The 60,948-nt window shown below is 40.1% G+C and overlaps 1 protein-coding gene across 1 annotated transcript; it reads left to right on the forward strand.

The window, feature by feature from the left end:
- Positions 1-40,427: 40,427 nt before the first annotated feature.
- On the forward strand, positions 40,428-41,253 carry LOC138883018 (uncharacterized). The gene is made up of 2 exons (XM_070163674.1): positions 40,428-41,051; positions 41,194-41,253. Exons 1-2 carry the CDS (start codon positions 40,428-40,430, stop codon positions 41,251-41,253), a joined length of 684 nt encoding a protein of 227 aa, XP_070019775.1.
- Positions 41,254-60,948: the final 19,695 nt, after the last annotated feature.

Consider the following 60,948-nt stretch of genomic DNA (forward strand, 5'->3'; position numbering starts at 1 on the left):
CAATAGGCATCCAAATCATTTATAAAGTGAAGTAGGTCAACCACCGCCTAAGTGGGTCCCATTGGGAGCTGCTTGCACGGTCTTACAAAAACGTGAATATCTCTCTACTCTAATGTCGTATCAATAAATGGTTTAATGCGTTAGAAACTAGACTCATTGATATTCTAATTTGTAGGTAGATCTCCCCATAATTCCAAGTATATTTGTAGAAAAGCTCAGCTACATTTGCCTTAATGTTCAGCAAATTTATGAATGTAACTTGTGATGATCTTTGCCAACTTCTGTTCCACAACTTGCTTTCCTTCAAAATATAGCAAATGACTATCATACAACTAAATTAAATCATAGAGTAACCTCCATATTATGTTAATAACCCTAGTCTCACCCCAAATTACATGTTATAACATTCCAAATTTGTTGACTTTCGACGAAACTTATTTTCTTCAATTGGTTTAGCTTCTAAGCTTTCCAACCTTTTTGGTACTCGTTATTCATGATCTTAAATATTTGTAACCTCCAAGGGAGCATAATTATCTTATTTTATATGCTTCCAAATATAATCTTATTTCTAAGCTTACATCAATTGACTTACGACGTACCCTCACATACAGAAACATGGGGTGTAACATCATTTCCCCCTTTGGAACATTCGTCCTCGAATGTTGACTGATGCACTTATCCGTCTCTTAAGCAATAGTTCTTACAAATACTTTAATATTGTCTTTGCCATCTAGGGAGTTTTTTGATGAATAAATTCAAAGGCTAGGGCATTCCCCCTTTTAGGCCTCTTTCTCACAACACAACTTGTGGTCAAAATTCTTCCAATCTCGTAGTTGTTTCTACCTTCTTTCATGCAGCCTGTAAGATTTTGACCTTGTATGTGCGCCTATGCAACTCTTCTTTCCCTTTTCGCCCAACTTTTAGCCAATCTCTAGGCCTAACTTTGGGAACATATACAGAACTTGACAAGCTATCCCTCTGGTCATCTAGAGGTGTACTGAAGTTCTTCGCTTGGTACTTTGTCGAACTTACGACTATTGATATAACTTGTTTCATGTCCTCAGTTATCTATGCTTATGGCTTTACTACAACTAGGTAGGTCATACTATACCGTAACTCTTACTTCGGTTTATTATTATCGAGGTCTGTCACCCAACTCTAGGTTACTCTCTCACCACTTATCCTATGTGTATAAATCTAAAGCGTTTAGTGCTTCCTTATTACTGTTCATCTAAAGAATGGCATCATAATCTCCTCTCATACTTTGGAACATTTATCCATCTATTGTTGATTCACCTTAATGTTGATCTATAATATCCCACTGATAACTTAAAACCTGTTACGTAAATCATTATCACTAGGGCTCACATGTAATCGGGGGATATCTTAAATGATTTTCCAGATCCACCTAGGAACAATACTACACTTCAATAACCATATTTCATAGCATCCCAATATGACCCGTCTTATGAGGGTATTCTAATCCCGTACAATTCATGAAATCCCTTTCTTGTTAAATTATTACACAATCAAAGGCTTAAACGTTATTCATTTTATCTATCACAATTGCACCCTTGTTCTACTACCAGGGCAACATTTCATCTCTTCTAATTTCTCCTGGCCTAAGACTCCTCTGAGTTCATTCAGGATGTACCGAGCTTTCAATAACTTACGGAAGCCATCGGCTCTCTTATTTTGATGGGTTTAATCCTGAACTTACCTTTTCTTGTCACCTTCTCACTCATTTTTATTATCCTTACTCGTATCTACTTAAAACCTTGTCACTCTGTGATACTTTAGCTTGTGACCGACATATATCTATTTATACTATTCGTAACCTTCCTTTAACTTGCTAGCACCATAGATTTCCTTTCATGCCTTCTCAGTTACCTTTAAGCATAGACAATTACTTTTTCTGGTCGTTCTACCACTTGCTGCATGATTTCTTGGCTTATCTTAGTGTCCGTGAATACTGGAATTTCCTGTAACTCATATGATCTCAAATATCAACTTTTGATTTTTAATTCCCGTCATTAGCCACGATATGTACCACTTTATTCTGGAGTGTATACAATGTTGTAGTGAGACTATTGTTACAAGACCATTTCTTCTTCAAGTTACTATGTTTAGGTTGAAGCCTTCTTCCTTTTTCCTCAGCTAGTTTTTCGTTGTAGTACTGAAGAGAGATCCTCTGAATCCTATAAAGTTGTGAGCTGATACCCGAAGGAATTTTGATATTCTTACTTGCCTATAATTATCCTTAGTTACCTACCTCCACGATCTTGTGCTCATAGGGTTGCTTCTGAGCTGAAATTTTGGCTATCTCCCTAGTGACACTTTCTTTTATCTCTGTAACACTTATACAGTACTTTTAACTACCCTAAATACTATCCAAATATTTCTCAAGGATCACAATGTCATTACATCTGCGAGACCGAATTCAGTATGTTGGGGTTCACTACATTTATCTTGACTGATCTACTGAATTGTCTGTATCCTCTTGTCTAACCATAACTAGGCTCTTCCTCTATCAATACTAACTACATTTTGGTCTATTTTCATATCTATATTTTACGTAATGTCTCTTGGGTTATGTCCTTTGTCTTAACTTACCTCTCGCATAGGCTCTTTATGTGTCAAGTGTTCATTCGCACTTATTTATCAATAACATCCTGGGAGGGAAACCTTACTGCCTCTCCTCGGCATCGTGCTTGCATAATGTTCTGGAATTGTATCATATTTGTAGGATCTAAATAAATTTAACCTCATCCCTTTTGCTTTTTTTTGCTATATTCTTCCTTTGATATTCCATAGTTACCTAAACCACATATCTCCGACTTAATACCATATCACACCATCTTGGCCCTTTAGGGGAGTACTAACATTTAATGCTATGAAGATTTACCAATAAATATTTTACCTCTTCATCTTTGGCGTCTTTTCACATTTTCACGGACTCTTACTTGCCTTGGGGTAACCCTTCTGTACCAGCGATAATTGAATTTCTTACGCACGAAGGTGACACCCAGTGTAACTGGCACACTTAGTCCCTTAAGCTTAAATCTACTCACAATTCTTGCTTTAGGGAAGCATCTTCCTGAATGACCTTTAAAGGTTATTCTTTTGTTGTCCATTTTATTGTTGTCAGAACGTGATCTCTAAAATTATCACGATGTCGACTATTATCAAATCCTCGGGTCCCTAATACATGTTCGGTTTTATCTTGTTTACTAGACCATACTAATTTATGTTACTATATGGGGTCTAACTTTGCCTTCTAGTAATCACTTTGGACTCACCAACTCATTTCTCGAATTGAGGATACAACCTTTGGCCTATACTATATTATTGTCTCAAGGCATGTCACCTCTTGTCTTTCCCTTCACTTGACTATAGGCTCTATTATCGTGTCATATTTTGATTTACTGTTATCACCTATTTATCACATCCTACTCATAATGCTTCAATTACTCTCTTCTTTGTGACGACTCGGCCGGTCGACTTAAGAATTTATGCCCCAATCCCCCATTAACTGCTTTCCCCAAGTTTATTTCTGCTATTTTGATTTGCCGGGATATTCGGTTTTGAGTTTCGGAGAGTTTTGGGACACTTAGTTCCTAAATGAGAGTTTAAGTGTTGGAAAGTTGACCGTAGTCGGAAAAGTGTGAAGACGGCCTTGGAATGGAAATCTGATGGTTCTGTTAGCTCCGTTAGGTGATTTTGGGGCGTGCTCGGATTGTGTTTAGGAGGTCCGTAGCTAATTTAGTCTTGAAATGCCGAAAGTTGAATTTTTGAAGTTTCCGGTTCGATAGTGAGATTTTGATCCGAGGGTCGGAATGGAATTTCAGAAGTTGGAGTAGCTCCGTAGTTTTGAATGTGACGTGTCTGCAAAATTTCAGGTCATTCGGACTAGGTTTGATAGACATTTTGATCGAACGTGTATTTTTAGAGTTTTTGGAATTCTTAGGCTTGAATCTGATGAAAAATAGGTGTTTTGATGTTGTTTTGAGCATTCTGAAGGTTGGAACAAGTTTGAATGAAGTTATGGAATATGTTGGTAGGTTTGGTTGAGGTCCCGGGGGCCTCGGGATGATTTCGGATGGTTGACGGAAAGATTTTTGGAATTGGCCTTGCAACTTCAGCTGTTCTGCTGTCATAACCACACCTACGAGTGTGGGACCGCAGGTGTGGAGCCGCAGAAGAGGCGAATTAAATGCAGAAGCGGAATTTGGAGAGTACAACAGGAACTGCAGAAGCGGTGGAATTTCCGCAGGAGCGGTACCGTATCTGCGGATGGGGAGTTGCAGATGCAGAATCTGGGCCCTAAGTGAAAGTCACAGATGCGACCATTATTCTGCAAATGCGGGACTGCAGAAGCGGTCCCAGGATCGCAGATGCGAAAACAGCTGGGCAGAAACATGAAATTTCGAGGTTTAGTTTCAAATGTTGGAAATTCGATTTGGAGCTCGGGATAGGGCAATTTTGAGAGGAAATTGAAGAGGAAATCATTGGGTAACGATTATTTAACCCTTTCTAGTTATATTCCATCAACCTATAGTTAGTTTCATCATTTAATTTCAGATTGGAGATGAAAATTGGGGAAAAGTTGGAAGAAAGTTCTTACACCTAGAATTTGACTTTTGATTGGGAATTTGACCTTAGATTTAGATAATTTTGGTATGCATGAACTCATGGTAGTATGAGGATTCTTAAAATATAAATTTTACCTGATTCCGAGATGTGGGCCTGAGGGGTGTTTTTGTCATTTTACCTAATTTCGCGTATTAGCTTAGAATTTCTTTGTAGTATCAGTTACTTGAAGTGTTATTTACATTACGCAATTGATTGAATACATTTTGGCCATTTGAAGTCAAGTACTCGTTGAAAGAGCGTGGTTTCGTGTTGATTATTGAGCCGGCTTGAGGTAAGTGGCTTGCCTAACCTTGTGTGAGGGACCTTTCCCCTTAGGATTTGGTATATTTGGTAAATGAAATGCCTTGTACGTGAGATGACGAGTGTGTACTTGTGCTAATTATTGGAAATCCGGTTTTCATTAAGTAATTACTAGTATGTTTCTTTTTCTGTTTTTATTACTCGCACCATTAAGTCTGTTGTTAGCTTAGGGAAGCATGTCTAAGTGATTTAATTGTCAAATTGCCTTACCTGAATTCTGTGCAGCATGCTAGGCTAGAATTACTTGTTACTTAATATGAAATTTTCCATTTCTGAATATTTTCCTATTACTGCTGTGTATTTACATTGGGACTACGGATGTGGGATTCTGGTAGATCCCCCTTGTCTGTTTATTTGGGACTACAGATGTGGGATTCCGGTAGATCCCCCTTGTCTGTTTATTTGGGACTACGAATGTGGGATTATAGTAGATCCTCCCGCACAGTTATATGGAACTATAGGACTACACCTGGTAGATTCCCCCAGTACTGGGTTTTTATATTTGGGACTACAGATCAGGATTTCGGTAGACCCCCACGCACTGATAGTTGGACTACGGGATGGGATCCCGAGAGATTGTTCGGATATATATGATTGACTACGGGATGGTATCCCGGGAGATCCGCTAGATAGATGTAATTGGGACTATAGGATGGTATCATGGAAGGTACCCCGATTGTTACCTCTGTGTTGAGTTGTATCTCATTTTCGTGATTTTTTTGCCTCTGTTCTAGTTGTTGTTGCTCTTCCTATTCTATATTATTTCTTACTATTGCACTTAATTATAATGTCTTGTTCTACACTATTATACTTTGTATTTTATTTACCCTCAGTAGGGCCCTGACCTTCCTCGTCACTACCCGACCGAGGTTAGGCTTGGCACTTACTGAGTAACGATATGGTGTACTCATGCCCCTTCTGTGCATATTTTCCATGTGCAGGTCGAGGTACTTTCACTCTATCTTATCATCCTTGAGGTGAGGTGATTTTGTAGAGACTTCGAGGTATATTTGCCGTGTCAACAGACCGATGAGTCCCTTTATATCTTTCTGTAAGAGTATAGCCCTTTAGTATTCCCCTTTTGGTTAGACATTTCTGGAGTTAGAGCTTCTTATGTATCTCTTAGCTTGTGATTCATGGGTTTCCGGGTTTTGGGAAAATGTATTGGTTTTAAGAGTTAATATTGTGTATGCTGAGTGGCACTTTTAAACGTTGTTTTATTACTCTATTTCTGTTTTAAATTGTTGTCTTCCGCAAATTTGGTTTATCTTCCGCATTTTAGGCTTACCTAGCCGTAGAGACTAGGTGACATCACGATGGTTCACGGAGGGTGAACTGGGGTCGTGACAAGTTGGTATCAGAGCTCTAGGTTCATAGGAGTCATGGATCACAAGCGGGTTTACTAGAGTCTCGCTGATCGGTACGAAGACGTCTATACTTATCTACGAGAGGCTATGTAACCGTTAGGAAAATTCCACTTCATTTGAATTCTTTATCGTGCGAGATTTTTTATATCACAATTCTAAACTTCTATCTTCTATTCTCTCATCGATGGTGAGGGCACGTGCTACCAGAGATGATCAGGCACCTGCGCTCATGCGAGAGTCGCCAAAGGTCGAGGACGGAGTAGAGGCCAAGGTCGCGCAAGTGGTGCAGCCAGAGCACCTACGCAAGCTACCACCGAAGTGCCACCAGTAGTTCCAAATGGAGTACATGCACCGGATGTGCCTACTGCTACTATTGCTCCAGTACTTTAGGAGACATTAGCATAGTTCCTGAGCATGTTAGGTACATTAGTTCAGGCGGGGTTGATTCAGGTTGTACTAACTACCTCACAGATCGGGGAAGGGACCCAAACTTCCTCTACCCCCACTCCAGAGCAGCGAGTTCTCATTGGTCGGGTTCCAGGTGTCATTGCGACACAACCTGTGGTCCCAGTTCAGCGGGTGGTGAGGACCTCTCACCTAGTAGAGGTCGGGTGGGTCTAGGAGAAAGAGGACAGACGAGGTCAGGAGAGAGAGTATAGGGAAAAGTAAGGAGACCTCGTAGACTGAAGAGACCCACTGGTCCTTATTTTGGAGGAAGAGTACGGCATGGTAGAGGTTTTGTGGGTCAGCCAGCTCAGTTTGCATCTTAGATTTCACACAGTGTTTTAGGTGTTCAGGGGTCTTGGAGTACCCGTACCGCACAGTTTCCACTTCCACATCCTCCTAGAGCTTGTTATTAGTGTGGTGACATATGCCATGTGGTGAGGGATTGCCCTAGACTTGGGAGGGGTGCACCTCCATAGACTTCTCAGCCACATCACGCTCCACAGAGTTCTCAGGATATGATCACCACTCCAGTTGCTACCCCACCTGCTCATCCAGCCAGAGGTGGAGGTTGGTGAGGTAGAGGTCGCACTAGAGGGGGAGGCCAAGCCCGATACCATGCCCTTCTTTCCCATACCGAAGTTGTTGCCTCTGATTCCGTCATCACAGGTATTATACTAGTTTGTCATAGAGATGCATTGGTTCTATTCAATCCAGGCTCCAGTTATTCTTATGTGTCTTCTTATTTTTCTCCACATTTGGGTGTATCTCGGGATTTTTTTGAGTTCCCCTGTTTATGTTTGTACTCTTGTGGGAGATTCTCTTATTGTGGACCGCGTTTATCGGTCATGTTTGGTTGCTATTAGTGGTTTTGAGACTAGAGCTGATTTATTGTTGCTCAGCATGGTAGATTTTGACATTATCTTGGGCATGGACTGGTTGTCGCCCCATTATGCTATTCTGGATTGTCACACCAAAATTGTGACACTGGCTATGCCAGGTATACCGCATGTTTAGTGGAGGGGCACTTTAGATCACACTCCCAGTAGAGTTATTTCTTTTTTTAAAGCTCAGCGTATGGTTGAGAAGGGTTGTGACACATATTTAGCTTATGTGAGAGATGTTAGTATTGATACCCCTTCAGTTGATTCAGTCCCAGTAGTACGGGATTTTCCCGATGTGTTTCTAGCTGATCTTCCAAGCATGCCTCCTGATAGAGATATTGATTTTGGCATTGATCTGTTGCCGGGCACTCAGCCCATTTCTATTCCTCTGTATCGTATGACTCCTCTGGAGTTGAAGGATTTGAAGGATCAGTTACAGGAATTGCTTGACAAGGGTTTTATTCGGTACAGTGTATCACCGTGGGGTGCTCCTGTCTTGTTTGTGAAGAAAAAGGATGGTTATATGCGTATGTATGTTGATTATCGCCAGTTGAACAAGATTACATAGAAGAACCATTATCCTTTTCCTCGTATTGATGATCTATTTGACTAGCTTCAGGGCGCACATGTGTTTTCTAAGATTGATTTGCGCTCAGGTTACCATCAGTTGAAGATTTGGGAGCCAGATATCCCGAAGATTGCTTTTAGGACTCGGTATGGTTATTACGAGTTCCTTGTTATGTCATTTGGGCTGACCAATGCCCCAGCAGCCTTTATGCATTTGATGCACAGTGTGTTCCGATCATATCTTGACTCGTTCGTCATTGTCTTTATTGATGATATTCTGGTGTATTCCTGGAGTCGGGAAGATCATGAGCAGCACCTGAGGACTGTGCTTTAGACTTTGAGAGAGAAGAAGTTATATGCTAATTTCTCGAAATGTGAGTTTTGGTTATATTCAGTGGCATTCTTAGGCCACATGGTATCGAGTGAGGGTACTCAAGTGGATCCGAAGAAGATACAGGCCGTGCAGGGATAGCCCAGACCATCCTCAGCTACCGAGATTCGTAGTTTCCTTGGCCTAGCAGGTTACTACCGTCGTTTTGTAGAGGGGTTTTGCATCGATTGCAACCCCTATGACCAGGTTGACCTAGAAGGGTGCTCTGTTTCAGTGTATATAGAGGAGTGTGTGGTGAGCTTTCAGAAGATCAAGACAGCGTTGACTACAGCCCCAATTTTGATATTATCTACAGGTTCGGGGTCTTATACAGTCTATTGTGATGCCTCGAGGATTTGCCTCGAAGCGGTGTTGATGCAGGATGGTAAGTGATTGCCTACGCACCCAGAAAATTGAAGGTGCATGAGAAGAACTACCTTGTTCATGACCTTGAGTTAGCTGCCATTGTTCACGCCTTGAAGATTTGGCGCCATTATTTATACGGGGTTCCCTGTGAGATTTATACTGACCATTGGAGCTTGCAGCACTTGTTCAAGCAAAAGGATCTAAATTTGCGCCAGATGAGGTGGTTAGAGTTGCTAAAGGACTATGACATCACTATTTTGTATCACGCAGGCAAGGCTAATGTGGTGGTCGATGCTTTGAGTCGTCGGGCAGAGAGTTTGGGGAGTTTGGCTTATTTACCAGCATCGGAGAGGCCTATGGCGATGGATGTTCAGGCCTTAGCCAGTCAGTTTGTGAGATTGGATATTTCGGAGCCCAGTCGGGTTCTAGCTTGCGTGATTTCTTAGTTTTCCTTATTTGATCATATCAGGGAGCGTCAGTATGATGACCTTTATTTGCTTGTCCTCAAGGACAAAGTTCAGCATGGTGATGCTAGAGATGTGACTATTGGTGATGATGGGGTATTGAGGATGCAGGGTCGGATTTGTGTACCCAATGTCGATGGGCTTCGAGAGTTGATTCTAGAGGAGGCCCATAGTTTGCGGTATTCCATCCATCCGGGTTCTGCGAAGATGTATCAGGATTTGAGGCAGCATTACTAGTGGAGGCGGATGAAGAAGGATATAGTTGGATTTGTAGCTCGGTGCCTCAACTATCAGCAGGTGAAGTTTGAGCACCAGAGACCAGGTGGGTTGCTTCAGCAGATAGAGATTCCGGAGTGGAAGTGGGAGCGGACCACCATGGACTTTGTAGTTGGGCTCCCACGGACTTTGAGGAAGTTTGATGCTATTTGGGTGATTGTGGATCGGCTGACCAAGTCCGCTCATTTCATTCCTATGTGTACTACTTATTCTTCGGAGCGGTTGACGGAGATTTATATTCGGGAGATTGTTCATCTGCATGATATTCCAGTGTCCATTATTTCAGATAGAGGTACACAGTTCACATCACGGTTCTTGAGGGTCGTTCAACATGAGTTGGGTACTCGAGTGGAGTTGAGTACATCATTTTTGTCACGACCCAAACCGATGGTCCGCGAAAGGCACCCGGTACCTTACTCGATCGAGTACCAACGTAACGTATCTTTCTTATTACATTATCATATACATGTGACATACGGGCCTAGTAGGCCAATATAATCATTTAAAACTCAAACATAGGCCGACAAGGCCGTACAATCTTTCACATATACGACATATGTCTACAAGCCTCTAAGAATACATAAATGTCATAGAGGTCGGGATAGAGCCCCGCCATACCAAACAATACACGTCTAAATTATACTAACCAAACAAGCAACTCCGAAGCAAATGGAGTGCACCAACATCTTCCGCTGAGCTGATAGCCTACTTGGGGGGCTCTTGACCTGTCTATCGGGACCTGCGGGCATGAAACGCAGTGTCCCCAGGCAAAAGGGACGTCAGTACGAATAATGTACCGAGTATGTAAGGCACTTAAGCAAGTACATCAGAGACATGGAAGAAATATAAAGTACATGACTCAACCTGCAAGTCTGAATAACTTTGTAAATCATAAATTACTTTTAGCATCATACATGTGCGTATGAATGTCATGTCGTGCATAGGTACATGTTTCGTAACATCATCAGCCTCTGAGGGCATTCCATTATATCATATCGGCCACTGTGGGCAAAATCATCATTTTATACCAGCTGATCAGGTGGTGGTGCGTATATAACGTCATAACCTTTCCCATATCCCAAGTACATATATATACAAACATATATACGCATATATAATGCTGTTTGAATACATACATATATATGCGTATATAACACCATTTGAATACATACATATATACGCGTATATAACGCCGTTTGAATCATATTTCAGCCACTGTGGGAAGCATCATCATCATATACCAGCTGATTAGGTGGTGGTCTGTATATAATGTCGTAACCTTTTCTCATATCCCATGTACATATATATACATATATACGCGTATATAACGTCGTCTGAGTCATGGGTCAATGTACATGTATAAATGCATGAAATGCATATGAAATACGATAACAAAATCTCTCTGTACATCATAAGACCATTACACCTCTGATTAATATCATAAAATCATTTTACGTATCTTTTGAGACCCATGAACAAATGATGGAACAATAAGATATATGGAAATTCAAGAACATAGGCACTTCTAATACTTCTATGAATATGGTCATATATGGAATTTGTGCATTTGCACGTTTCATTCGTATCGTATGGATCATGCCAAAAGAAAGAAGGGATAGACTTAACATACCTAGAGTAGGGAAAAATTTGTATAATATTTCTTGGAAAAGATTGCACCATACTCCTTTAGAACCGCAAAAATTTTACGTTGCTATGGTTCCACCAATTCTCGTTGGAATTATTTTATTGCAAGAATTTGTTGGAATTCTGTTGGATGGAGGATGAATCCGTAAGATCGTATGAACCCATTTCTTGTTTGAAAATATTTTCCATAGGATTTTAGGAAGAACTAAATTGGTAAGGTTATAAAACTAGGCTGTATGCCTTACACTTACACGTAAGTGTCTTAAAATCCTAAAATGGACACTAACCTTACTATGATTAAGAGTCATAGGCCACATTAGTGGCTTGCTTCCACGTTATCACCTTAATACTTATCTAAATTTTTTTAATTAATTTAATTAGGTAATATCCCGCTATCCGGAAATTAATCAATTACCCGCATAATTAAGAATTGCCTCAAATTACTTAAAATTCTACTTTTTTTAATAAACTTTATACATCCTACTATTATGGGCATATGGTACCTTGTATGGCACTAGTCCATAAATGGGTATTTTAGCTTGGACCGTATTTTACCCCAAAATGCCAAACTTGGACAAAAATTCATTTTCTTTGACTTGCTCCCCTTTTCACCTTCATGAATTACTAATCATTTGTTTGAAATAGCATAATTCTTATAATCTCCAAATAATCTTTTCCTTGGACTGATGTCAATTACCTTACGACAAATTCCACGTACAATACTACAGGGTGCGACATCATCGTAATGTAGTACTACGGAATGTGACATCTCACTTCCGGGCTCTCATTAATTTATTTATGGCGTATTTTCATGTACGAAAATATGGGGTGTAACATCATTCCCCCTTTGGAACATTCGTCCTCGAATGTTGACTAATGTGCTTATCATTCTCATATCCCATAGCTCTTGCAAATACTTTAGTAGTCCTTTTGCCATCTAGGCAACTGTTCTGTGAATAAGTTCAAAGGCCAGGGCATTCCCCCCTTTAAGCCTCTTTCCCACGCCATGACTTGTGTTCGAATTCCTTCCAATCTCGTAATTGCCGCTACCTTCCATTATGCAGTTTCTACGACACTAACCTTGTAAGTGTGCCTATGCGACTCTCTTCTCCTTTTTCCTCCAGCTTTTAGCCAATCCTGAAGTTCTTCGCTTGGTATTTTGTCGAACTTATGAATATTGCTCTATCTTATTTTATAGACCTGGTTATCCATTTGTATAACTTTACTGCATCTACATAGGTCATATTACCATAACACTTACCTCGATTTCTCGTTACTGAGGTTTGCTACAAAATCTCAGGTTACTTTCATTGCTCATCTCGTACGTATAAATATATGTCCTCTAATGCCTCCGCATTACTGTTCATCTTTAATAATGACGACCTAATCTCCTCTCATACTTTGTAACTTTTATCCATCCATTATTGATTCACTTCAATTTTGATCTATAATCCACCCCTTAACCTTTTATGTAATATTGTAGCTAGGATTCACGTTTTATCGGGGAACATCTAAAATGATTAGATTGACCCACTTGGGGTGATACCTTGCTTTCAGAACCGTATCTCACGACATCCCAATATGATTCACCTTGCGTGGGTATATTAATCATGCCCAATTCATGAGATCCCTTTCTTTTATCTGTCAGATCATTACTTAATTGAAGGCCCAAATGTCATTTTTTTTGTCTATAATAGTTACCCCTCATTCTATTAACAGGGTAGCATTCCATTTTTTCTGAATGCTATAAATCTTAGATTCCTTTGAGTTCATTCAGGCTATACTGAACTTTCAATAACTTAGAGAAACCATTATCTCTCTTGTTTTCATGGACTTAATCCTGAGGACTTATCCATTCTCGTCGCCTTTTCACGTGTCTTTCCTCATTCTTACTCATGGTTTCTTAAAACTTTATCGCTCTACCATACTTTAGCTTGCGACCTATAAATATCCATTTATATTACTCGCAACTTTCCTTCAACTTGATTACACGATATATTTCCTTATATTATTCTGGAATGTCAAGCGATACATCACACCGTCTCCAACTTTTCTCTATTCTCTTCGGGTTTCGCCTATGAAGGGCGTTATGAGATTTGGGAAGAAAGGGAAGATGAGTCCGAGGTTTATTGGCCATTTTGAGATATTGAGGTGTGTTGGGGAGGTTGCTTATGAGTTTTCCTTACCTCCTAGCTTGGCAAGAGTTCATCCGGTATTTCATGTTTCGATGCTCCGAAGGTATCACGGTGACCCATCATACATGTTGGATTTCAGTTCAGTCCAATTGGATAAGGATCTATCTTATGTTGAGGAGCCAGTGGCAATATTGGACAGGCAGGTTAGAAAGCTAAGGTCAAAGAATATTGCATCGGTAAAGGTTTAATGGCGGGGTCAGCCGGTCGAGGAGGCAACCTGGGAGACCGAGCAGGATATGTGTAGCCGTTACCATTTAGGTAACCTGGGAGACATACTTCAGGTATGTCTTTATGCTCGTTCGAGGACGAAAGAATGTTTAAGTGTAGGAGGATGTGACGACCCGGCCGGTTGTCTTAAGAATTTATGCCTTGATCCCCCATTAACTGCATTCCCCAAGTTTATTTCTGCTATTTTAATTTGCCGGGATGTTCGGCTTTGAGTTTCGGATAGTTTTGGGATACTTGGTCCCTAAATGAGAGCTTAAATATTGAAAAGCTGACCGTAGTCGGAACAGTATGAAGACGGTCTCGGAATGGAAATCTGATGGTTCTGTTAGCTCTGTTGGGTGATTTTGGGCTTAGGGGCGTGTTCAGATTGTGTTTAGGAGGTCCGTAGCTAATTTAGGCTTGAAATACCGAAAATTGAATTTTTGAAGTTTCCGGTTCGATAGTGAGATTTTGATCTGAGGGTCAGAATGGAATTTCAGAAGTTGCAGTAGCTCCGTAGTGTTGAATGTGATGTGTGTGCAAAATTTCAGGTTATTCGGACGAGGTTTGATAGACTTTTTGATCGAAAGCATATTTTTAGAGTTTTTGGAATTCTTAGGCTTGAATCCGATGAGAAATAGGTGTTTTGATGTTGTTTTGAACGTTCCAAAGGTTGGAACAAGTTTTAATGAAGTTATGAAATACGTTGGTAGGTTTGGTTGAGGTCCTGGGGGCCTCGGGATGATTTCGGATGGTTGACGGACAGATTTTTTTAATTGGAGTTGCAGCTTCAGCTGTTCTGCTATCATAACCGCACCTGCGAGTGTGGGACCACAAGTACGGAGCCGCAGAAGCGGCGGATTAAATGCAGAAGCGGAATTTGGAGAGTTCAACAGGAACCGCAGAAGCGGTGGAATTTCTGCAGGAGCGGTACCGCATCTGCGGATGGGGAGTCGCAGATGCGGAATCTGGGCCCTAAGTGAAAGTCGCAGATGCGACCATTGTTCCGCAAATGCGGGACTTCAGAAGCGGTCCCAGGACCGCAGATGCGGAAACAGCTGGGCAGAAATATGAAATTTCGAGGGTTTAGTTTCAAAAGTTGGAAATTCGATTTGGAGCTTGGGATAGGGTGATTTTGAGAGGAAATTGAAGAGGAGATCATTGGGTAATGATTATTTAACCCTTTCTAGTTATATTCCATCAACCTATAGTTAGTTTCATCATTTAATTTTGGATTGGAGATGAAAATTGGGGAAAAGTTGGAAGAAAGTTATTAGACCTAGAATTCGACGTTTGATTGGGAATTTGACCTTAGATTTGGATAATTTTGGTATTCATGAACTCATGGGAGTATTAGGATTTTGAAAATATAAATTTTACCCGATTCCGAGACGTGGGCCCGAGGGGCATTTTGGTCATTTTACCTAATTTCGCGTATTAGCTTAGAATTTCTTTGTAGAATCAGTTACTTGAAGTGTTATTTACATTATGCAATTGAATTGAATAGATTTGGGCCATTTGGAGTCGAGTACTCGTGGCAAGAGCATGGTTTCGAGTTGATTATTGAGCCGGTTCGAGGTAAGTGGCTTGCCTAACCTTGTGTGGGGGACCTTTCCCCTTATGATTTGGTATATTTGGTAATTGAAATGCCTTATACATGAGGTGACGAGGGCGTACTTGGGCTAATTGTTGGAAATCCGGTTTTCATTAAGTAATTACTAGTATGTTTTCTTTTATGTTTTTATTACTCGCACCATTAAGCCTGTTGTTAGATTAGGAAAGCATGTCTAAATGATTTAATTGCTTTATTTGCTCAAATTGCCTTACTTGAATTTAGTGCAGCATGTTACGCTAGAATTACTAGTTTCCTTAATATGAAATTTGCAATTTCTGAATATTTTCTTGTTGCTGCTGTGTATTTACATTGGAACTACGGATGTGGAATTCCGGTATATCCCCTTTGTCTGTGTATTTGGGACTACGGATGTGGGATTCCGGTAGATCCCACTGCACAGTTATATGGAACTACGGGACTGCACCCGGTAGATTCCCCCAGTACTTGTATTTATTTTTGGGACTACAGATCAGGATTCCGGTAGATCCCCGCGCACTGATAGTTGAACTACGAGACGGGATCCCGAGAGATCCTTCAGATATATATGATGGACAATAGGACGGTATCCCGGGAGATCCACTGGATAGATGTAATTAGGACTACAGGACGGTATCCTGGAAGGTACTCCAGTTGTTACCTCTGTGTTGAGTTGTATTTCCTTTCCGTGATTCTTTTGCCTCTGTTCTAGTTGTTGTTGCTCTTCATATTCTATGTTATTTCTTACTGTTGCACTTAATTATATTGTCTCGTTCTACACTGTTTTACTTTGTATTTTATTTAACCTCAGTAGGGCCCTGACCTTTCTCGTCACTACCCCACCGAGGTTAGGCTTGGCACTTACTGAGTACCGCTTTGGTGTACTCATGCCCCTTCTATGCATTTTTTTCATGTGCAGATCCAGGTACTTTCACTCTGTCTTATCATCCTTGAGGCGAGGCGTTTCTGTAGAGACTTCGAGGTATATCTGCCGCGTCCGCAGACCGAGGAGTCTCTTTCTATCTTTCTGTGATAGTACAGCCCTTCAGTATTCCCCATTTGGTTAGACATTTCTGGAGTTAGAGCTTCTTATGTATCTCTTAACTTGTGATTCATGGGTTTCCGGGTTTTTGGAAAATGTATTGGTTTTAAGAGTTAATGTGTATGCCGAACTTTTAAACGTTATTTTATTACTCTATTTCTGTTTTAAATTGTTTTCTTCCGCAAATTTGGTTTATCTTCTGCATTTTAGGCTTACCTAGTCGTAGAGACTAGGTCCCGTCACGATGGTTCATGGAGGGTGAACCGGGGTCGTGACATTCTTATTATCCGGCTAATATATTTATCTATCACTTTATTCCGATAACTTCAGCAAAATATTCTTTCATTTTTAGCTCCCCTTGCTTCATCTCACCAGCTCTTCAGGTCACCTAGCATTCTCTCTTTACTAGGAACGGGAGCCATACAAAGGTAAATATTTATCCCTTCTAGGATTCCAGTGTCAATCTTCTAAATTTTTCCTGACATTCTAGTACTTATATCTAAGTGTACTATTCCAGATTGCACCATCAGGGTGTCTCACAAGGAGAACTATTACCACATTTGCAATATCCTTCGGAAATGTTAGCTAATGATAATAATCCATCTACCATTTTGGTACTCTAACCCCAACTGGATCTTGCTATCCCCTTCTTCTCTTAAACTATATTTGTCAACTCCCATAGGGCATAACTGAGATGGGTGTGGCCAATTGTACATACCTCTGTCACCGTTGAAGGTAACTCAAAATGCTTATATTTCTCTTCTTGAATTGCAAATACTGATAATCTTCATTAGCTGGATACCTCGTACTCTTTTTCAAGTTGCTTCTTTTACTTATTGAAACTTATATCCACCTCCTGATTCTCTTATCTCTCTTTACCATATGGGTGGATAGATATTCATGCCTTGGGGCTCCTTATCAAGAATCTCACACATCTTAGTACACACATGATCTGCGGAAGACCTTACATATACTCATCATAAGCATGATGCAAAATCGATTTTCTCTAACTCAGCTCTTCCAGAGCCACATTAAATCTCTTACCAACTGTCTTTGTGGATATAGGTATCCTTGTATTACGACTAAAGTCGAATTTAGGAGTTTGTATTCTTACAACTGAGCTCTACCACACGATCTAGAATAAGAAGAAAGATGACAATCCTAAATGCCATGTTGCCTCCTTCTTATAAGTGTGTTGCACAACACACTTATAAACAAGACTCTACTAGACACGGTTTGTAGACTCCCTAGGAAAGAACTACTCTAATACCACTTTTGTCATGACCCAAATCGGAGGGCCACGACAGGCACCCGGTACATTACTCAACTGAGTACCAACGTAACGTATTTTTCTTATCACACCATCATGGGTAAATGGTCCAGAAGGTCTATCATAAGATAACAAGAATAAAACATAAGGGAATGCTAGACATAAGGCAACCCCAACATGATATAGAAACTTATACATGTGACATACAGGCATATAAGGTCGACATAATTATTTGTGTACTCAAAACATAGGCCGACAAGGCCATACAAGTATCCATATACATGACATCTATCTACAAGCCTCTAAAAGTACATAAACATCATAAAGGTAGGGACAAAACCCCCCATACCAATAAATACATGTCCAAATCATACTGACAAATAGGCAACGCCGGAGCAAGTGGAGTGCACTAACACCTTTCGCTGAGCTGATAGCCTACAAGGAGGACTATCAACCTATCTATTGATAAGTTGGTATTTTACCAACTTATCTTGTCTTTAAGCCTATATTTTTGCTATGTTTGAGTGATAAAATCATGTGTTTAATGTCATTTACTTCTATAATATAGGATCTATGTGATTTAGAAGTGATCTTGAAGAAACCATGTGAAAACAAGTCAAAAAGGAGCTAAAATGGGCAATGGGAACCTGCCTGGTGATTTACCCTTCGAGAACGCAAAGGTAAACCGCGAGTGCGAAGAAGCAAAAAGCCAGACCTTCGCAAACGCAAAGTACATACCGCGAACGCAGAGCAGCAGATCTCAAACCTTCGCGAATGCGAAGAAGAAACTGGGCGGAAAAACTGGGCAGTTCTAGAATTTCACATTTTTCACCCCAAACCATTTAATACAAACCAACTCATTTTTGGATATCTTTTGGCTTATTTTCAGTCTTAGGACTAGAGAGAACAAGGTTGGAAGCTAGGATTTGCACACACATTTTGGTCTTGAAGATTTGAAGCTTTTGGTTGAGAATATTTATGTTCATTTCTTCATTTCCTTGCTTTGTATTGTATATCTAAGTGTGTAGTATTTATTCCAACACTTGAATCTTATTTATGGAAATATTCATGTTTAAAGTATGGATTAAATATCTAGTTGTGCTTATGTATTGAATAATTTTTATTTTTTTATGAAGTGAGTTATTGTTTCTTTAATTATTCTTGTTCTTTAATGTTTCTAAAGGAATTAGCTAACCCTAGGACTCGCCCATTAACTCTGAATTAATTTTGGGAAAGATTATTTGGGGTTAGGAAAAATTAATTAACAAGAACTTGAGGCATTAACCCTCATTTTATAGATTCTACCTAAGAATAGGATTGAACTACTTGTAGTCATATCCGGGTGTGCTTAATCTCTTAATTGCTTTAGGGATAATTCAATTAGGAAGTCTTGTTAGTCTTTGGAAGAAGCTAATTTAGAATTATTACATGTGGCTAATAAATATAAACTCGCCCATATTTGTAAAATCGTTAAATACATTGGATCGTTACTTGAGTGTAATTCCCGATCCATCCATACTTGCAGCCATTGATCATTTTACTTGCTTTCTAAGTTAGTTTACATTTCTGCATTTAGGTATAAATATTTTCTCAAAACATTTCTTAGTGTTTGACATTGCATAACAAGTGATAATTCTCTTACATTCCCAATCACCTACATATTGTTCTCTGTGGGATTCGACCCTGACTCATAGTTCGGTAAATTATATTACATGCGACCGTGTCCATTTACTTTTTAGTATTGGATTTGGACGTCATCAAAATTGGTGCCGTTGCCTGGGAACAATATGGTGTAATTTAGGTTGTTTGAAAAATAAGGGTAAGTGCTTTGGTCCAAACTTGTGAATATTTGTGCAATTATTTTTCTTACCTTGGTCTATTAATCTTGTTTATTTTCTTAAGTTTTTAAAAATGGCATCATATAATGAAAATTGGTCGGATGGTAGTTGTTCATCCAATCTCCAATTGGTAGGAATGAATAAAAAGAAAATTGTTTGTGATAATGAGGCAAATTTTGAAGCTTTAGTGTCATGACTTGGTTGCCACTTTGATTAATGTAGTGTTTGAGCACTTGAATTGAAATAAAATTTGTGAGAAGTTGGTGATTCATATGCTTTGGATTAATTGTTGGTACCAACCAAAGTCATTAGACTGTGTTTAATTTGTACCTTTTTGACTTGAAATGATGCTTGGTATGCCATTGAGCTTAATTGATGATTTTATTGAAGGATGTTCTTAGTTTTTAAATTGCTTGAGGACAAATAGTTTAATCTGGGGGTTTGATAAGTTGGTATTTTACCAACTTGTCTTGTCTTTAAGCCTATATTTTTGCTATGTTTGAGTGATAAAATCATGTGTTTAATGTCATTTACTTCTCTATTACAGATTCTATGTGATTTATAAGTGATCTTGAAGAAACCAAGTGAAAACAAGTCAAAAGGAGTAAAATGGACAATGGGAACCTGTCCAGTGATTTACCCTTTGCGAAAGCGAAGGTAAATCGTGAACGCAAAGAAGCAGAAAGCCATACCTTCACGAACGCAAAGTACATACCGTGAACGCGATGCAGCAGATCTAAAACCTTTGTGAACGCAAAGCTTAAGGAAAACAAACCTTCGTGAATGCAAAGGTGTAGTCGCGAACGCTAAAAAGAAACTGGGCGGATAAACTGGGCAGTTCTGGAATTTCACATTTTCACCCCAACCCATTTAATACACAAACCAGCTCATTTTTGGATATCTTTTGGCTTATTTTCAGTCTTAGGACTAGAGAGAACAAGGTTGGAAGCTAAAGTTTGCACACACACTTTGATCTTGAAGATTTGAAGCTTTTGGTTGAGAATTTTTGTGTTCATTTCTTCGTTTCCTTGTTTTGTATTGTATATCTAAGTGTGTAGTATTTATTCCAACACTTGAACCTTATTTATGTAAATATTCATGTTTAAAGTGTGGATTAAATATCTTGTTGTGCTTATGTATTGAATGTTTTTTATCTTTTTATGAAGTGAGTTATTGTTTTTTTAATTATTCTTGCTCTTTAATGTTTCCAAAGGGATTAGCTAACCCTAGGACTCGCCCATTAACTCCGAATTAATTTTGGGAAAGATTATTTAGGGTTGGAAAAGATTAATTAACAAGAACTTGAGGCGTTAACCCTCATTTTATAGATTCTACCTAGAGATAGGATTGAACTACTTGTAGCCATATCCAGGTATGCTTAATCTCTTAATTGCTTTAGGGATAATTCAATTATGAAGTCTTGTTAGTCTTTGAAATAAGATAATATGGAATTATTATACGTGGCTAATTAACATAAACTCGCTCATATTTGTAAAATCGTGAAATACATTGGATCGTTACTTGAGTGTAATTCTTGATGCATCCATACTTGTAGCCATTGACCATTTTACTTGCTTTCTAGGTTAGTTTACATTTCCGCATTTAGGTATAAATATTTTCTCAAAATAATTCTTAGAGTTTGGCATTACATAACAAGTGATATTTCTCTTACATTCCTAATCGCCTACATATTGTTCTCTGTAGGATTCAACCCCGACTCATAGTTGGGTAAATTATATTGCATACGACCGTGTCAATTTACTTTTTAGTAATGGATTTGGACATCATCAAAATTGGCGCCGTTGTCGGGGAACAATTTGGCATAATTTAGGTTATTTGAGAAATAAGCGTAAGTGCTTTGGTCCAAAACTTGTGAATATTTGTGTAATTATTTTTCTTATCTTGGTCTATTTTTCTTGTTTGTTTCTTGTTTATTTTCTTAAGTTTGAAAAATGGCATCATATAATGAGAATTGGTCGGATGGTAGTTGTTCATACTTTGATGATCATTGTCCTTATTGTGGAAGACCACACTTGTGGTAAAATTGTTTAAATTCTCCCGGCGGTGGATTTTGCGCACAATCTCAAATACATGAGTGGAGTATTTGCGATAAGTATGGTCGTCAAAATGGTCATTGCGATAATTGTGATTATTTGTCATGACCTTCCCCTAGCCCCCGCTATGGTGATCCTACTTTTTGTGATGAAAATGATAGGTCTATGGAAGTGGAAGAAGTTGAGCATGGTCAAAATGGAGAGTTCAAGCTCATGTTAAAATGCCTAATTGAAGGAGGAAACAAAGAACAAAGTGCCTTGGAGAAGCTTTTGGAAAATAGTCTCCAAAATGACTTGGCACTTGAAAGGTTGAACTTGCAAATGGAAGAAGTGCTTAAAGCTTTAGAGGTCCAAAAAGACTCGGAAGTTAATGATAGCCAAAAATCTTCCTTGGAGGTTGAAGTCGAAAATCCTTCCTTGGCACTTGATCCAAACCAAGAAGAACTCTCAATTGCTCAAAATAAGAAGATGATGCTCATGTTGGAGACCATTCTTGAAAATAAGGAGAAGCACAACTTTTCACTCGAGGACTTGAAGCAAGTCTTGACTTCAAAATGATGATAATATCTGCACTTTAGAAAGTCAAATAAAGATATTGCATGAGGCTCACTATGCCCACCAACAAGAGAGTGTGGAAAGAAGTCAAGAAGAGTCCGACTATGAGGAAGAAAGTGAGATCTACTTTGAGGAATCAAGAATTGAACATCCGCCAACCGACTCCATGAGTGTTAGTGATTCCAAGAAAAATATGGAATTAGAGTCAACCGGTGTGAATGCAAATTTGGTCGAGATTGATGCTAGTCCAGGGGAAAAAGAGGATGTCTAAATCGGGGAAAAATTGCAATTTGGAGGGTTGATGTCACATTCCAAGCATTTTTCAACATTGAAATTGTGTGGTGATATGGGAATTAAACTACACGAGTCAATGAGGGATTGCGAGGAGGAAAGGCAAAAACCATTCATCTTACAATTTAAGGGACCAAGAAGGCAAAATGACATTCCTCACATGAAAGCCAAAAAGTGCAAAATGAAGAAATTAAGGCTTGGCTTGATCATCAACTTACCACCCCCCACTGCTCGTGGTCACAAGCTTGATTCCAAGTTAGGTGCCCAATTCATATCGTCCAAGTGGCGAGAAAAGTGGTAAAGTTGTTTTGCATCGTGCCACGATGTTAAATGCGGCTCTTGGTGGGAGGCAACCCATCGTTTTCAAAATTTTTAGTCATTTTTGAAATTTTCTTTTTTAGAATAGCTTAGAATATTATTTTTGACTAATCTGCCAAGTTTTAGAATTTTTGGAGTTGATTTGAGCAGGTCGGAGTGGTCTAAATAGCCAAAACCAGTAGCTACCAGAACTGCAGAACTGAAGAAAATTCTTCGTCGCATACGCATAGGTCACTCGCGTTCGCGTAGGTTTATAAAAATTCAAGCCTTTGCGTTCGCGATGACTGCCTCGCGTTCTCGACACTGGTAGTTATTACTCTTTGTGTAGGCGACCATACCCTCGCAAACGCGTAGGTTCAGGTAGGTTTTAAAATTCTACAACACTGGAAATCGGCCTTAACCCCTCGTTTTGGCTCAAAGAACAGTCCTACTCATTTATTCCCAAAAGAAAAACTCCCCATACTCTTCAAGTTTATTGTGATTCTCCCTCGCCACTCTCAGGTATGTAATTTCCTCTCTTATATCTTAAATCTTTCTTCTCTTTCTTGGTGTAAAACAATAGAAGAACAATCATGGTTCTTTGGTCCTTAGGATTCAAATTTTGAGCATTAATTGGCAAACTTGTGTTTGAAATTGGGTGCTACTTGCTGGGTAAGGTTGGTTGAGTGTGGGTGTATTTTGTTGAAGAAACATTGGGCAAGATCTGTGATTAAATGGTCTGTAAAATGAACAAAGAAAAGAGGGCACCCCAACTGTTTGAAGAAATTCCTGAAAAAAACTAGGTTTGGGCGAGGAAGATAACCTTCGCGAACACGAGGGTCTTCTCGCGAACGCGAAGGCAAAACTCAGGGGCAAAAACTTTTTGACCTTCGCTAATGCGATGTTCTTCTCGCGAACGTGAAGTTCTAAATCTAGGCAAAAAAAAAATTGCTCTTCGCAAAAGCGATGGTCTGCTAGCGAACACGAAGAGCAACCACTGGCAGCCCCAAAGTTGGCAAAAAACAGTAGCTTCGCACAGCTCTGCCCGGGACCTTTTTCGCCCATTTCTTTGGCCTAAATACTTCCTAATACATTTTTTAAGTGTCTATATGAGCTTTTAAAATTTTTGGTCTATTTTGTAGGCATTTTGGGCATAAAATGGATCCAAACAACAATAAAATTGAGCAAGAACATGTCTTTAAAGCTGAACAAGAGGAACCCTTTAATCATGACCGGATCCTATCTGCAGCATGTGAGCGAAAATATGATGAAATCTTGTCAAAGACCATCATCCGGGAAAGAGTCATAAACATGGAAAAGGTCCAAGCTAATATATCGGGCTTCTACACATGGTTGATAGAAAGCAGGTGGATTTTTTTTTGCAGAGCAACCAAATAATGCCAACCACACAATAGTTTTGGAATTATATGCAAATGCCTTAAGGACCGACTTCCAAGGTACCTTTGTTACTACTGTGCGAGGTGTGAAAGTCCATTTCAGCCCTAAGATAATCAATGGTATTTATGGCCTTCCAAATGCTGATAATGAGGTCTACAGAGACAGAGCTAAAGCAGGAGGAAACCAGTGGCTAGTGGATAAGTTACATGATGGGGTTACCCTGAAGTGGATGTCAGTGCACAAGGGAGTTGATTCTCATGATTTCATAGTTGAGGCAAAGACATGGCTATCTATTATCTGTGCAAGAGTTTTTCCCTCTACAAATTACACTAATGTGACACCAGACAGGGCACTGATAATTGTTGATATCATGGATGGACTACTTGTGAACGTGGGGGAGCACATTGTTCGAGAAATCGAGGAAGCCACTCATGGGAGGTCCAAGAGCCTTTTCTTCCCATACTTGATCACTAGACTATGTTATAATGCTGGGGTGCCTAAATGCCCCAATGATGTTAGGTCCTGGAAAACCAATGATCCATCCTTTGCTGAAAAGGGGACCTAGTGACAAGCAGAAAAAAAAAGGAGAATTGATGTTACATCCTCTTCATTTGGGCAGTTCTCTGAGGCCACTACTGATCCTCCAAGATCCTTTGCACCTGCATCAGGGTCATATGACCCCAAGGGACCACTCTGTTCCGGCCCTCACACTATGCGCCACTTATCCAGTCAGATACATGGAGTAGATGCACATATTAGGCAGCTTATAGATGGCCTTCCTACTAGCCCACTTGGGGCTAGCACATTTACTGGCGCTGCTGCCCCACCACCCATGGATGATGTGGTCAAAGAGTAAAAAGCAATCACGAGCAAGATGGAGACCATGAACAGCAGGTTGGAGAATATGAGCCGCCAGCAAGGGAAGATTGAGAAGAGGCAGAGGAAGTTCAAGGAGCATGAGAAGAAGAAAAGCAAATTTATGCCCAAGATGATGCAGAAGCTGAGTTTATTTTGTGGCTCACATGATTCAGATGATGAAGATGATGATGCGGATTTGGAGCTCAAATTTTCCACCACCTCCAACTCTGACTGATGCGGTTTCAGGGAGCACCTCCTTCATTTTTTCTTGTTTTGTTTAGTTGCATTGAGGACAGTGCAACACTTTAGGTTGGGGGTGACTCATTTATATATGATGTAGTTGGAGCATGATTTCATTTATATATGGTGGATGTATGTGAAGCATGAACATTTTTTGTGAACTTGCGTAGATTGGTCGATGTTTTAGTTTATTAGTTGTTATTGTATTTCATATGATGTGTTATATTAGTATGTTTATTAGATTCTTAAATTCGTATTTTTTTATATAGTATGTTTTATTGACTTGATGTTTATTAGCTTCTTAATTTGTTTTTTATATATATAGTATATTTAGGTGTCCTTGGTTTTCTTTGTACCACGGTTATTTTACCGAGGATGCCAATTTTCCTTTTGAACCGGGTATTTGATAGTAAATTTTTGTAGACTTTTCCCGATGATGGACAGCTAGACAACTTTCTTAAGGGAACTAGTATTGTAGTTTAGATATAGTTTTTTGTTAATTTAGGAAGAATAAGTGGTTTGACTTGGGGTTTGTGCCCATTGACCAAGTTGTGGTTTGCTTGGTACCAACATGATTTAAACCTCAGATATGAATTTTGGTCGTTGAAAAAGAAAAATAATTGGAGTAAAGATCATTGTCATGACTTTTACACTCAAATTTTGGCTCTTTGATTCACTAACTAGCTTCCTATGCTATATGTAACCTCTTTAGATCATTGGTTTCAATTGGATTTTAGATTTGTATTCCACTTGAGTGTTCATGTGCCATGTGTGGTGAGATTTATTGTGCGTTCTTTTGCATTATTTGTAGTTTAAAACTTGCCCGGAATGTGCTTCAAGGCGAAATCATAGACTAACTTGGTTTGAAAAATGATATTAGGCCTTCCTTGGACTGCTATTATGCCTTAAATTTCCTACCCTTGAATATTTTCCCTAGTCAACCCATTTTGAGCCTTTAACCTTGTTCTTTGGCAACTATGTTACAAGCTTTAATCCTTTGTTCTTTATTGATCTAGCTTTTGGCACCCTACCTCTCTAAGTACTTTGAAAGTGTAAACATAGGCTAAAATCTAAGTTTGGGGGTGAAGGTTGGAAAAGTTGTGATGTGGAAATTGCTTAAAAGGTGGAAGGTAATAACAAAACAAAAGTCAAACCTTCCTTAATTTTGAAAAGGAAAAAAAAATAAAAAAAAATAATATGAACTTGTGAATAAAGGAAAGATTAGGTGTGGAATGAAAAGTGAAGAAAGGATGGAAATGTTTTTGAAGGAAGTGGACTTTGATTGTAAATTTTTTAGTGCTTGGGGAGGTTTTGAGTCACTCTAACCAAAATTGTGCCCTACCTTAACCAAAATCCTAAACTACAACCCTTTAAGTCCTAATTGATTTTGAACCAAGTTGTCTACAATAGTGGAGAAATACATGAAGGGCAAGCCTATGGTACTACTTATATGCATTTGAACATCTTTGTGAGAGAGAGTTAATTCTTTCCATTTGATATCCAATTATTGTTTTGAATTAAGATTTATGAGTGTGGGATCCTCTCTTAAATGTGAGGGCACATGAGATTTGAGTTGTGAATTTAATCCCATTTTTAATTGGAAGGAGTGACCAAAGAATGTTAATTGTGATAAAGAGGCAAATTGTGAAGCTTTAGTGTCATGACTTGATTGCTACTTTGATTTGCATGGTGTTTGAGCACTTGAAATGTAAAGAAGTTCATGAGAAGTGTTTGGTAATTCATATGCTTTGGATTAATTGTTGGTACCAATCGAAGTCATGTATTTGTGCTTATAGTAGACCTTTTTGGCTTGGCATGATATAGATGCATTATTGAGTTAAATACTTGGGAGGAGATTTTGTCGCTTTCATCGCTTGAGGACAAGCAATAGTTTAAGTTTGGGGGTTTGATAATGTAAGGCCCGTGAAATTTCTACTCAAAAAACCGAGTCTTGCGGTGCCAAGTTAGGATCATGTGTTAGAAATTCATAAAATTCTTCGCGGCAATATTGCTCGCCGCGGTTCGGACCCTTTGGATTGATCTATGCATTAAAAAGTTAAAGAATAGTGTTTTCCAGAAAAGTGCAATTCTGCGGTCAACTCTGCGGTCGCATAATAGCTATGCGGACCGCATAGTCACTGCAGAGTCAGGCATTGTGAAGGTTAATTTTGTGGTCAACTATGCGGCCAAATATGCGATCGCATAATTGATATGCGGGCCGCATAGTCGTCGCATAATCCCCTTGGAACCTTTGCGAGGAGCAGTTCTGCGATGAATTTTGCGACCGCAGAACGGGTATGCGGACCGCATTCTGGTCACATACCCAGGCAATTTGTCCAGAATTTGGGACCATCTTTGCGGTCCATTTTGCGGGCCGCATGTGCGATCGCAAATCATGTCGGGGCTCATATTTTCTAATTTTTAAAACCCGACCCCATCCCATTAAAAATACACATTAGACCATTATTTATGCTATTTCTTGTTTTTAGAGTGAGAAAGAGGGCCTTAGAGAGGGAAGGTGCCTTTCATCAACCTTGATCCACAACTCCTTGCTAAAACATTGAAGATAATCCAGTGAGGCACCCAAATCTTCATCCCAGGAGGTAAGACTTCATCACCTTAGCTCTTAATTTTATACATATCTACAAGGGGCCATTAGTGAGGTAATTCACGGGGATAAGGGTGAATACATTGCATGCATATGTTCTTAGAAGATATGTGGAAATTACAAATAGAGTGGCATGGGGAAAGGGCTAGTGTAATCTTCCATGAAAAGGGCCATAAGACCTTAATGAACACTCAATGCTTGATAAAATGCTCAAGTGAGCTTAGATTATGATCTTTTCCTGATTATGGGTTCAATTGTGCTATATTGCTTAAATAGAGTGAAGTGCGAACATTCTAGAACATTATAGGATTAAGGGAAAGCTTAGTTGAGGTATGTATGGCTAAAACCCCGTCTTTTAGAAATTGAGCTCCATCGGTTCTTGTGTGAATACGGTAAGATTAAAGTTGAATTGTTGCATTGATTGTTGTTTCATATGAATTTGGGGTTGCGACCTTATAGGCGTGAAAGATGTGTCTCAATATGATCAATGTACTATTCTTGATAACTTGAAAGGGTGCAAGGAATATGAATCATGTATTGAAATGCTTAGACCTTAAATTGAGATTGAAGCTGCATATGTTGTGTCATCTATGCTTATAATTCTATTTGCTCCTGTGTGCACATATTATCCTAAATTACAAATCTAGCATTGAAATTGGGAATGATGTGAGATGTGGCCTAGTGCCAAATATATGACGTGATAGCTGTGGCCCCAAGTGCCTATGAAATGATATATGTGAAACAAAGACTGAAATGAGATGATTGATGGAAAAGGGAAATGCCTTGGTAAGGTGGCCTAGCCGATCGTGCCGAGATCGGATTCCATGCCACACACATGGTGGTATTGTATTTGTGATTGAAGTGTATGTCTCAAATGAGGCAACCTAGCCGATCGGGTCGATATCGGACTCCACTCTAGATAGAGGTGGTATTGTGAACAATGATGAATAGTATGAAATTCCCCAAACTAAAAGCTATGGAAAATTATGTGAAAGTTGTATGATTCTTTTATTTGATAATGTGATGATCGTTTAAAGTTTTGAGTTATACTTGTGATTTCTTATTCTTGTATGAAAGTTCTTTCTAACTAGATGGTGTTTAGTTATACATACTAGTACTATTCCATGGTACTAACGTCCCTTTTTGTCGAGGGCGCTACATTTTTAAATGAATGTAGGTGGCTCCATAGAGAACAGTGTCGATCGCGCGTAGCGGAGTGTTCTCTTTTCAAAGTTTTGGTGAGATATGTTGTACATCTTTGTTGTAAACTTCCACTTTTGAGGTATAGCTGGGGCTTTGTTGCCGGCATTGTCATAACTTGTCTTTTGTATCCATAGAGGCTCCGTAGACGTTGATATGGGCTATGTACGGGTGTTGGATGGGTCTACGAACTATGTTATAATTCTAACTCTTGCTTCTCTAAAGTGTAATTGTATGGAATCTTGGAACTTAACTACGGCTTAACGTTATGATATAAAATGAACTAACAACGTTGAATGTACTATCTTTCCTCATCTAAATAAATTAAAGCATGGTTTCCTTATTCATATTGAGTTGGGTAGGAAGTATTTGATAAGGCTTTCTCATTTGGGTTCACTCGATTGAGCATCGGTCACGTCTCCCGAGGTTGGGGCGTGACAGATAAGTTGGTATTTTACCAACTTATCCTGTCTTTAAGCCTGTATTTTTTATATATTTGAGTGATAAAATCATGTGTTTAATATCATTTACTTCTATATTACAGGTTCTATGTGATTTAGAAGTGATCTTGAAGAAACCAAGTGAAAACAAGTCAAAAAGAAGCAAAAATGGACAATGGGAACCTTCGCGAACACGAAGTACAGACCTTTGTGAACGTGAAGTACATACCGCAAACATGGAGCAGCAGATCGCAAACCTTCGCGAACACAAAGGTTCAATTGCGAACGCGAAGCTTAATGAAAACAAACCTTCGCGAACGCAAAAGTGTAGTCGCGAACGCGAAGAAGAAACTGGGCGGAAAAACTAGGGAGTTTTGGTATTTCACATTTTTCACCCCAAACCATTTAATACACAAACCAACTCATTTTTGGATATCTTTTGGCTTATTTTCAGTCTTAGGACTATACAGAACAAGGTTGGAAGCTAGGGTTTACACACACACTTTGGTCTTGAAGATTTGAAGCTTTTGGTTGAGAATTTCTTACTCATTTATGTTTATTTCTTCATTTCCTTGCTTTGTATTGTATATCTAAGTGTGTAGTATTTATTCCAACACTTTAATCTTGTTTATGGAAATATTCATGTTTAAAGTGTGGATTAAATATCTTGTTGTGCTTATGTATTGAATGATTTTTATCTTTTTATGAAGTGAGTTATTATTTCTTTAATTATTCTTGTTCTTTAATGTTTCCAAAGGGATTAGCTGGCCCTAGGACTCGCCCATTAATTCCGAATTAATTTTGGGAAAGATTATTTGGGGTTGAGAAAGATTAATTAACGATAACTTGAGGCGTTAACCCTCATTTTATAGATTCTACCTAATAATAGGATTGAACTACTTGTAGCCATATCCGGGTGTGCTTAATCTCTTAATTGCTTTAGGGATAATTCGATTAGGAAGTCTTGTTTGTCTTTGGAAGAAGCTAATATAGAATTATTACTCATGGCTAATAAATATAAACTCGCTCATATTTGTAAAATCGTGAAATACATTGGATCGTTACTTGAGTGTAATTCTCAATGCATCCATACTTGTAGCCATTGATCATTTTACTTGCTTTCTAGGTTAGTTTATATTTCCCCATTTAGGTATAAATATTTTCTCAAAACAATTCTTAGTGTTTGGCATTGCATAACAAGTGATAATTCTCTTATATTCCAAATCGTCTACATATTATTCTCTATGGGATTCAACCCCGACTCATAGTTGGGTAAATTATATTGCATGTGACCGTGTCCATTTACTTTTTAGTAGTGGATTTGGACGTCATCATCTATCGGGACCTGCGGGCATGAAACGCAGCGTCCCCAAGCAAAAGGGACATCAGTACGAATAAAGTATCGAGTATGTAAGGCAGAAAAGCATAAATAAGAACAGTAATGTAAAGTGAGATAAAAGAGATACAACCTGTAGCATCTGAGCGCCTCTGAGGGCTACTGACATGAAATGCATGATACATACATATATATATATATATACATAAACTTTTAAAAACATACGCCTCTGTGGGCATCATCATCATCATATCGTACCCGGCCACAAAGATGACTCGATAAAAATGTACCCGGCCATCATAAGGCTCGGTAGATTCGTACCCAGCCAGGTGGAGCTTGGTAAAACCCAACTGATCAGTGGTTGCACAATAGGTGTCGTACCTGGCCGACTATAGCGCGGCTCGATAGAGTAAAATAGATACTATATATAATGCATGGTGGACTCATGGAATCACATTCTAAACCTTTCGGAGTGACTTAAAGTTGTTGCACCTTAGATTAACATTATGGACATCCATATTTTCTTATGAACCTCAGTAGGATTCAAGGATCATACACACTTGCTTAGAATAACTTTATAAGGAAACAACAATATGGACAACCTTAGTTGCTACGAGTAGATCCGTTATGAAATAGCGTATTCATTTCACTTTAGATCATGCAAAAAGAAAGAAGGAAGTGCCTTAACATACCTTAAATCCGTTGAGTCCTTAATATCTTCCAAGCAACTCTTCAAACAAGTCAACTCAATCTATCATAGTATAAGGAGATTCAAAATCACTGCTAAGCAAAGGCTAAGTCAGTAACTTAAGCTAGTAGGTCAGTTACATAAATTTGGGCAGCATTTCTCCTGTAACAAGGGCCTCCTCCAATAACATATACCAACAACAACAACCCGATAAATCCATAAACATATAAATATCAATAACAAGACACCATATAACAACAAAAAGTCAAGCAAGCTCCTATTGGAATCTGTATAACCCATACCACCCCTTATAGACTTCTTACATTAACTTAACAGTATCAGTAACATGATAATGAAGTCTTTCATCAATGATTCCATCCTTATACGATATATTTATAACAAAGGAAACAATCCTCAACTCCAACTATCTTCAATTAGTAACTTTATTAACTAATTCATGTCTACTCCGTCCATTTAACATAATCAACATCAAGATAACCTTAAGTACATGCAAGAACACAATACACATACCTCATACAGTAACTTCAAGTCAAAATCCATATTTTATTCAGCTTACAACAACCCTCAATTGCAATACAACACCATAGAAGTGACTTAAGCTAATCCAAGTATTATCTTGTAGTTTATCATCCTAACAACTTAACCAACATACAAGAAAGCTTAAGCACAATTAGTAGGCTATTATACTCACCTTAACCAGTAGCAACAACTTGGAATTTCAGCCAAACACAACCTACAACAATCCTCAATGACAACAGAACCTCAAAGAGGTGTTGTTCTTCAATAAAACTAAGTTTTGATGTTGAAATATGGCGTAATCACCTTGGAATCACTTAAAATCCATGTGGTATCTGTTTAGAAGGGTTAGGAGAAGTTTAGAGACAAAGTTGAGTTGAAAATAAGTTAAAAATAGGCTTCCAAAGCGTTTATAAAGTGAAGTAGGTCAACCACCGCCTAAGTGGGTCCCATTGGGAGCTACTTGCGCGGTCTCATGAAAATGCAAATATATCTCTCTACTCTGATGTCGTATCGACAAACGGTTTAATGTGTTAGAAACTAGACTCGTAGATATTCATTTTGGTAGTAGATCACCCCATAATTCCAAGTATATTTGGATAAAAGCTCAGCTATATTTGACCTAATTTTCAGCAAATTTATGAATGTAACTTGAGATGACCTTGCCAACTTTTGTTCCACAACTAGCTTGCCTTTAAAATGTACCAAATGACTATCATACAACTAAAATAACTCATAGATTAACCTCCTTATCATGTTAATAACCCTAGTCTCACCCCAAAGTACATGTTATAACATTCCAAACTTGTCGACTTTCGACGAAGCTTATTTTCTTCAATTTGTTTAGCTTCTAAGCTTTCCAACCTTCTTGGTACTCGTTATTCATGATCTTAAATATTTGTAACCTCCAAGGTAGATGATTATCTTATTTTATATGCTTCCAAATATAATCTTATTTCTAAGCTTATATCAATTAACTTACGACGTACCCTCACGTACGAAAATATGGGGAGTAACATCATTTCACCCTTTGGAACATTCGTCCTCGAATGTTGACTGATGCACTTATCCGTCTCTTAAGAAATAGCTATTACGAATACTTTAATATTGTCTTTGCCATCTAGGGAGTTGTTCGATGAATAAATCCAAAGGCTAGGGCAACCCCCCCTTTAGGCCTCTTTCTTCCAATCTCGTAACTGTTTCTACCTTATTTCATGCATCTTGTATGATTTTGACCTTGTATGTGCGCCTATGCAACTCTTCTCTCCCTTTTCCCCCAGCTTTTTGTAACGATCCGACTGGTCATTTTGCTTTTTAGAACCCCGTCCACTTAAATAAAACCTTCCGCTCTTACTTTAACTAATTTATGACCTGCGGGGATAGTTGGTTAGGGATTTGGAAAAGTTTGGGTTGATATATGCCTATTTGATTCCTTAAGATTTTCTTAAAAGGCTATATTTGACTTTGGTCAATAATTTTAGCAAACAGATCCGGATTCATATTTTGATAGTCCCGGAGGGTCCATGGGAAAATATGGGACCTGGGCTTATGCCCGGAATCGAATTTCGAGGTCCCTAGCCCAAGTAATGAATTTTTATTTGAAATTGTTAAACTGAAATTCTAAGGATTTAATGAAAAGGAATAATGCTTGATCATGTTGGTATTGGGCCCGTATGTTGGTTCTGGAGCCCGGTACCGGTCCAATATAATATTTTAGTCTTGTCTATGAAATTTGGTGAGAAATGGGACTGAGTTGACGCGATTCGGACGTCGGGTTGTAAGGATAGTAATTTGAATGTCCTTAAGGATTTCATGCATTTTGGTGTTGAATCCGTGGTTTTAGGTGTTATTTCGGTGATGTGATCGCTCGAGCAAGTTTGTACAATATTGTTGGACTTGTGTGAGTGTTCGGAGTGGATCCCCGAGGGCTCGGGTGAGTTTCGGGCATGGGTTGGGAGTAGAAAAGCACACCAGTTTTATGGTGTTTTGCTGCTGTTGCAGATCTCCCAATTGCGAGATATGGAGTTCACAATTGCGAGGGTAACATTTGCGACTTTGGCTTCCCATTTGCGAACCCAGCAGGGTCTGCATTTGTGACCCCTCTATCGCAATTGCGATCAAGGCAGAGGGAGGCCTAGTTCGCATTTGCAAACAAATTGTCGCAATTGCGACTTCGCATTTGCGAACCTGGTGTCGTAAATGCAACATCAGAGGCCTGGGCACAGCTTTTAGACAGGACTTAGGCCATTTATTTTATTTCACTTCTACACTTGGGTGATTTGGGAACTTTCAAAGAGAGGATTTCGACCTTGCATTGTGAGGTAAGTTATTCCTACTTAATGTGAGTTTAATACTTGGGTTTTGGGTAGATTGACACACTAAAATTAGTGAAAATCATGGGATTTGAGTGAAAACCTAAGACTTTGATAAATGTTAGATTTAACCACGCAATTTGTTATGAAATGAATTAGAAATAATATATTATTGATCCTTGGATTATAAAGAACAACTTTCTTCGAAAAATTTTGGAATCCGAGCAGGTGTGCCCAGGGTCGGATTTTAGGAAAATTGTGCTAAGGGTTGGGAAATTGCGTAAATAGATAGAATACGATCTTGTGAGCTTATATTGACTAGTTCCTACCTCATTTAACTAGTTTGGATCATTCATCTCCGAATTGAGGGTTGGGGCTCGTTCTTGGTATTGGAAGTACACTTTGGAGCGAGGTAAGTCTCCTTTCTAACCTTGTAAAAGGTAATTGTCCCCATAGGTGTAATAATTGAATAAATTGCTACTATATGCGGGGGCTATGTATGCACTAGGTGACGAGAGTCCGTGCGTAGCTACTATTATGCTAAGCTCGGGTAGTTTAGGACCCAAAAGCATGCTCTATGCATCATTATTCTAACTTTATGTTTAATTCGATTTTTATAAATCATGTTGATTAGGGTAAATGAGACTAGTAAGAGGAACATTATCTTTCTTGGCCTTTTAAAGAGGAATTGATTATTTCTGTCAGTAACTGCTCCCTAGACATACACTATTGTCTGCTTGTTGTAGTGTTTATTTATATTTGATCGCGCCGCATGTTGATTCGCGAGCGGGGTAATAGATGCATCTATGGTTTGTGCCGTTCGACCCTCGGCGGTGCACAATTTAATTTTATGTTGGATCGGGCCGTATGACCCTCGGTACTACTTGCGCATGCTTCACTTAGTATTTTTCTGTGGACTGAACTTCGTATATGCCTTGAAATGTAAAGGGTTAACCATGATATTATCTAGAAAGAGGAACTATTATTTCTTGCCATGAAATGCTAAATAAATTGTACTATCCATGCTTAGTATAAATTCTTTCTCATATTATTTGACCCTAGTAAGTATCAAGTCGACCTCTCGTCTCTACTTCTTAGAGATTAGACAGGATACATATTGGGTACATATTGTTTATGTACTCATACTACACTTCTGTTCTTAATTGTGCAGGATCTGAGGTAGGTACCTCTGGCTATCAGTCTGGTGCGCATCCCCGAGTAGATTTTGAGACTTCTATTGTGAGCTGCCCCCCTTCCTGTGCCGTTCAGCAGCTTGATGAAGTCTCTCTTATTTATTCGTGATGTCTATTATATTCGGATAGTAGGATGGATTGATTCTTTTGTATATTCTACTAGTTGCCCACAACTTGTGACATCAGGTCTTGGCACACACATTAATAGACTATTCTTTTGAGAATTGTATAATTATTTTTGGTACTTTACTGGTTATTAATCGTTCTAATCTTAACTTAAGAAATTATTGAAATTGTTTGGTAAAAGTAAAATGAAGACTCATTTGGTATTTTTCGCGTTGGCTTTCCCGGTAATGGTGTTGGGCGCCATCATGACCTATTATGGTAATGGGTCGTGACAACATGGTATTAGAGCACTAGGTTCGCGTAGGTCTCACAAGTCATGGGCAAACCTAGTAGAGTCTTGTGGATCGATACGGAGACGTCTGTATTTATCTTCGAGAGGCTATAGGGTGTTAGGAAAACTACTCTTTATTCATTTCTATCGTGCAGTGGTTGGTATACTAAATTTCCCTCTTCTATTCTCTCATAGATGGTGAGGACACGTACGGCTGATGTTCCAGACCCGGGAGGGAATGCTCCCCTCATTGCTAGAGGCTGAGGCTGAGGCTGAGGCCGAGGGAGGGCACCGGCCTGAGGTAGGGGGTGAGGGTGACCTAGAGTTATCCCAGTAGTACAACCAGCAGATCATGTGAGAGATCCTATCATCGATGATCACGGCGAGGTGCCCGCAGCTGAGCCTACCCCGGAGGACTTTGTGACAACACCGAGTTTCCAAGAGATCATGGGCCATATTTTGTGGTTCATGGATTCCATGACTCAGGCTGGTTTATTACCAGCGGATCCAACTACATCACAGGCAGGAGGGGGAGCACAAACCCCTACTGCTCAGGCTCCTGGACATATAGCTGCAGTGTATTAGACTCCGGGTGCACTACCCGCGGATGTAGCCCAGCCAGTGGCTGCAGTGGTGCCCCAACCTAGACCAGCTGCGGATGGAGACCCGCAGAAGTTGTTGGATAGATGGATAAGACTTCACCCTCCTATCTTTTGAGGGTGAGCATCATGAGGATGCCCAGGACTTCATAAATAGGTGCAGGGATAGACTGCACAATATGAGGATATTGGAGTCGCATGGGGTTGACTTCACTACTTTTCAGCTCTAGGGCAGGGCCCATAGATGGTGGCAGTCCTATGTTCTTGGCAGGCCAGCAGGTTTCCCTCCCCTCACTTGGGGTCAGCTCGTACAGTAATTCTTGGATAGGTATATTCCACCCTCTCAGAAGGAAGAGTTGTGGTATCCTTTTGAGCATTTTAAGCAAGGTCAGATGTCTATGACCGATTATGAGACGAGGTTTTATGAGTTATCTCGCCATGCACTCATGATACTTCCTACAGATGCAGAGAGAGTGCGGAGATTTGTTGTGGGGTTGCACCTCGGTATTCGATCTAGCATGGCCCGAGAGATGGAGATGGGTACTGAGTATCAGCTAGTGGTAGAGATTGCTCGCAAGATTGATGGATATCACCAGAGGTGTAGAGAGCAGATTCAGCAGGACAAGAGGGACCGATTTTCGGGGGAGTTCAGAGGTGCCCCAGCTAGGGGTAGAGGTCACTTCGGAAGGGGTCAGCCCAGTAGACCCCCGAATTCAGCACCACCACCACCTCCCCGAGGTGCTCCAGTGAGACCTTATTTCAGTGCGATGTCGGAAAGTTCTTACCATCCACCAGCTATTCAGGGTTCTTCCGGCGGGTATTCTGGTTATCAGCATTCTTCCAATGCTCACTTCAGTGCCATGCCAGAGAGTTCATATCGCCTACCAGACATTCAAGGTTCTTCCAGTGGGTTTTCAGGTCAGCAGGCTCAGACTTCAGGGCAGCAGGCTATAGTTCCGAGAGGGTGCTATGAGTGTGGAGATCTGGGTCACATGAATAGGACCTACCCCAGACTTCGGGGCAAGGAAGTACAGTAGGGTCAGCAGCCCATCTATCCAACACCAGTTGTCTAGCCTCCCAGAGGTAGGGGACAGATGGGTAGGGGCCGTCCTAGAGGTGGAGGCTAGCCAAGGAGAGGTCAGTCAGGTGGAGGCCAGCCAGCCAGCGCTCCAGCAAGATTTTATGCCCTTCCGGCTATGCCACATGCATTAACCTAAGATGGCGTCATCACAGGTATTATTTTCGTCGGAGGTAGAGATGCTTCGGTATTATTTGATCCAGGTTCTACTTATTCATATTCATCATCTTTGTTTGCTCGCTTCCTCGTTATTTCTTCTGAGCCGTTGGGCACTTTTGTTCATGTGTCCACTCATGTGGGCGATTCTATGGTAGTGGATCGGATCTACCGGTCCTGTGTGGTCACATTATGTGGTTTTGAGACTAGAGCGGATCTCATGTTGCTTGATATGATCGACTTTGAGGTCATCTTGGGCATGGACTGGTTGTCTCCATATCACGCCGTCCTTGATTTCCATGCCAAGACTATTTTATTAGCGATGCCAGGGTTGCCAAGGTTGGAGTGGAAGGGTTCCACAGTTGATACATCTAGTCGGGTTATCTCTTTCCTAAAGGCTCGATTTTTGTTGAGAAGGGGTGTTTGGCTTATCTATCTTATGTTCGGGACAACACTACAGAGTCTCCGACGATCGATTCAGTTCCAGTAGTTCGGAAGTTCGCTTATGTGTTTCCTTCTAATATTCCTAGCCTACCACTGGCTCAAGATATTGATTTTTGTATTGATTTGGCCCCAGGCACCCAGCCCGTATCTATTCCACCGTACCGTATGGCTCCTAGGTAGTTGAAACAATTGAAGGAGAAGCTGGAGAAGTTGTTAGCAAAGGGGTTTGTTAGACCCATGTGGATGTGCATTGATTACCACCAGTTGAACAAAGTCACCATAAAGAACAAGTACCAGTTGTCTCATATCGATGATTTGTTCGACCAGTTGCAGGGTGCTAGGATGTTCTCTAAGATCGACTTGAGGTCAGGGTATCATCAGCTGAAGATTCAGGACTCGGATGTTCCGAAGACTGCATTCCAGACTAGATATGGCCATTATGAGTTTTTTGTGATGTCCTTTGGCTTGACTAATGTCCCAGCAACATTCATGGACTTGATGAACAAGGTATTCAGGCCTTATATTGATTCATTTGTCATCGTCTTCATTGACGACATCTTGATATACTCACATAGCCTGGGAGAGCACGAGCAGCATTTGAGAGTAGTGCTTTAGACCTTGCAAGAGCAGGAGCTATATGCTAAGTTCTCCAAGTGTGGGTTTTGGCTAGAGTCTGGCATTCTTGGGGCATGTTGTGTCAGGAGAGGGTATTAAGGTGGATCCCAAGAAGATTGAGGCAGTTTAAAGTTGGCCATGCCCTACCTCGGTGACCGAGATCAGGAGTTTCCTAGGGTTAGCAGGTTATTACAGGCGATTCGTGTAGGGCGTTTTGTCTATTGCATCACCTCTAACTAGATTGACCCAGAAGGGTGCTCATTTCCGTTGGTCCGATGATTGTGGGGAGAGCTTTCAGAGGCTCAAGACAACTTTGACCACGGCACCCGTTCTTGTATTGCCTTTCAGATCAGGGATGTATACGGTATATTACGACGTTTCACGCATTCACTTAGGATGTGTATTGATGCAAGAAGTACGAGTTATTGCATATGTTTCACGTCAGCTGAAGGTTCATGAGAAAAATTATCATGTGCACGATCTAGAGTTGGCTGCGATTATTCATGCTCTTAAGATATGGAGGCATTATCTATATGTGGTGTCGTGTGAGGTTTATACTAATCATCGCAGTTTACAGCATTTGTTCAAGCAGAGGGATCTTAATTTGAGGCAGCGCAGGTGGATTGAGTTACTGAAGGATTACGACATCACCATTCTTTATCATCCGGGCAAGGCAAATATGGTCGCGGATGCCTTAAGCAGGAAGGCAGAGAGTATGGGTAGCTTGGCATTCATTCCAACAGAGGAGAGGCCACTAGATTTGGACATTCAGTCCTTGGCTAACAGACTTGTGAGGTTGGATATTCAGAGCCTAGCCGAGTTCTTGCATGTGTTGTTGCTCAGTCTTTATTATTGGGTAGATCAAGGCCCGACAGTTTGATGATCCACATTTGGCGGTTCTCAGAGAGACGGTGCTACAGGGTAGTGCCAAGGAGGTTTCTATAGGCGAGGATGGTATTTTGCGACTCCGGGGTCATCTATGTGTTCCTAATATTGATGGTCTGAGAGAGAGGATACTAGAGGAGGCACACAATTCGTGGTATTCCATTCATCTAGGTGCTACGAAGATGTATCGTGACCTGAGGAAGCATTATTGGTTGTAGAGGATGAAGAAAGACATAGTTGATTATATGGCTAGGTGTTTGAATTGCCAGCAGGTCAAGTATGAACACCAGAGGTCGGGTGACCTACTTCAACAGATGCCTATACCAGAGTGGAAGTGGGAGCGCATTACCATGGATTTCGTAGTTGGGTTTCCCCAAACTTTGTAGAAGTTTGATTCAGTATGGGTCATTGTTGACGGGTTGACCAAGTCGGCCCACTTTATTCTAGTGGCGACTACTTACACAGCAGAGAGGTATGCTCAGATTTACATCCGAAAGATAGTCTAGTTGCATGGTGTGCCTTTTTCCATCATATCGGATAGAGGCCCTCAGTTTACTTCCCATTTCTGGAGATCCGTTCAGAATGAGTTAGCGACCCATGTAGAGCTTATCACAGCATTTCATCCTCAGACCGACGGGCAGTCGGAGCAGACAGTTCAACTTTTGGAAGATATTCTTAGGGCATGTGTGATTGACTTTGGAGGGCAGTGGATAGTTCTTGCCCTTAGCGGAGTTTGCGTACAACAATAGCTATCAGTCTAGCATAGAGATGGCTCCATACGAGGCTTTAGATGGTCGACGTTGTCGTTCTCCTATCGGGTGGTTTGAGCCTGGTGAGGCTAAGTTATACGATACAGATTTGGTGCAGGATGCCTTGGACAAGGTAAAGTTGATCCAGGAGAGGCTTCACACAACTCAGTCCAAAGAGAAAGGTTATGCGGATCAGAAGGCGCGTGATGTATCATTCATGGTTGGCGAGAAGGTTCTCTTGAAAGTCTTGCCAATGAAAGACATTATGAGGTTCAGGAAGAAGGGCAAGTTGAGCCCAAGGTTTATTGGCCCATTTGAGGTGTTGAGGCAAGTAGGGGAAGTTGCTTACGAGCTTTCTTTACCCCCCAGTTTATCGGGAGTTCACCCAGTTTTTCATGTATCGATGCTTCGGAAGTACCATGCCGACTTATCCCATGTATTAGACTTCAGTACTATTAAGCTGGATGAGAGTTTAGGTTATGAGGAGGAGCCAGTTGCCATTATTGATAGACAGGATCGCCAGTTGAGGTCCAAGAGGATTTCTATGGTGAGGGTCCAGCGGATGGGCCAACCAGTCGAGGAGGCGACCTGGGAGTCTGAGTGGACATATGGAGCAGATATCCACATTTATTTAGCAGCTCAGGTACTTTTCTACGTCAGTTCGAGGACAAACTTTTGTTTAAGAGGTGGAGAATGTAACGGCCCAACTGGTTGTTTTGCTTTTTAGAACCTCATTCGCTTAAATAAACTTCATGCGCTTGCTTTAACTAATTTATGACCTGCAGGGATGGTTGGTTCGGGATTTGGAAAAGTTTGGGTTGAAATATGCTCATTTGATTCCTTAAGATTTTCTTAGAAGGCTAAATTTGACTTTGGTCAACATTTTTAGCAAATGGACCCCGATTCGTGTTTTGACAGTCCCGGATGGTCCGTGGGAAAATATGGGACCTGGGCGTATGCCCGGAATCGAATGTCAAGGTCTCTAGCCCGAGTAATAAATTTTTATTAGAAATTGTTAAACTGAAATTCTAACGATTTAATGAAAAGGAATAATGCTTGATCATGTTGGTATCGGGCCCGTATGCTGGTTCACGAGCCTAGTACCGGTCCCATATAATATTTTAGTCTTGTCTATGAAATTTGGTGAGAAACGGGACTGAGTTTACGCAATTCGGACGTCTGGTTGTAAGGATAGGAATTTGAATGTCTTTAAGGATTTCATGCGTTTTGGAGTTGAATCCCTGGTTTTAGGTTTTATTTCGGCGATGTAATCGCTCGAGAAAGTTTGTACAATGTTGTTGGACTTGTGTGAGTGTTCGGAGTGGAGCCCTAGGTCTCGGGTGAGTTTCAGGCATGAGCTAGGAGTAGAAAAGCACACCAGTTTTCTGGTGTTTTTTTGCTGCTACAGATCTCGCAATTGCGAGTTATGGATCGCAATTGCGAGGATAACATCGCATTTACGATGAGGCCAGCTGGGGGCAGTGGTCGCATTTGCGACTGTTGCTTCGCATTTGTGAACCCAGCAGGGTCCGCATTTGCGACCCCTCTATCGCAATTGCGATCAAGGCAGAGGGAGGCCTAGTTTGCATTTGCAAACAAATTGTCGCAATTGCGACTTCGCATTTGCGAACCTGGTGTTGCAAATGCGACATCACAGGCCTAGGCACAACTTTTAAAACGGGACTTAGGCCATTTATTTCAATTCACTTCTACACTTGGGCGATTAGGGAGCTTTCAAAGAGAGTATTTCGACCTAGCATTGTGAGGTAAGTTATTCCTACTTAATGTGAGTTTAATACTTGGGTTTTGGGTAGATTAACACACTAAAATTAGTGAAAATCATGGGATTTGAGTGAAAACATAGGGTTTTGATAAAGGTTAGATTTAACCACAAATGTAATTATAAAATGAATTAGAAATCATATATTATTGATCCTTGGGTTATAAAGAACAACTTTCTTCGAAAAATTTCGGAAACCGGGCATGTGGGCCCGGGGTCGGATTTTAGGAAACTTGTGTTAAGGGTTGGGAAATTGCTTAAATAGCTAGAATACGATCTTGTGAGCTTATATTAACTAGTTCCTACCTCATTTAACTAGCTTGGATCGTTCGGCTCTGAATTGAGGGTTGGGACTCGTTCTTGGTATTGGAAGTAAACTTTGGAGCAAGGTAAGTCTCCTTTCTAACTTTGTAAGAGGGAATTATCCCCATAGGTGTAATAATTGAATAAATTGCTACTACATGCGGGGGCTATGTACGCACTAGGTGACGAGAGTCCGTGCGTAGCTGCTATTATGCTAAGTCCGGGTAGTTTAGGACCCAAAAGCATGCTCTATGTGACATTCTTGTAACTTTATGTTTAATTCAGATTTGTATAAATCATGTTGATTAGGGTAAATGAGACTAGTAAGAGGAATATTATCTTTCTTGGCCTTTTAAAGAGGAATTGATTATTTCTGTCAGTAACTGCTCCCTAGGCATACACTATTGTCTTCTTGTTGTTGTGTTTATTTACATTTGACCACATCACATGTTGATTCGCGAGCGGGGTAATAGATACATCTATGGTTCGTGTCGTTCGACCCTCGACAGTGTACAATTTACTTTTGTTTTGGATCGGGTCGGACGACCATCGGCACTACTTGCGCATGCTTCACTTAGTATTTTTCTGTGGACTGAACTTTGTATATGCCTTGAAATGTAAATGGTTAACCATGATATTATCTGGAAAGAGGAATTGTTATTTCTTGCCATGAAATGCTAAATAAATTGTATTATCCATGCTTAGTATAAATTCTTTCTCATATTATTTGACCCTAGTAAGTATCAAGTCGACCTCTCGTCTCTACTTCTTCGAGATTAGATGGGATACTTACTGGGTACATATTGTTTATGTACTCATACTACACTTTTATACTTAATTGAGGCAGGTACCTCTGGCTATCAGTCTGGTGTGCATCCCTTAGCAGATTTCGAGACTTCTACGGTGAGTTGCTCCCCTTCCTGTGCCATTCAGCAACTTGATGAAGTCTCTCTTATTTATTTTTGTTGTCTATTCTATTCGGACAATAGGATAGATTGATTCTTTTGTATATTCTACTAGTTGCCCACAACTTATGACACCGGGTCTTAGCACACACATTAGTAGACTATTCTTTTGGGAATTATATAATTATTTTTGGCACTTTACTAGTTATTACCCGTTCTAATCTTAACTTAAGAAATTATTGAAATTGTTTGGTAAAAGTAAAATGAGGACTCATTTGGTATTTTCCGCATTGGCTTGCCCAGCAATGTTGTTGGGCGCCATCATAACCTATTATGGAAATGGGTCATGACACTTTTAGCCAATCTCTAGTCCTCACTTTGGGAACATATACAGAACTTGACAAGCTGTCCCTCTGGTCATCTAGAGGATTACTGAAGTTCTTCGCTTGGTACTTTGTCGAACTTACGAATATTGATATATCTTATTGCATGTCCTATTTTATCTATGCTTATGGCTTTACTACAACTAGGTAGGTCATACTATGCCATAACTCTTACTTCAGTTTATTATTATCGAGGTCTGCTACCCAACTCTAGGTTACTCTCTCACCGTTTATCCTATGTGTATAAATCTAAGTCCTTTAATGCTTCCTTATTACTATTCATCTAAAGAATGGCATCATAATCTCCTCTCATGCTTTGGAAATTTTATCCATCTATTGTTGATTCGCCTTAATGTTGATCTACAATATCCCACTGATAACTTGAAACCTGTTACATAAAACATTGTCACTAGGGCTCGCGTGTCATTGGGGGACATCTTAAATGGTTTTCCTGCTCCACCTAGGGACAATACTATACTTCAATAACCGTATATCATAGCATCCCAATGTGATTCATCTTATGGGGGTATTCTAATCCCGTGCAATTCATGAAATCCCTTTCTTGTTAAATTATTGTGCAATCAAAGGCTTAAACGTCATCTACTTTACTATCAAAATTACACCCTTGTTCTACTACTAGGGCAGCATTTCATCTCTTCTAATTTATCCTAGCCTAAGACTCCTCTGAGTTTATTCAAGATGTACCGAGCTTTTAATAACTTACGGAAGCCATCAACTCTCTTGTTTTGATGGGTTTAATCCCGAGGACTTACCTATTCTTGTCACCTTCTCGCTCATCTTTTGTTATCCTTACTCCTATCCACCTAGTCACTCTATGATACTTTAGCTTGCGACCTACATATATCTATTTGTACTATCTGTAACCTTCTTTTAACTTGCTAGCACCATAGATTTCCTTTCATGCCTTCTCAATTGCCTTTAAACATAGGCAATTACTTTTTTTGGTCGTTCTACCACTTGCTGCATGAATGCTTGGCTTATCTTAGTATCCGCGAATACTGGAATTTCATGTAACTCATATGATCTCAAATATCAACTTTTGATTTTTACTTCCCATTCATTAGCCACGATAGGTACCACTTTCTTATGGAATGTATACAATGTTGTAGTGAGATTATTGTTACAAGACCATTTCTTCATCAAGTTACTATGCTTAGGTTGAAGTCTTCTTCCTTTTTCCTTAGCTAGTCTTTCATTGTAGCACTTAAGAGAGATCATCTGACTTCTATAAAGCTGCGAGTTGATACCCCGAAGAAACTTTTGATGTTCTTACTTGCCTATAATTATCCTTAGTTACCTACCTTCGTGCTCTTGTGCTCGTAGGGTTGCTTCTGAACTGAAATTTTGGCTATCTCCCTAGTGGCACTATATTTTATCACTGTAACACTTATACGGTACTTTTAGCTACCCCAAATCCTATCCAAATATTTCTCAAGGATCACAATGTCATTATATCTACAAGACCGAATTCACTATGTTGGGGTTCACTACGTTTATCTTGCTTGATTTGCTGATTTGTATGTATCCTCTTTGTCTAGCCATAACTAGGCTCTTCCTCAATCAATACAAACTACACGTTGGTCCATTCTCATATCTATATTTTACGTAATGTCTCTTGGGTTATGTCTTTTGTCTCAACTTACCTCTCACATAAGCTCTTTATGTGTCAAGTGTTCATTCGCACTTATTTATCAATAACATCTTGGGCGGGAAACCTTACTACCTCTCCCCGGCATCGTTCTTGCATAATGTTCTGGAGTTGTATCATATCTGTAGGATCTGAATGAATTCAACCTCATCCCTTTTGCTTTTTTTGCCACATTCTTCCTTTGTTATTCCATAGTTACCTAAACCACATATCTCCTACTTAATACCATATCACATCATCTTGCCCCTTTAGGGGAGTACTAACATTTAATGCTATGAAGATTTACCAATAAATGTTTTACCTCTTCATCTTTGGCATCTTTTCACATTTTCACGGACTCTTACTTGCATTGGGTTAACCCTTATGTACCAGCGATAATTGAATTTCTTATGCACGAAGGTGATACCTAGTGTAACTGGCACACTTAGTCCCTTAAGTTTAACTCTACTCATAGTGCTTGCTTTAGGGAAGCATCTTCCTGAATGACCTTTAAAGGTTATTCTTTTGTTTGTCCATTCTATTATTGTCGGAACACGATCTCTAAAATTATCACGATGTCGATATTATCAAATCCTCCAGTCCCTAATTCATGTTCGGTTTTATCTTGTTTACTAGACCATACTAATTTCTGTTACTACAGGGGGTCTATATTTGCCTTCTGGTAATCACTTTGGACTCACCAACTCATTTCTTGAACTGAGGATACGACCTTTGGCCAATACTCTATTATTGTCTCAAGGCCTATCTGTTACATCTCGCGTTTTCGTACATTAAAATATCTTTTTCAGTTAACCGAAATAGACTCGGGGATGAGATCATCTTGACGTTAATGTACTTACGCTATTTATAACAAGCGATAAATAAGTATTATGAAGGATAAAGTGGTACACGGATTAAGGAAAACGAGTTTCGTTAAAAATAGACAATTTGAAATAAAATACGGGTCGAGCAATAATACTTGATAATTATAAACTAGTACCATGTAAGGTACCATATGACCACGGTAGTATAATATATAAATTCTATATGAAGTATTTTAAAAATAAATAAAATTTTAAGTAATTTATAGTAATTTTTAAATTATGCGGGTAATTGATTAATTACCGGGTAACAGGACATTACCCAGTTGACTAATAAACGGACAAAATTTAATTAAATAACCCCAATACCACATTGGCATAAAGCCACAATGGCTAAACAATGACTCATAGGTCAATAAAGTCATGTGGCTAGAGTCTTATCCAAATGAGACTTAGTTTGTAAATGTTAGGCTTGTTTAGAAATGCAAAAAAACATTGTCTCTAGATCAGACAAGAAAACACTAAAGCAAGCCATTTCATTCATAAGAATTAATGAAGCTTGAAGCAACAAATCATGTATTTAGCCAAGGAATAGAAAATAATTAACGTTCACAGAAGCAACAACGTTGAAACCAAAATAATCGTTAGAGGCAAAACACGGTTTCGTTCTAATTTCAAGGAATCCAAGTGTAAATTTCGCAGAAGCAGATTCATTCAAATAATTCAAGAAACAGGTATGTTAAGGCTAAGCTCTTTTTTTATTTTGGCATGATCTCGTAATTACATAAGTTTGATAACGAGACATAAAGAGAATTTTTAATTGAAAATATGGCTTGCAAATATTAAAAAAAAAAGAACAAACGGACAAAGACAGGTAAAATTGTTGTCGAATAAATGTCCCATGTAAAGCTTGTCTATACATATGAATCCCCCTCTTTACTTATTTTGAAAAGAAAATGAAAATATAAGGAAGTCATAAGTATATTGGAATATGGAATATTTTTTGGCATTTGAATTACACAATGGACGTTGAAGAAGACTTTGTCCATTAGCACAGTTCTTGATCAATTATACATGAACCTTCTTTAATAACTTTATGAGTTGGGTATGTGTCTATTTGATTCTAGATTTCACTTGATAATTGTACTAATTCGATTCTTCTCTCCGTTCTTTAATTAACACACCATGTGATCAAAAGAAAGTGCATGCATCATTTATCCTATCGATGAACAATGACTTACTCCATATTAAAGGTTGGATTCAGTGGTAGTTTCTTGACTATCTTATAGATTAAAGGGGCCAACAATTTGAAGATTGAACTCTCTATCTTTATGTAAACACATACATATTGCAGGGACTTCATATTCAATTAAGCATTTTCTTATTCCAGTCAAGAGAGCAGAGAGTTTATATATACAGTATTAAATTATTTTCATTACCATCGAGCTATAATCGATGGACAGGCCCCTATTGGGCAACCTCTGATTAGATGGTAAGTTATATACCGAGCCTATTGTGGTCAAGAGCTTATGAGCGAGCCTAGTTGGTCGAGACACAGAGCCTAGTATGGCCGAGCACATATGAGCGAGCCTACTACGGTAGAGCAGTTATATATATAGAGAGAATACTGTGGTCGTGCGCTTATGAGCGAGCCCAGTTGGTTGAGATACAAAGCCTAGTATGGCCGAGTGATTATGAGCAAGCCTACTACGGTAGAGCATTTATATATGTATACCGAGCCTTATAGGGCCGGACATCTATTTTACTCCCTATGTTGAGAGAATTGAGTCAGTATCAGCAGATGAGCATAACTTTAGATTTTCTTGACTCCCAATTGTTTTCAGTTATTATATTATCAGCTCAGTTTCAGCTTCAGTACATTGCCTTACATACTCGGTACATTATTTCGTACCGACGTCCCTTTCTGGGAGCGCTGCATTTCATGCATGCAGATCCAGACAGACAGACAGACTGGTAAACCTCATCAGTTGGTGTTGCCCGAGCTCAGCCTTATCGGTAAGCTCTCCTTCTTTAGGAGTTGGCGGGTCTAGCAGGGTGGTGTGCATCTTGTGTATATATGTAGATAGGTTATGGGTAGGTCGGGGCCCTGTTCTGATCATAGTACATCTATCAGTAGAGGCTTGTAGATATATCCTATCGGTTAGTACAGTATGTTGGGCTTGTAAGCCCTATACATATATTTTGTTGGTTTTTCAGTTGTAGTAATTATGACGGCCTTGGCGGCCTAGCTTTATGTTGACGTTTAGTCAGTGTGTTACTCTCTATTCAGCTTTATATTTTGTATCGCACATTATCTTGCAATGTGGCCCATGGCCAAAGTATGTTATTACATGTTTAGAGTCTCTTAGTCGAAAGTGGTATGTAAGGATAAGTGAGGCACTGGGTGCTGGTCTCGCCTCCAGGCTCCGGGCATGACAAAAGTGGTATTAGAGCAGTTCTGTCCTTGGGAGTCTACAAGACGTGTCTAGTAGGGTCTTGTTTATAGATGTGTGGTGCACCACATTATATAAGTAGGGGACTACAGGGCATTTAGGAGTTGGTTACCCTTCTTTCAAATCTGAATCGTGTTGTAGCACTGAGTTATAGGAAATTTGATTTAAACTTACGTGTTGACGTTTGCATGCACAGATGATGGTAAATAGGAAGACTACGTCTAGCCAGAGTAGAGAAACTGTAGTAGGTGAGGGGACTGGAAGGGTACCCCCAGCAGATGGGGCCCAATCGGAGTCACAAGGAGAGACCCCTACCTAGCGATTACCGGCTCTTCCGCCACCTGAATAGATTCCTAGGGAGACCGCACATCCATTTCCCACTCCGCTTCCATCAGATCAAGACTTGAGAAGTGCGGTGCATTTGTTAGCATAGTTGGTAGCTGCCCAACAACAGGCTAGGGCATACGCTAGTGCACGACTTTCTGAGAGATTTGGGAGTTCAAGGGTCCGAGAGTTTATTGCTTTGAATCCCCAGAGTTCACGGGGACAGATCAGAGGGAGGACCGTAGGATTTTATAGATCAACTTCATAGGATCTTTTGGGTTATGCATGCCACGGAGAAAGAGGCAGTTGAGTTAGCATCTTTTTGACTCCGAGATATAGCCATCCTTTGGTATGAGGGATGGGAAAGGTCCAGGGGACGTGATGCACCTCCTACTATTTGGGAGAATTTTTCAGATGCATTCCTTGACCAGTACTTACCACGAGAGATCCGATAGGCCCCACTCGATCAATTTCTTGCCCTCAAGTAGAGCAATATTAGTGTTTGAGAATATAGTCTCTGTTTTGACTCATTGGCCAAATATGCACCATCCATAGTTGCTACTATGCGGGACAGGATCCACAGGTTTATAGCAGGGTAGGCCCCAGAGTTGACCGAGGCATGTGTCACCGCTGCATTACAGGAAAGTATGGCTATCTCGCGGATTCAGGCATTTGCTCATAATATAGAGAGGGGTAGGTGTCAGCAGCAGAGTACAGAGAGGACTGAGTCAGGGCAGCGTAAGAGGATGAGATTTGCCAGGTATCAAGAGCAGTCTCAGAATAGTTACAGGCCCCAGTACTTCGAACGGCCACCTAGACCTTCTCCATCTCAGCTACAGGGTTACAGGTATGACCACTATACTCAGTTAGGACCAGGTGACAGCTCTCATGCATCAAGCTTGCAACGACAACGAGGTTCGAGATAGACAGGGCCATTTCCGCAGCGATGTGCCATCTGTGATCAAGGACACTTAGGCCAATGCCAAGCCGGTTCCGATGCTTGTTATATATGTGGACGTCCAGGGCATATGATGCGAGATTGCCCAAATATAGATTCCGGAGGTATGGCACAACTAGCAAATTCGGCAACCGGATCAGCTATGTCCATGCATCCTTCAGGGCGTGAGTCTTAGTCTTCGGCTGGTAGAGGTCGAGGTAGAGGTAGAGGTTCCAGTTCAGGTAGTAACCAGAATCGTATCTATGCACTAATAGGTTGACAGGACCAAGAGTCCTCACCAGACGTTGTGATAGGTATGTTGACCATTTGTTCTCACGATGTTTATGCCTTGATAGACCCAAGATCTACCTTATCATGTATTACCCCATTTGTCATGCGGAAATTTGGTATAGTGCCTGAAATACTATGTGATCCTTTTGCGGTATCTACACCGGTCAGAGAATCGATTATCGCTAGACGCATTTACCGAGGTTGTACGATAACAGTTTGTTGTCGTCAAACCTCAGCCGACCTAGTTGAACTAGATATGTTGGATTTCGATGCTATCATGGGCATGGACTAGTTGGCAGCTTGATATGCCACAGTTGATTATCGAGCAAAGACAACTAGATTTCATTTTTCGTGTGAGCCAGTCCTTGAATGGGTAGGTAATACAGTGACACCTAGAGGCAGGTTTATTTCCTATCTAAAGGCGAGGAAAATGATCGCAAAAAGGTGCATTTATCATATTATGCGAGTTAAAGATGCAGACTGAGATGCCTACACTTCAGTCTATTCCAGTAGTAAAGGAGTACGCGGATGTATTTCCAGATGAACTTCCAGGTATTCCTCCAGAGCAAGAGATTGATTTTGGCATCGATTTGCTTCCAGGAACGCAACCAATATCTATCCTTCCGTATAGAATGGCACCTACCGAATTGAAGGAGTTGAAGGAGCAGTTAAAATATTTGCTAGAGAAAGGTTTCATCAAGCCTAGTACTTCACCTTGGGGTGCACCAGTACTATTTGTGCAGAAGAAAGACGGCTAACTAAGGATGTGTATCGATTATAGGCAACTGAACAAGGTAACTATTAAGAATAAGTATCTCCTTCCAAGGATAGATGACTTGTTTGATCAGTTGTAGGGAGCTAGATGCTTTTCAAAGATAGATTTGAGGTTGGTGTATCACCAGTTCAGAGTTTGGGAGAAAGATATTCCCAAGACAGCCTTTAGGACGTGATATGGCCACTTTGAGTTCCTTTTTATGCCCTTCGGGTTGACAAATGCACCTGCCATATTTATGGACTTGATGAATAGCCTATTCCGGCCATATTTGAATCTGTTCGTGATAGTCTTTATTGATGATATTCTGGTTCATTCACATTCAGAGAATGAGCATGTGGATCACCTACGAGCAGTATTCCAAACCCTCCGCGATAATAAATTGTATGCTAAGTTTACTAAGTATGAATTCTGATTAAAATCCATAGCATTCTTGGGGCATATTGTATCCGAAGGAGATATAAAGGTAGACACTCAGAAGATTGAGGCTGTGAAATCCTGGCCTAGACGTACCACTCTGATACAGATTCGTAGCTTTCTAGGCTTAGCATGATATTATCGGAGGTTCGTAGAGGGTTTTTCTTCTCTTTCAGCACCATTAACAAAGCTGACATAGAAAGAAACTAAGTTTTAGTGGACAGAGGCCTGTGAGTAGAGTTTCCAAGAGATTAAGAACAGGTTGACCTCAGCGCCAGTTCTGGCACTTCCAGATTGTTATGCCATGAATTGTGATGCCTCAGGTGTCGGGTTAGGATGTGTCCTGATACAACATGGGAAAGTAATTGCATTTGCTTCAAGGCAGTTAAGGAAGCATGAGTGGAATTATCCAACCCACGACCTCGAGTTAGCTGTGGTTGTCCATGCACTTAAGATATGGCGGCATTATTTATATGGTGTGCATGTTGATATATTCACAGAGCATAAGACCCTCCAATATATCTTCAAGAAAAAAGAGTTGAATTTGCGACAGAGGCGATGGCTTGAGTTATTAAAACACTACGATGTTAACATTCTCTACCATCTAGGGAAAGCTAATGTTGTAGCAGATGCCTTAAGTCATCGATCTATGGGTAGCTTAGCAAATGTAGAAGCCGAGGATAGACAATTAACAAGAGAGATTCATCAATTGTCTTGTTTGGGGGTTCGGTTAGTAGACTCTGGAAATGGAGGAGTTGTACTCCAAAATACTGCAAAATCATCTCTCATAGCTGAAGTAAAGGAGAGGCAATATGAGGATCCAGAGATAGTCAAGTTGAGAGAGCGGGTTCCACAATAGAAGAAGTCGTTGATAAAACTCAAAGGAGATGGGGTTCTCAGATACAGGGGTCGTTTGTGTGTTCCAGATGTAGCAGGGCTATGAGACAGGATTATGTCAAAGGCACATTATTCATGGTATTACATTGACCCTGGGTCAACAAATATGTATCATGACATTAAGGATGTGTATTGGTGGAACGATATGAAGAAGAACATTGCTGAGTATGTCACTCAATGCCCTAGTGGCTAGCAAGTGAAAATAGAGCACCAGAAGCCGGAGGGTAATGTAGACTATAGAGATCCCGACATGGAAATAGAAGGCGATAAACATGGACTTTATCACGGGTTTACCTCGTTCTCAAAGTAAGTTTGATTCCATATGGGTGATAGTCGATAGGCTCATGAAATCAGCTCAATTCCTACCAGTCAAATCTACTTATACAGTAGAAGAATATACAAAGTTATATATTAAAGAAATAGTGCGACTACACGGAGTGCCAATAACTATTATATCTGACCGTGGGGCTCAGTTTACAGCATATTTTTGGAGGTCATTTCAGAAAGGTCTAGGAACTCAGGCGAATCTCAGCACAGTTTTTTATCCACAAACGGATAGACAAGCTGAGCGCACGATTCAGACGCTCGAGGATATGTTGCGAGCATATATGCTGGATTTTAAAAGAAGTTGGGATGAACATCTACATCTTATCAAGTTTGCATATAATAAATATTACCACTCCAGTATCTAGTTGGCTCCGTATGAGGCTTTGTACGGGCGCAGGTGCAGATCTCATATAGGGTGGTTTGATGTTGGAGAATCTGGGTTATATGGGCCAGACCTAGTTCAACAGGCCATAGAAAAAGTAAAGCTTATCCGAGAGTAACTGTTGATAGCTTAGAGTCGTCAGAAGTCATATTCTGACGTGCGGCAATAAGATTTAGAGTTCAGGGTTAATGACTGGGTATTCTTAAAGATGTCACCTATGAAAGGTGTGACGAGGTTTGGCAAGAAAGGAAAACTTAGCCCACGGTATATTGGACCCTATAGGATCATTCAGAGAGTGGGCCAAGTAGCCTATGAGTTAGAATTTCCCTCGAAATTGGAGTTTGTCCATCCAGTTTTTCACGTATCTATATTACAGAAGTGCATTGGCGATCCTACCCAAGTAGTGCCCACGGATGATGTATAGATTACAGAGAACTTATCATACGAGGAAGTTCCGATTGCCATCCTAGATCGACAAATCCGCAAGCTACGGAATAAGGAGGTAGCCTCCGTGATAGTACTTTGGAGAAACAATAATGTGGAAGAAATGACTTGGGATGCCAAGGAAAACATGAAGTCTAGATATCCCTACTTATTTCCTTCTCCAGAAAAGGATACGAATGAGACATCATAATTATAAGGTACGTATATAAATTCTTGTGTTGGTTATTGTCGTTGGTCATGAGAGGCCATTGTCGTTATTCATAATTATGGTCCTGTGTGTCGTTGGATTAATAAGCTTCTACTAGGAGAGTTTGTGGTGGTGGTGTTATAGAGGCGACCTTGCCAAAGTAATATAGATCACGGGGAGTTGGACATTCGAGGAGGAATGTTTCTAGGGGGGAAGGATGTTACATCTCGCGTTTTCGTACGTTAAATTTCTTTTTCAGTTAGCCGACGTAGACTCGGGAATGAGATCATCTTGACGTTAACGTACTTACGCTATTTATAACAAGAGATAAATAAGTATTATGAAGGATAAAGTGGTACACGGATTAAGGAAAACGAGTTTCGTTGAAAATGGACAATTTGAAAAAGTACGGGTCAAGCGATAATACCCAATAATTATAAACTAGTATCATGCAAGATACTATATGTCCACATTTGTATAATATATAAAGTCTATATGAAGTATTTTAAAAATAAATAGAATTTTAAGTAATTTATGGTAATTTTTAAATTATGCGGGTAATTGATTAATTACCGGGTAACAGGACATTACCCAGTTGACTAATAAGCTGACAAAATTTAATTAAATAATCCTAAAGCCACGTGGCATAAAGCCACAATGGCTAAACAATGACTCATAGGTCATTAAAGCCATGTGGCTAGAGTCTTATTCAAATGAGACTTAGTTTGTAAATGTTAAGCTGGTTTAAAAATGCAAAAAAACATCTTGTCTTTGGATCAGACAAGAAAACACTAAAGCAATCCATTTCATTCATAAGAATTAATCAAGCTTGAAGCAACAAATCATGTATTTAGGCAAGGAATAGCAAATAAGTAACGTTCACAGAAGCAACAACGTTGAAACCAAAAAAAAACGTTAGAGGCAAAACACGGTTTCGTTCTAATTTCAAGGAATCCAAGTGTAAATTTTGCAGAACCAGATTCATTCAAATAATTCAAGAAACATGTATGTTAAGGCTAAGCTTTTTTATCATTTTGACATGATCTCGTAATTACATAAGTTTGATAATGAGGCATAAAGAGAATTTTTAATTGAAAATATGGCTTGCAAAGATTAAAAAAAAAACGGACAAAGACAGGTAAAATTGTTGTCGAATAAATATCTCATGTGAAGCTTGTCTATACATATGAACCCCCCTCTATACTTATTTTAAAAAGAAAATGAAAATATAAGGAAGTCATAAGTATATTGGAATATGGAATATTTTTTGGCATTTGAATTACACAATGGACGTTGAAGAAGACTTTCTCCATTATCACAGTTCTTGATCAATTATACATGAACCTTCTTTAATAACTTTAATGAGTTGGGTACGTGTCTATTTGATTATAGATTTCACTTGATAATTGTACTAATTCGATTCTTCTCTCCGTTATTTAATTAACACACCATGTGATCAAAAGGTAATGCATGCATCATTTATCCTATCGATGAACAAAGACTTACTCCATATTAAAGTTTGGATTCAGTGGTAGTTTCTTGACTATCTTATAGATTAAAGGGGCCATCAATTTGAAGATTTAACTCTCTATCTTTATGTAAACGCATACATATTGTAGGTACTTCATATTCAATTAAGCATTTTTTTATTCCAGTCAAGAGAGCAGAGAGTTTATCTATATAGTATTAAATTATTTTCATTACCATCGAGCTATAATCGACGGGTAGGCCCCTATTAGGCAACCTCTGATTAGATGGTAAGTTATATACCGAGCCTATTGTGGCCGAGCACTTATGAGCGAGCCCAATTGGTCGAGACACAGAGCCTAGTATGGCCAAACACATATGAGCGAGCCCAGTTGGTCGAGATACAAAGCCTAGTATGGTCGGGTGATTATGAGCGATCCTAATACAGTAGAGCATTTATATATGTATACCGAGCCTTATAGGGTCGGACAGCTATTTTACTCACTATGTTGAGAGAATTGAGTCAGTATCAGCAGATGAGCATAACTTCAAATTTTCTTGACTCCCAGTTGTTTTCAGTTATTATATTATCAGCTCAATTTCAGCTTTAGTACATTTACTTACATACTCGGTACATTATTTTGTACTGACGTCCCTTTCTGGGGGCGCTGCATTTCATGCATGCAGATCCAGTCAGATGGACGGGTAGACCTCCTCAGTTGGTGTTGCTCGAGCTCAGCTTTATCGATAAGCTCCCCTTCTTTTGGAGTTGTCGGGTCTAGCAGGGTGGTGTGCATCTTGTATGTAGATAGGTTATGGGTAGGTCGGGGCCCTGTTCCGATCATAGTACATCTATCAGTAGAGGCTTGTAGATATATCTTGTCGATTAGTACAGTATGTTGGGCTTGTAGGCCCTGTACATATATTTTGTTGGCTTTTTAGTTGTAGTAATTATGATGGCCTTGACGGCCCAGCTTTATGTTGACGTTTAGTCGGTGTTACTCTCTATTCAGCTTTATATTTTGTATCGCGCATTATCTTGCAATGTGGCCCATAGACAAAGTATGATATTACATGTTCATAGTCTCTTAGTCGAAAGTGGTATGTAAGGATAAGTGAGGTACTGGGTGCCGGTCTCGCACCCAGGATCTGGGCATGACAAAAGTGGTATTAGAGCAGTTCTACCTAAGGAGTCTACAAGACGTATCTAGTAGGGTCTTGTTTATAGGTGTGTGGTGCACCGCATTATATAAGCAGGGGACTACAGGGCATTTAGGAGTTGGTTACCCTTCTTTCAAATCTGAATCGTATTGTAGCATTGAGTTATAGGAAATTTGATTTAAACTTATGTGTTGACATTTGCATGCACAGATGATGGTAACTAAGAAGACTACAGCTAGCCAGAGTAGAGAAACAGCAAAAGGTGAGGGGACTGGAAGGTACCCCTAGCAGATGGGGCCCAATCGGAGTCGCAGGAGAGACCCCTACCCAGCAATTACCTACTCTTCCGCTACCTGAGGAGATTTCTAGGGAGACTGCACATCCAGTTCCCCCTACGTTTCCATCAAATCAGGACTTGAGAAGTGTGGTGCATTTTTTGGCATAGTTAGTAGCTACCCAACAACAGGCTAGGGCATCCGCTAGTGGAGGAGCTTCTGAGAGATCTGGGAGTTCAAGGGTCCGAGAGTTTATTGCTTTGCATCCCCCACAGTTCACGGGGACAGATCAGAGGGAGGACCCACAGGATTTTATAGATCAGCTTCATAGGATCTTTCGGGTTATGCATGCCACAGAGAAAGAGGCAGTAGAGTTAGCAGTTTTTTGACTCCAAGATATATCCATCCTTTGGTATGATGGATGGGAAAGGTCCAGGGGACGTGATGCACCTCCTGCTATTTGGGAGAATTTTTCAGATGCTTTCCTTGACCAGTACTTACCACAAGAGATCTGACAGGCCCGACTCGATCAGTTTCTGGCCCTCAAGCAGGGAAATATGAGTGTTTGAGAATATAGTCTCCATTTTGACTCATTAGACAAATATGCACCATCCATAGTTGCTACTATGCGGGACAGGATCCATAGGTTTATAGCAATGTTGGCCCCAGAGTTGACCGAGGCGTGTGGCACCGCTGCATTACATGATAGTATGGATATCTTGCGGATTCAGGCATTTGCTCAGAATATAGAGAGGGGTAGGCGTCGGTAGCATAGTACGGAGAGGATTGAGTCAGGGCAGCGTAAGAGGATGAGATTTGTCAGGTCTCAAGAGCAGTCTCGGGATAGTTACAGGCCCTAGTACTTCGAACGGCCACATAGACCTACTCCATCTCAGCTACAGGGTTACAGGTATGACCACTATACTTAGTCAGGACCAGGTGACAGCTCTCATGCATCAAGCTTGCAGCGACAACGAGGTTCGAGATAGATAGGGCCATTTCCGCAGCGATGTGCCATCTATGGTCAAGGACACTCAGGCCAATGTCGAGCCGGTTCCGATGCTTGTTATATATGTGGACGTCCAGGGCATATGATGCGAGATTGCCCAAATAGAGATTCCGGAGGTATGGCACAACTAGCGAATTCGGCAACCGGATCAGCTATGTCCATGCATCCTTCAGGGCGTGAGTCTCAGTCTTCGGCTGGTAGAGGTCGAGGCAGAGGTAGAGGGTCTAGTTCAGGTAGTAACCAGAATTGTATCTATGCGCTAGTAGGTTGACAGGACCAAGAGTCCTCACCAGACATTGTGATAGGTATGTTGACCATTTGTTCTCACGATGTTTATGCCTTGATAGACCCAAGATCTACCATATCATGTATTACCCCATTTGTCGTGCAAAAATTTGGTATAGTGTCTGAAATACTATGTGATCCTTTTGTGGTATCTACACCGGTTAAAGAATCGATTATCACTAGATGCGTTTACCGAGGTTGTATGATAACAGTTTGTGGTCGTCAAACCTCAGCCAACCTAGTTGAACTAGATATGTTGGATTTTGATGCTATCATGGGCATGTACTTGTTGGCAGCTTGTTATGCCACAGTTGATTGTCAAGAAAAGACAGCTAGATATCATTTTTCGGGTGAGGCAGTCCTTAAATGGGTAGGTAATACAGTGACACCCAGAGGTAGGTTTATTTCCTATCTAAAGGCGGGGAAAATGATCGCAAAAGGTGCATTTATCATATTGTGCGAGTTAAAGATGCAGATGCTGAGATGTCTACACTTCAGTCTATTTCAGTAGTAAAGGAGTACGCGGATGTATTTCCAGATGAACTTCTACTATTCCTCCAGAGCAAGAGATTGATTTTGGCATCGATTTGCTTCAAGGAACGCAACCAATATCCATCCTCCCGTATAGAATGGCACCTGCCGAATTGAAGGAGTTGAAGGAGCAGTTAAAATATTTGCTAGATAAAGGTTTCATCAAGCCCAGTACTTCACCTTGGGGTGCATCGGTACTATTTTGCGGAAGAAAGACGGCTCGCTAAGGATTTGTATCGATTATAGGCAACTGAACAAGGTAACTATTAAGAATAAGTATCCCCTTCCAAGGATAGACGACTTGTTTGATTAGTTGCAGGGAGCTAGATGTTTTTAAAAGATAGATTTGAGGTTGGGGTATCACCAGTTTAGAGTTCAGGAGAAAGATATTCCCAAGACAGCCTTTAGGACCTGATATGGCCACTTTGAGTTCCTTGTTATGTACTTCAGGTTAACAAATGCACCTGCCATATTTATGGACTTGATGAATAGCCTATTTCGTCCATATTTGGATCTATTCGTGATAGTCGTTATTGATGATATTCTGGTTTATTCACATTCAGAGGATGAGCATGTGGATCACCTACGAGCAGTATTCCAAACCCTCCGCAATAATAAATTGTATGCTAAGTTTACTAAGTGTGAGTTCTGGTTAAAATCTGTTGCATTCTTGGGGCATATTGTATCCGACAGAGGTATAAAGGTAGACACTCAGAAGATTGAGGCTTTGAAATCCTAGACTAGACGTACCACTCCGATAGAGATTCGTAGCTTTCAAGGCTTAGCAGGATATTACCGGAGGTTTGTAGAGGGTTTTTCTTCTCTTTCAGCACCATTAACAAAGCTGACGCAGAAAGCAACTAAGTTTTAGTGGACAGAGGCCTGTGAGTAGAGTTTCTAAGATATTAAGAACAGGTTGACCTCAACGCCAGTTCTTGCACTTCCATAAGGTCCAGATGGTTATGCCATATATTGTGATGCCTCAGGTGTTGGGTTAGGATGTGTCCTGATGCAACATGGGAAAGTAATTGCATATGCTTCAAGGCAGTTAAGGAAGTATGAGGGGAATTATCCAACCCACGATCTCGAGTTAGCTGCGGTTGTCCATGCACTTAAGATATGGCGGCATTATTTATATGGTGTGCATGTTGATATATTCACAGACCATAAGAGCCTACAATATATCTTCAAGCAAAAAGAGTTGAATTTGCAACAGAGGCGGTGGCTTGAGTTAATAAAAGACTACGATGTTAACATTCTCTACCATCCAGGGAAAGCTAATATTGTAGCAGATGCCTTAAGTCTCGATCTATGGGTAGCTTAGCACATATAGAAGCCGAGGAAAGACAATTAACAAGAGAGATTCATCAATTGGCTTGTTTGGGGTTCGGTTAGTAAACTCTTGCAATGGAGGAGTTGTACTCCACAATACTGCAAAATCATCTCTCATAGATTAAGTAAAGGAGAGGCAATATGAGGATCCAGAGGCAGTCAAGTTGAGAGAGCGGGTTCCACAACAGAAGAAGTCATTGATAAAACTCAAAGGAGATGGGGTTCTCAGATACAGGGGTCGTTTCTATGTTCCAGATGTAGCAGGTCTACAAGACAGGATTATGTCAGAGGCACATTATCCATGGTATTCTATTCACCCTGGGTCGACAAAGATGTATCATGACATTAAGGATCTGTATTGGTGAAACGATATGAAGAAGAACATTGCTGAGTATGTCGCTCAATGCCCTAGTTTCCAGCAAGTGAAAATAGAGCACCAGAAGCCTGGAGGGTTATGCAGACTATAGAGATCCTGACATGGAAATAGGAGGCGGTAAACATGGACTTTATCACGGGTTTACCTCGTTCTCAATGTAAGTTCGATTCCATATGGGTGATAGTCGATAGGCTTACGAAATCAGCTCATTTACTACCAGTGAAATCTACTTATACAGTAGAAGATTATACAAAGTTATATATTAAAGAAACAGTGCAACTACACGAAGTGCCAATAACTATTATATCTGACCGTGGGCCCCTGTTTACAGCACATTTTTGGAGGCCATTTCAGAAAGGTCTAGGAACTCAGGCGAATCTCAGCACAGTTTTTTATCCACAAATGGATGGACAAGCCGAGCGCACAATTCAGATGCTCGAGGATATGTTGCAAGCATATATGCTGGATTTTAAAAGAAGTTGGGATGAATATCCACCTCTTATCGAGTTTGCATATAATAACAGTTACCACGCTAGTATCTAGTTGGCTCCGTACAAGGCTTTGTGCGGGCGCAGGTGTAGATCTCCTATAGGGTGGTTTGATGTTGGAGAATCTGGGTTATATGGGCCAGGCCTAGTTCAGCAGGCCATAGAAAAAGTAAAGCTTATCCGGGAGCGACTCTTGACAGCTCAGAGTCGTCAGAAGTCATATTCTAACGTGCGGAGATGAGATTTAGAGTTCAGGGTTGATGATTGGATATTCTTAAAGGCGTCACCTATGAATGGTGTGATGAGGTTTGGCAAGAAAGTCAAACTTAGCCCTCGGTATATTAT

This window comes from Nicotiana sylvestris, chromosome 12 (assembly GCF_000393655.2).
Source record: "Nicotiana sylvestris chromosome 12, ASM39365v2, whole genome shotgun sequence".
NCBI lineage: Eukaryota > Viridiplantae > Streptophyta > Magnoliopsida > Solanales > Solanaceae > Nicotiana > Nicotiana sylvestris.

Bases quoted from the DNA above. Each gene is read 5' to 3' on its own strand.
- LOC138883018 (XM_070163674.1), top strand. From the start codon at position 40,428: ATGGCTCCATACGAGGCTTTAGATGGTCGACGTTGTCGTTCTCCTATC. The intron at 41,052-41,193 runs GTACTTTTCTAC...TATGACCTGCAG, and splicing joins ACATTTATTTAGCAGCTCAG to GGATGGTTGGTTCGGGATTT.